Here is a 51,808-nt window from a genome sequence, read left to right as displayed (position 1 = left end):
CTACCTAAGAGAAGTTCAGCTTCTTGTGGTATGTGCCTGTTTATTTTTTCTGTGTTTTGTTTTCCTTGTGCTATCCTATGTACAGATCTTCAGGTCAGTGCTGAGGATCCCCTCGCAGCAGGGCAGGCACAAAGCCTTTTCCACATGCCTCCCTCATCTGGCTGTTGTCTCCCTGTTTCTTACTACTGTCACATTTGCCTACCTGAAGCCTCCCTCCATCTTTTCCTCATCCCTAAATCTTTTGTTGGCAGTTCTGTACTCGGTGGTGCCTCCAGCAGTGAACCCCCTCATCTACAGCATGAGGAACCAGGAAATGAAGGATGCAGTTTGGAAAATGATGATGTGGATTGTTTTCAGTACTCATAAAGATCCCTTCACTCTCCAGTAATGAACCCCAGTACATCCCCTTCCAGGACTGTGTTTTGGTTGTTCTTATTCTTATTCTTCTTATTGTTATCATCATCGTCATCATCGGCATCATCGTCATTATCATCACTATGAGTTCTTGTGCACCTTGCATTCCTACATGTGTTTGCATTTCTCCCATCCCGCCTTCCACTCCACCCCCCGCTATAAATGAGTGAACCTATTCTGTCTCACATGGAGGCTGTATAAATGTGCATCTAACACTGTGAGTCAGTGAAGACTCTCTCATGACATCTCTGTAATAAAACAGAATTACCCCAGTGCAATGCCTGAAGGCTGGGCTTTCCTTCCCAAACCACTGCCAAGAATAGGCCCAAAGGATTGCTCCCCACAAGCATCTGTTCCTGTTTCAGTTCTGGAGATAATGGCTCATTGTCACATTGTGACCTGTCAGAGACCAAGGGCTAGATTTAACACTCACCCATGGGTGTCTGCTGACAGCAGAGGCAGCGAATGGTCACTGCATTACATAGCCAGGGCCATTCCCACATGTGATCCATAGGTGATGTCCTTCAGGAGGGGAATCTGGAGCTGCCTGTAGAGCCCAGGACACCTCCAAGGACACTGGAGCCTGGTGTGGGCAGTGACTGCAGCCCCTCTGAAACTGAGAGATCTCCCACTGTGAGCTCAGCCACAGGGATAGAACTAAAGCCTGGTATTCACTGGGAACCTGTGACTCCGCAATCTCAGAGAAGAGAGTGGGCACCCAGCAGGCAGAGAGGAGGGAAGCTGGTCAGTGATTCATTTCCCCCTTCACAGAGTACCTCTGCCTGGTCCAGCCCAGTCATCCAGACCTGGCTGAGTCTGCTTCCCACCCTGACCAGCATGGCCATGCAGATTCATCCCACAGCACCACAGCCCATTTGCTCTGCATAGCAGCACCAACAGCTTCGCAAACACTTGTGGGGACCATGGGAATGGCCATCCCCCACTGCCCAAAGGGAGATGATCTTTGAAATTTGACCATCTCCATCGTTCTGCTGACATCAGTGTTTATACTGGGGAAACAGCCATCAAGACAGTAGATCATCACTGGATCATGGGCACACAGATTTTCAAAACCCCGTTGCAGAAAGCACTGACTAACACAATCTACCTGTAGAGCTATCACTACTCAGAGAAAATGATGGTAATGGACACCTCCAGAGGTCCCTTCTGACTCAGGAAGAAGGTGTTGGACTCTACTGTCAGAATGGGTGACAATCCTGTGTTTTAATCATCAACCAATGTAACAGAATGATTCCAAGAGAATCTGCAACGATAGAAACAGTGACTTAGTTAAAGGTTTGAGAATGGCAAGGTTCTTAGGTCACTAATAGAAAGGTCACTTTCTATGACAAAGTGACGTGCTTAGTGAATGAGGGAAAGGCTGTGGATGTGGTCTAACTTGATTTCAGTAAAGCTTTTGACACTATTTCCCACAGCATTCTCATGAAGAATCTGTCTACTCATGACTTGGACTGGCGTATGCTTCGCTGGGTTAAAAACTGGCTGGATAGCCAGGCCCAAGGAGTCATGGTGAATGGAGTTAAATCCAGCTGGAGGCCAGTCACTAGTGGAGCCCCCCAGGGCTCAGTATTACTGCCAGTTCTCTTCAGTATCTTCACTGAAGATGTGGATGAGGGGATCAAGTGCACCCTCAGTAAGTTTGAAGGTGACACCAAGTTAGGTGCATGTCCTGATCTGCTTGAGGGTAGGAAGGCTCTGCAGGAGGATCTGGATAGGCTGGACCAATGGGCTGAGGCCAGCTGCATGAAGTTCAACAAGGCCAAGTGCTGGGTCCTTCACCTGTGGCATAACAACCCCAAGCAGTGCTACAGGCTGAAAGATGAGTGGTTGGAAAGCTGCCTGGCAGAGAAGGACCTGGGAGTATTGGTGGATAGTCGGCTGAATATGAGCCAGCAGTGTGCTCAGGTGGCCAAGAAGGCCAACGGCATCCTGGCTTGTATCAGAAGCAGTGTGGCCAGCATGGCTAGGGAAATGATTGTTCCCCTGTACTCGGCGCTGGTGAGGCCACACCTTGAGTACTGTGTTCAGTTTTGGGCCCCTCACTACAAGAAGGACATCAAGGAGCTTGAGCGAGTCCAGAGAAGGGCAACAAAGCTGATGAGGGGTCTGGAGAACAAGTCTTACAAGCAGCAGCTGAGGGAGCTGGGCTTGTTCAGCCTGGAGAAAAGGAGGCTCAGGGGCAACCTTATCTCTCTATAGATACCTTAAAGGAGGCTGTAGCAAGGTGGGCATTGGTCTATTCTCCAACGTGTATGGTGACAGGACGAGGGGGAATGGGCTAAAGTTGTGCCAGAGGAGGTTTAGCTTGGATATTAGGACAAACTTCTTTACTGAATGTGTTGTTAGACATTGGATGTATCAATGTTAGGCATCAAGGTACTGGAGGTGTTTGTAAGTTTCCCCTTGTTCCAGAGCAGTCTGGATCAGTCCATGGCAAATGGCAGAGCTGTGTATCCACCCCTGGGGCAGTGATTCCAGGTGTATTGGACACCCCTGATGTGAAAGTGAACTGTGGTCTTCACACTGCTGTCAAAGGGCTGGATAAAGATGCATTCATGATATCCATTGTGGCATACCACTTGGCTGCCTTTGACTCCAGCTCATATTGCAGTTCTGGCATGTCCAGCATGGCAGCACTCAGTGGTGGAGAGACTTCATTCAGGCCACAGTAGTCTACTATTAGTCTCAACTCAGCATTATACTTTCATCCTGGCCATATGGGACTATTAAAGTGTGAGCAAGTCTTGCTGGTCACTCCTTGGATCTCTGGTTGACGATTTACTTTATGGATGGAATCAGGGAATCTCAATTAGTGCAATAATGCCTCAGGTGCACTACTGTGGTAGTGATGGGCACCAGTTGTTTGTCAGCCTTCATCAACCCCACAACAGAAGCGTCCTGTGAGAGACCAGGCAAGGTAGACTACTGTTTACTGTTCTGTCTCTAAGGCAGCTATGCCAAAACCCACTGGTACCTTTTTGAGTCTTTGAAGTTCCTTCTTCTGAGGTTGTCTACGCCAAGGATGCAGGGACCCTCCAGGCCAGTCCCAATGGGGTGCTTTTGCCACTCTTTCCCAGTTAGATTCACTTCAGCCTCCAATACAGTTAACAGAAATACAGACGGGTTCTGTCCCCTTATAGCTTGATGATATTAGGGTACACTGTGCACTGGTGTCCACTAGAGCCTTATGGTTCTGTGGGTTGCAGTTGCCAGGCCATTGAATCCACAGTGTAATATACCTAATTGTCCCCTTCCTCTCCTTGGCTTAAGGCAGGGTTCCTCTAGCCTTGCTCATGGTATTCATTACTGTGTCTTACAGACTGTCTGATGGAAAATGGAGCAGCAGTTTTCTGAGAAGAACATCTTTTTGTGTGTGTTTTTCCTTTCAGCTCACGTACCCATGCTCCTAGGGTCAAGGTAGATTTTCCATCCCATTTCCTCATGGCCTGTCCATGGTCAGATCGCAGGGAGGCATGTGATGTGTACCCAATATATCCCCTCTCTTGAGCAGAGGGACACTTACTGCTGATAGATGAACTATTGTTTCATAGAGGTGGGAAGGAAGATATATTCTCTTTATGATGTTGGACCTCTCAGGAAAGTTTCTCCATAGCATTCTCTTGGAGTTGGTGAGCCTCTTGAGAAAGTTTCTCAGATGATACAGAAGCCCATAGGAAAGAAGAGAGACTTTCTTCATATTGCTGGAGTTGAGTAGCCAATTCATCCACTGTGGGTTTCACCTGACTTTCACATCCATTGTTTTCTTTTGCCTAGAGGAGCAACTGATACTGGCTTAGGCTGCTTCTCTGGCCCAGACATGGGGGCATCACATTGGCTGGATTAGCTGCAGGGCCTGTCTCAGATGGAGTGTCACAGGAGCTGGTGTGGCTGCAGGGCCTGTTAGAGGTGTTGAGGTCTCTGATGGGCCAGTGGCAAGGGTCGTTGTGGCTGCAGGAATTCTAAACAATTGTTTGATCTTAAACAAAAGCTGAAACACATTCATGAGACATAAAAATAGGACCATGTTGGTTTGACCATCCCAAGGATATTCAAAGCTTTGTAGAGCTATTGTGAGTATCCTGAAGGAGAAGGGGGAAATGAAGGAGAAAGGGAGAGTTAACAAGTGGGGAAAAGTGTCCCCCTCTTGTCCTCTCCATGTCTCTGTCTACCAGTTCTGGGGGCTGAGTATCAGGAGAACAACTGGTGCTGCTGCTAAAGACTGAGGGAAAGAAGGCATTGTCGCGTTAAGGGGTGTAGCTGATTAACCGTTACGGGCCCGGTCAGATTCAGGATACTGAACCAGTCGGACATTCACCAAAAACACATTAACCGTCTGGGGGTCCAGTCAGACATTCACCATCAACGCATTAACCATCTGGGGGTCCGTTCGGACATTCACCAAAAATGCATTAACCGCCTGGGGGTCTGGTTAGATTCAGAACACTGAACTATCACGGATAACCACCCTCACCCTCGTTCCACTCAATGAGAGTTATCACAATGCAATCAAGTATGGTTTATTACAGCAACAGATAATCAGGTTCTTTTGGATTGCCGGCGATAGTGACTGTCTGCAAAAGCAAGTTAGTATGCATAAAATATACAGGTGTTATAGGTGTTGTAGGTGTTACAGATGTTACAGGTGTTATAGATGTTTATAGATGTTACAGATGTTACAGAGGTTACAGAGGTTATAGGTGTTGCAGGCCTAGAAATAAACGCGTTAAAAGGATCAAAGACTCTATAGAGATTTATAAGCAAGTATTCAGATCTCACTCAAAGGCGTCCCAATGGGGGGGGAAGAGAGGCTCAGCCCGTCGACCGATCCCAGGAGTCAGGAGGTCCTAAGGATGTTGTCCTCGGAATGGTATCTCCCCTGACGGTGGTATCTTCCCTAACATCCCCTTTCTCTTGGGCCAATTTATATTATTTTCTATCTTTTAGGTGGAGCTTGAGTGGCTCTAGTCAAGCATATCTTAGTTATGATTGGTGTAAAGTTTTCCCGTCTCCGTTTAAAGTAATAGGCTCCGAGGAATTCAGAGCGCATGCTCAGTGAGGGGTGGTCGCACCTTGGAGGCGGGTAGCTTTTGGGATGGAGGTGTGTTTTGGTATTATAATGATATTATAATGAGCAAAAAGTACACTAGGGTCCAGCATTTGTCAAAACATGACAGGTCTTTGGCTTAGGGTGGCAAAAAGTGCAGCTTTGTGCACAAGAACAATCGAGGCCCCATCTGATTACAGAGCCTAGCCGTGGTGTCTCCACTCCACTCTATGCTCCGTGCTGTTCCTTAGAGCTAGCACACCAAGTTTCCCCAGCGCGATAGCATCAAAGGTTGGGAGCCTAGGGAATGCTCAGATAATGCAGTTATGCCCTACCCTGAAAGCCTCTTCAATGCTGTACCTTTTCCTTAAAAATGTGAATGTTAGTTTTATTTTCCTAGTTACTTCAGGCATTTACACCACAGGCATTAAGTACTTTAGCCTTTGCCTCATCCCTTGTCACTATGTTTATCCCACCTACAATAAAGGATGAAGATTTTCCTTAATCTTCCTTTAAAGTATTTTTATAAAGAGTTTTGATTGTCTTTGACAGTCATAGGTCAGTAATTGAGCTCCTTCTGGGCATTGACACTTCTAATGTTGTCCCTGCACAGCATCATAACATTTTGGACGCAGCTCTGGACAAAATGACAGCATGCATGACAAGAAAGCACAGAAAAGGTGGAATCTGGCAGCCTTCAATCCCTTACCGTTCCGAGACTGTGTTGCAATTCCATTCAGCTGGTTACTCCTGTATTATCCAAACTTGCCTGCAAGTCCTGACGCTGCTGTCTTTTCAGAGATAGCACAATCACGCGAAGGTTGAACCGTCTGCCTGCAGACATTAACAGCTGACAGAATGGAGCATCAGTGTGGGGGAGGGAGCCTTGAGAAACTGCATGAATATGCCTACAGAAATCTCCTGACATTTAGAAGGAGAAGAGTCTAGTCCTGCACCAGTGGAAGAGGAGCTCCACACATCAGGGCAGCCTGGGACCCTGCTGAGTGAGCAGTGCCCAGGAGGAAGAGGAGGGCCTGGGCACCACCATGGATGCCATACGAGCAGTGGTGCCTGCTCACCATGAACCCGGCCAGATTCCTACAGAGCTGCCTTACAAGGAGCACGGCCACCAAGAAAATCTCAATTACCAGACTCGTCTCAGATCTGGTGAGACACCACATGGAAGAGGGTCTACAGCCAGCAGGGAAAGAGGTGCAGGTGTGAGAGTCCCAAGGACTGCATGGTGTGGAATGGAACAAGGGCTGTGGCAAGGATGAAAGTCCAAAGACAACCAAGTTCTTTGTGTCCATGGCTATGGCTGTTGTCAGTGTCACTGAGGCCTATGAGGAGGCAGCTTATCGCTAAAGTGCCAGGGCCTCATTGCCTCCTCACACCCAGCCATGAACCAGGCAGAGGTCGTACCACTGTCCTGCACTTGGCAATGCACATCCCCATCTCATACTGTCCCGGAAAGAGCCCTGAGCAATGTCTTAAGGGAAAGGATCTCCCTTCCCAGAGGCCAGGGATCAAGGCTCAGCCTTTGTGCTTGGTGAAACATATCCAGTTTTTCCAAAGATCACTGTCAATTTCACATTGCCTTTGCCTCCTTGGCCTCACCACCTCCAATGTTTGTCTCTAACGAGCTCCAAGGGAGGCTATGTCAGTGCTGGCCCTTGGGGGGAAACTCCAGAAAACTTGCATCTGACTTGGACTTCTTGAGAGAGTTCTTCACTTTCCACTCAGTGCCTGAGGTTCATGAGCTCATCACCAAAGCCATTGGAGAGGTGATACCAATGCCTTGGGCTGGGGCTATGTTGCTGAGCTGGGTCGGGCTCCTGGGACAGAGAGAGCTCCTGGCAAGAGGGCCCTGGTGCAGAGAGACAGCTGTGCCCAGGAGCAGCTCCTCTGCACAGTGCAGCAGGGCTGGGGGCTCTCACCACAGGTGGCATGGGGAGAGGACAAAAGAAGAGAGGGGCTGAAGGCAGTTGGGAGTGGGAGAATGCTGAGAGCTGACTGCAGGAGAAATCTCCACAAGGTAAGTCTCTGGCTGCAGGGCCATGCAGCTGCAGGTCCTGGAAGGGTCTCCTGCTGGGTCTTGTTTCTGGGAGGGCAGTGGGCAATGCAGTAGGCTTTGAGAGTTCTGCTGGGTTGCACTGCGAGGGGAGTAAGTCTGGCAGAAGCCCCTCGGAGTGCCCTAAGCCAGGTGCCCCCAGTCAGCCCAGAACACCCTGCCCTGGCTGGCCATGCAGAGCCCAGATGAGGAGAAGCTTCCAGACACCTTCTAGCTGAGAGCTTCTCCTGGAGACAAGGTGAGGATTTGGTCCAGCTGCACTCGGACTGGGGCTTCTCTGCTCTAAGCTGTCTGCAGTTTCTTCTCAGGAAAACACCTGAGTGGGATTTTGCTGCAGCTCACAGAGGGGTAATACAGGGCAGCTGAGAGCAGGACTGGTTGGCAGGTCTGCTCTGCTCAGTCTTCACCAAGGCACAGTCCTGTTGCCTTTTGGAACCCACAGGGTTTCACTAAGAGTGTACATGACCTGTCAGGCCATTCAGCCGTCTCATGCATCTCTTAAGCATTATAAGGGCAACTCTGATAAAATAAACCAATAAAATATCTGCAGCTCTGCTCATCATTCAGATGAGGTGTTTGCAACAGCACTGCAAAGCTCATGTCTTATTTGTGGACTGAACATGAGTTTCCCTTACTCTCCTCTTTCATTTCCAGTTTTTCTCATTTAATTCTGCTTTCTCTCTCTCTCTTTTTTTTTTTTTTTCTTTTTTTTTTTTTTTTCCTTCTTCTCTTCAACAGACAACTGGGTCCAATGTCAGCAAATGCCCAACATCAGCTCTGTGAGTGAGTTCCTCCTGCTTGCATTTGCAGACACGAGCGAGCTGCAGCTCCTGCACTTCGGGCTCTTCCTGGGCATCTACCTGGCTGCCCTCCTGGGCAACGGCCTCATCCTCACCGCTGTAGCCTGTGACCATCACCTCCACACCCCCATGCACTTCTTCCTTCTCAACGTCGCCCTCCTTGACCTGAGCTGCATCTCCACCACTCTGCCCAAAGCCATGGCCAATTCTCTCTGGGACACCAGGGCCATCTCCTATCAAGGATGTGCTGCACAGGTCTTGTTTTTTCCTTTCTTTCTCATAGCAGAGTATTCCATGCTTACTGTCATGTCTTACGACCGCTACATTGCCATCTGCAAGCCCCTGCACTACGGGAGCCTGCTGGGCAGCAGAGCTTGTGCCCAGATGGCAGCAGCTGCCTGGGGCAGTGGCTTTCTCAATGCTGTCCTGCACACGGCCAATACCTTTTCCCTGCCCCTCTGCCAAGGCAATGCTGTGGACCAGTTCTTCTGTGAAGTCCCCCAGATCCTCAAGCTCTCCTGCTCAGATGCCTACCTCAGAGAAGTTGGGGCTCTTGCGTTTAGTTTTTCTTTAGCATTTGGGTGTTTTGTTTTCATTGTGGTGTCCTATGTGCAGATCTTCAGGGCTGTGCTTAGGATGCCCTCTGAGCAGGGCTGACACAAATCCTTTTCCATGTGCCTCCCTCACCTAGCCGTGGTCTCCCTCTTTGTCAGCACAGCCTTTTTCGCCTACCTGAAGCCACCCTCCATCTCTTCCCCATCCCTGGACCTCGTGGTGTCACTTCTGTACTCGGTGGTGCCTCCAGCAGTGAACCCCCTCATCTACAGCATGAGGAACCAGGAGCTCAAGGATGCAGTGAGAAAACTGTTTCTATATGTGCTTCTCAAGCATAAGTACTGATACCATAATTGTGATTCATATCACAACCTTTTTTCTCATTAGCAACATTACCATAATATAACCATTAATAATAACCCTGTCAACATGTTTGAGAAACTGAGGTGCCAATTTTCATATTATTTTGTGCATTATTCTTTTCATAAATTTTGATATTGTTTGAAATGGTCTTATTATTTATATGTATACTTCCTCTTAATTAATTTGACTAAATCTTCTAATTTACCTATAAAACTAGGCTTCCAGTGTACATAAAGACAATAAAGAATCCATCAGAAATTCATTGATCTCATCTGCCATCTCTTGCCATCAGCTCTGGAGCTGGGAGAGTAGCCCCAGCACACAGGAGGGGCTCAGGGCCAAGAGCCCAGCTGCCACATGGAGGAGCAGCCCCTGTGGCCCTCGGGGCTGCCCCTGACTGCCCACTGGGCTCTGCCTTCCTGGGTCGGGGCTGCTGCTTCCCTGGAGCCATGGCCATGGCCAGCAGCAGGATGTGGCCTTTTCACTGCTGCTCTCGTTTGGCTTCCACATTGTTCCTCTGTGCTCTGGCATTTCTCTTAGCCCTCAGATCTCATGTATCTTGGTGACAGTCCTGTTGTCTCTGCAGTGGCATCCCTGTGGCTGCGGGCAGCAGCAGGCAATGTGCAGCCCTGGGTCACAGCTGGCCTCCCTGCTAGCACCACAGTAACAAAAGGGGCTGCTCAGGGCAAACCCAGAAGCCTGGACACCTCTTGCAAAGCTGCTGTAAGACATACAGCCAGGGAGTTACTCCCTGCTTTTCTGTTTTCTGTGATTTTTCCCAGAGTGAAGGACACAGGCTGAAAGTCCCAGCATGGTCTGTGAGGAACCAAGGGCTGGACCAAGAGCTCCCTTTGTGGTGGCACATGCCCAAGCAGACAACAACTGGTCTTGGAATCATCTACATTGGAATGTGTCCCTGCAGTGGGGCAGATAGCCAATGCCTGCCTGGAGAGGAATCTGAAGCTGCCAGATGGAAGGGGAACCCAGGGAAAGTGTGCTTATTGGATAGTGATTAGAACCTCATAAAAGGAGTGACCAAGAAGAGTCTGGGAAAGGAAAAGGAAAATGTGAGGTGTCCAGGGGCTAAGGAAGACTCTGCAATTCCTGCTGAGGTGGTGAAGAGCCAGCAGGTGAAGGCCCATAAGAGTAATTGAGGACACCCTCCTTGAAGCCTCATGAGCCAGGTCTGGTACAGCACTCACCTCCCCTTTGTGCCCTTAGAGACATCCCATGGCCCTACCAAGCATGGCCCTATAGTTCTGAGCCATCAGGGGAGCTGGAAAGGGGCTCAGCAGCAGAGATCCCCATGGAGTTGGGTCTGATGACCACCTGGAGCAGAATGGGTGTGGCGGAGTCCTCTGGAAGACCCTGGGCACCACAGCCCCCTGGATCTGCAGAGCAGAATCGCCAGCTCAGGACCCTCCATTTCCTGAGCCATGGCTGGTCCCAGCCTGGGGGCTTCTGGGGAGGCCCAGAGCCACCTTTGTCCTAGCAGCTGTGGTGCCTTGTGAGAGGCTGCAGCTGTGGTGGCCATGCCCAGAGCCCTACAGCAGCCTGTGGTGGGCACTGCCCTGGGGCTAGCCCATACTGGGCTGATAGGCTGGGCTGCTGGGGTAGGCTGGGAAGAGGGCAGGGTGGTGGGGCGAGGTGGGCAGGGGCTGGGCTGCGATGGGCAGTGCCCGGTACAAGGCAACAACAGCATCAGGGAGCAGTGGGAGCACGCAGGGGAGGGCTCCCAGCAGGGCTTGGTGCTGCAAAGCCAGGGATGCGCGAAGGGAGCCCAGAGCTGCAGGGGAGAGGAGGCCGCTCTTGGCATTTGCTGGCCTGGGCAGAACAGGAAGGTGGCCCAGGGCATTCGTCCCCTCACCATGGCCTGCCAGAACCTGCAAGGTGGTCATGGAGTGTCCAGGGCCAGGCTCTGCACTGTGGCAGTGAGTCCTGCCTGTCCTCCTCCTGACACACTCCGTGCGGTGGCTGCAGCAGAGGAGACCCCTAGCCAGTCCCTGCATGAGCCTCTGCCCCCCGCTTTGCCCCATCCCTCTCCAGCAGCATCCTTGCTGCTCTCTGAGGCACACCAGGACCTCCCAGTGCATGCCAGCCAGCACATCTGCTGAGGGCCAGTGCAGCTGCTGCAGGGGCAAGGAGCTCAGCATGGCACATGCAGCCTCCTGGACCTGGGCCTGCCTCTCCCCTTGGCCTCGGCCCCAGCCTTGTCTCTGCTGGCAGGAGCTCTCTTGGCATGTGTTCCCTGGCCTCCCCTCACCTGCGCACAGCTGCTGCCCACTCAGGCTGCTGCCACAAACTTGTTCTCACAAGCAGCACCACCCGTTGGGCTGCTCTCCTGCTTCACTGCCTTAAATCCTTGTCTCTGCTGGGTCCCCTCATTGACACCCAAATGTGTCCCTTGGCTGTTGGCTCCATCTGTCCTGCCCCACAGGATGGTATATATGGGGTGGTACATGTTACTTTTACATGTGGAAGTGTTTATGTAATCCTAATTCGTGATGGCACAAAACAACAGTTCTTTCACCAGTGATCTACATCCTTCTTCAGGTGAATTTTCAGGATCTATATTCATCACAGGAGAAGAAATATTGATGGTCACGAGCACTTGCATTTTATTGCTTTCTCCATCATGGTGTATTCCCTCATCTTCCAAGCACTTCCACCCATCTAGAAATAAACAATCCCTGTTGAATGTCCCTTTTCCAGCTGCCTGTCTGGACCTATGCACTTCCCATGGTTCTCCTGCTTCTTCCTCCCCTTACTCTTTGATCATTCAGACTTCTCTCACTGACCCAGTTGCTGCTTTGAGATTCATTGAGTTCAAGCTTGCCCATCAATTAGCAGTCTGCCTAATGTTTTCTGTAGCAAGCTCCTCATCATTTATCATTGAATTAAAATCATATGGAATAATACTAATCTTAATACCTATAATTTCTTATCAATCAGTATAAAATACTTAATCTACAGTCATCCTTTTGTGAAGATAAGCCAGTGAAGTAAACCTGACTGGAGACATACAAGATGAGGTGCTTGCTTTGCTGTTTGGAAAATTGCTGCATGTTTTCTTGTTGTTTGTTTTAAAATAAGGAAAAACCCTTCTGTGTGCAGCCAGGTTTCTAAGGAAAGCAGGTGGGAGCTTGTGCAAAGGGGCTGTATCATCCACTGCAGACTTCAGTGCAGAAGTCTGGTGTGAGGGAAAGTGATGCAAGCGCCAGGTGGCCAATGAGAGAAATGTCAGGGTTGGGGTGGTGAGGAGCAAGGTTGTCCGTACATTGTCAGACCTCAAAAGGCTGCTTTCCCTCCGTTTGGACGTCTCCATAGGGGAAGTGCTAGATTAATATCAATTGAAGAAAGATACTCAAAACTGAAATGCAACAAAATTCACCCTTTAAAATGAGAGGAGACATTTATTAGGTGCTTTTTGAAATCTTCCTCCTTAACTACACTATGAAAGCTCCCCAATTAGTTCTCCAACTCTTGAATACTTGAATAACACTATGAAAGACATATGGTTCCTTAGGTGTTTCTGCATTTTAATGAGTTCCATGGTGGATTCTGGTGCTCTGTCTGTGAATGTCAGGTACTGAGAGGAGAATGATGCAATTGGTTGAGAAAGTCAAGTCCGAAGGAAAAGCTGAAGTGACTTGGTGTATTAATGGGCCCCACTGAGGGCTGTTACCAAGAGATTCTCCTCAGGGACTTGTTAGGGCAGATAATTGGAGGCCATGATTACAGATAGGCAAAGCACTGTGCTGAGAAAAGTCTGGGTTTGCTGTGCTGAAGTAAAAGGGCCAGGTCCTGACTCCAGCTACTGGGTGGGGAGATCCTGCACCCCCACGTCTTGCTCAGCGCTCTTGCTGGGGGTCTGTGGGATATGGTGGGTAGTGTGATGCCAGGAGAACAATGGTATGACACCTCCCTGCCTCTGCACAGGGTCTCAAGAAAGCAATGAGCCCCCTTGCAATGACTGTACCTCATCTCCTCATAGGCTCTATCCAAGGGGACAAAAATATCAGGGCTGCTGTGGCCTTCTCTTCTTGCCAGCACCCACCTCCTTGTCACCTCCAGACTTCCCTGTGCTGGCCCACACCTTGTCCAGTTTCCCTGATGGTGCAGATACCCATCTCTGTTCACCACCTTGCTCACATCCTGGCATTCCTCTGGTTTCACCAATGTCTTGTGAACCCTCACCAGCTGTTCCTTCAAACACAAAGCCATAATCTGATCAAAGACACTCTTTGGGTGACCTCTAGCACCACAGCACAACCCTTTGAGGGACATTTATTCTTCTTCATTGCCAGTGCTAACCTTCCAAGGTGCATTTTCTGGCAGGTTTTACTCTCCTGCTCTTTCCTACTACCAAAGAAAGCTCCATCAGGGTGGAAACCACTCCTAAAGTAGGCATCCCAACCCAATGGCCTTCTTGTGGCCCGTCAACTAACCAGACAGCAGTCACCTCACCAGCCTCTTCTAAGATGTCCATCTGCTGACCTTATAGCTTTTTCTGTAGACACAACCAAGCCTTGTGCCTGCTGCTGTCCAGTCATGGACTCAAGTAGAAGGGACAGGACAACCCATATGTGGGCCTTCGTTCTGTATGGATCCTTCTGGGTATGTGGGCAGGTGGGATCCCACAGTCAGCATGCCAACCAAGTGCCTTCTGTTGGCCTTCCAGGACAACTGTCAGATGTCAGCTGAAAAGTACCGATCTCAGGTAGAAGTGTGACCTGTCAGCTGCTTCAGACAGAAGTGACCTCACAGTCCCTTTCCGTGACATGTTCCTGCTGCTGCCCTATCAACTGCAGAGACAGAAGTGACCTCACAGTCACTTCCACAGTCACATTCCTCCAACTGGACTCCCACAACGACATCACTTTATTTGTTCATCCCTTAATCCTTACTCAAAGGCTCTCAACTTTGCCATCACCAACTTGAAGTTCAACACAGTGCTAGTGTGGAACCTGCTTTGTGTTAAGGGAAGGAATCAGGGTGAGCAAGAGAGGAAAGGTAATGGAAAGGGGTTATGGACTAATTTTGGATTCAAGTGGTCAAAATGAGAGAAGTGGATTCCTGTCAGCGTGTAGAGTGGCATTCAGATTTAGTTATTAATGTAACAGGTTAAAAAAGGGTAAGGGCCTCACATGACTGCTTTAAGTCAGCTTTATGGTGGGATCAACATTACCTGAATATTCTTACCTCTCCAAAATCATTACCTTCTGCTATCCAAGCTCTTCTTTCCCCTCCCAAATCTCACATCTCTCCTGGCCAGGCTCCTCCTGCCTTCCCCATATCAGTCATCTTCTTAGTGGCAGCTTTCTCATGGCTTTCATGAACTCGAGAGTATCTGTCTCACCTCTGTTGGCTACTCTGTTCCTGAGAAAGAAGCAGCTCCTAAGGCAGCATGGAGAAGGACACAAAGGCTGTCGGAGCACCCCGTGCAATGTGCCCAGCAGCTCTGCAACACCACAAAAGTGCACTTCCTGCCTACATGTTTTGGTTCTAGAATGGCTCCTATGGACCCAGAGTAACTTTTTCCCTGCCCTCATGAAGGCTTTGTGTTCCCCCAGACATCTCGGAGGCAGTGGCCCCCTCTGTGTCAAAAACTGAAAGCAGTCCTGAAGGATGAATTAGGCAAAAGCTGAAACTTCTGACATGACAAAACCTCTTCAAGACCTCTTCCTCTATGGGGCCTGCCAGGGACTTAGGAAGAGAGGATCTCACAAACTATGTGCAGAGCAGGTACCTCTGCTGGCTTGTCATGGAGACCAGCAGAGGTGAGCCTAAAGGCACAGATCCCAACCAGGAGTCAAGGGATGACCTGTCAGCTTCTTCAGAAAGAAGTCAACTCTGAGGCTGTTTAATAGCCATTTGCTTCCTACTGAACTTTCTGGACTTACTGAAGTTTCTGAGGCACCACTGCCCTCGTAATACCATACTTATAAAATACTTCCTTCTTGGGCCAGAATCTGCCCAGGTTGAAGTGAGCTGGTTGTGATCCTTCCAGACCATGGCACTGCTGCTAGACTCCCAGCCTCTCTGACGCACAGCAGCTAGTTCCACCAGATCATCCCCCTTCCACCAGATCAGGGGGATGAGTACCCAGAGAACAACTGGTCTTGCTGCTAAAGACTGAGGCAAAGAAGGCATTAAGCACCTCAGCCTTTTCCTCATCTCTTGTCACTAAGTTTCCTCCCACATCCAGTAAAGGATTGAGATTCTCCTTAGTCCTCCTTTTTGTGTTGATGCATTTATAAAAACATTTTCTGTTATCTTTAACAGCAGTAGTCAGAATGAGCTCCAGATGAGCTTTAGCCTTTCTCATTTTGTCCCTGCAGATCCTCACAAGGTCCTTATAGCCCTCCTTAGTGGCCTGCCCTCTTTTCCAAAGGTCATAAACCCTCTTTTTCTTCCTAAGCTCTAGACACAACTCTGTTCGTCCAAGCCACTCTTCTTCCACATTGGCTCGTCTTTGGGCACATAAGGACAGACTGCTCCTGAGCCTTTAAGATTTCCTTCTTCAAGAGTGCCCAGCTTTGCTGGACTCCTCTGCCCTTCAGAACTGCCTCCCAAGAGACTCTGCCAACCAGTGTCCTGAATAGCTCAAGGTCTGCCCTCTGGGAGTCTAAGACTGGTTTTACGATCCCTCTCCTGACTTCACCAAGAATGGAGAACTCTAACATTTCGTGGTCACTCTGCCCAAGCCAGCTCCCAACCGCAACATCTCCCACCAGTCCTTCTCTGTTTGTGAAGAGAAGGTCTAGCAGGGCACCTCCCCTGGTAGGCTCACTAACCAGCTGCGTCAGGAAGCTATCTTTCACACTCTCCAGAAACCTCCTGGACTGCTTCCTCTGAGCTGTATTGCATTTCCAGGATATGTCTGTGAAGTTGAAGTCCCCCATGAGAACAAGTGCTGATGATTTTGCAACTTTTGCCAGCTGCCTGTAGAATTCCTCATCCGTCACCTCATCATGGTTTGACAGTCTATGGAATATCCCCACCAGGATGCCTGCCTTGTTGGCCTTCCTGCTGACCCTGTCCCACAGGGATTCAACATTATCATTCTCAGCCTTGAGTTTCACAACATCAAAACACTTTCTAATATAGAGAATCACGCCACCTGTGCTGCTTGTCCCTTCCTGTCCCTTCTGAAGAGCTTATAGCCAGACATCGCAGTACTCCAGTCATGGGAGTGGTCCCACCATGTTTCAGTGATGGCAACCAACTCATAGCTTGCCTTTTGTTTCTTTGCTATTGAACAGTGGCTATAGCTGTTTATAATGGACGTGCATCAATAAAATCTCTGCTAATGGCCCAGAGGAATTTGGCACTTGAAACATCACTCAAATGTCACCCTGGCACCTCCAATGTCACCTGGTGTCTGCATCTGAACAGCTCCCTCCTGGCCTCTGTCTCCATTCAATATGCTGGGAGCTGAGACAGGCAGCTGACATGCAGCTGCCTGGTCTATGCCCACCTGAACCAGGTCAAGAGGAATCCTAAATTGTGTGGGTTGTGTGTGGAATGAGAGAGGAAGCACATCCACATTCTAGCCTCTGGACAGCAAATAAAGAAGTAGATGCCTTGTTTTACTCAGCTGAAACTCTTTTCTCAGCAGGGGGAAGGCAGGTCCCTCCCTGCCCTTGCCTGGGTGTTCTGCCTAAAACCAGGACATGGAAAAGTAATTCTTGGACCTCATAGTTTTTCTGTATGAGTAATAACAGTGCTGGAAAAGGGTTTCTTTCTGAAATAGCGGGAGGAAACATCAGTGATTACTGCAGTCTGTTTCAAAGTTGATTCCCCTGGAGACCCAGGGACTTCTCAAGAGATCCCTGTGCTGCTGAGCTGGGTTGGGCTCCTGGGCCCAAGGGGAGCTCCTGGCAAGCGGGCAGCGCTGCAGAGAGACAGCTCTGCCCAGGAGCAGCTCCTCTGCACAGCACAGCAGGGCTGGGGGCACTGCCTGCAGGGGACAAGGGCGGCTGAGAGAAGGGAGGGAGATGTTAAAGGCAGTGTGGAGGGGGGATGCTGAGAGCTGACTGCAGGAAAAATCTTCACAGTCCTGAACAGGGTAAGTCTGTGGCTGCAGGGCAACGCAGCTGTTGTTCCTGGTGCCATCTCCAGATTGGCTGGCAAATCCCACAGCCTATGGGATCTTTCAGGAGGACTCTCAGTGTTTGGATTAGAGGAAAAAAACAAGCTCTGGAACAGTGATTATCTGCCATTAATAACTGAAGGACAGGACATGAGGGTTCTTTCTCACAGGGCTGGCCCCAGGCTGTGCAGCCCGGGTGCAGTCAGGGGTGTCCAGGGCTGTGGTGCAGAGCAGGGTCCCTGCTGTGCCCCAGGGGCTGTGTGCCAGGGCAGGGCCTCTGCTGCCCGCCAGGCTCAGCACTCAGCCTGCCTGGGGAGCTGCCCAAGGTGCCGCAGGGAGAAGCTGTGGGTGGAAGGAGGACCCACAGAAGGACAGGGCAGGGCAGGGTCCTGCTGCTGTTGCCCAGAGGCTGCTGCCAGGGGTAGGCAGCTCTCAGCTCTATAGCACCCCCAGGGCATCTCTGGCAGTGATTCTTGACAAGATGGACCAACTCCTGTACTACCTGCATGGAAGGCACTCTCTAGAGTCTCTGCTCTCATTTTCCTGCCCTGAAGAGCAGTCAGGAGAACGCTAATGGAATTGTCTGGTTGTGTCAGTTACTGAAGCTGTTAGATTATTCTACTGAAAGAGATCTGTAGGTCTGTGAGGAATCTCACAGTTTTCCTCCACACTCTATAACCTATATACTTCATTATTTTGTGACAGATTTTTGGATGTCCTTCTCAGCACCTAAAATACTGAGAAACCTGTGGCCAGTGGGCACCTGAGATCCATCCCCAGTGGTTTTCAGCAGACGCTGTAGGGCAGTACTGACTCTGGCTGAGCCCACAGAGGATCTGTCTGGTCCCTCTACACCCATAGGAACTAAAACTGAGCATTAGAGGCAGGAGCACATCTTCCTCAAAGGGAAGTAGTAGTCTGTCTTGCTGAGCAGGTTTTGATGAAACATAATATATAGCTATAGGTATTGCAGAGAGAAATTTCTCTAACTTGTTCTGTGTCTTTTCCACCATTGACAGCCATCCATGCTCTGAGGCAGCAAATGTCCAACAGCAGCTTCCCCACAGAGTTCCTCCTCCTGCCATTCGCAGACACACGCGAGCTGCAGCTCCTGCACTTTGGGCTCTTCCTGGGCATCTACCTGGCTGCCCTCCTGGGCAACGGCCTCATCATCACAGCCGTAGCCTGCTACCACCACCTCCACACCCCCATGTACTTTTTCCTCCTCAACCTCGCCCTCCTCGACCTGGGCACTATTACCACCACTGTTCCCAAAGCCATGGCCAATTCCCTGTGGGACACCAGGGCCATTTCCTCCTATGGATGTGCTGCTCAGATTTTTTTCTTTTTCTTCTTCCTTTCAGCAGAGTTTTCTATTCTCACCATCATGGCTTATGACCACTACGTTGCCATCTGCAAACCCCTGCACTACAGAACAGTAATGAACAGCAGAACTTGTGTCAACATGGCAGCAGCTGCCTGGGGCATTATTTTTCTCTATGCTGTGTTTCACACTGCCAATACCTTTTCCCTCCCCCTCTGCCAAGGCAATGCCCTGGACCAGTTCTTCTGTGAAATTCCCCAGATCCTCAAGCTCTCCTGCTCAGATGCCTACCTCGGAGAAGTTGGGCTTCTTATGCTTAGTGTCACTGTAGCATCTGGCTGTTTTGTTTTCCTTGTGTTGTCCTATATGCAGATCTTCAGGGCTGTGCTGAAGATCCCCTCACAACAGGGACGGCACAAAGCCTTTTCCATGTGCCTCCCTCACCTGGTTGTGGTCTCCCTGTTCATCAGCAGTGGCACATTTGCCTACCTGAAGCCTCCCTCTATGTCCTCCTCCTCCCTGAATCTTTTGCTGGCAGTTCTGTACTTGGTGGTGCCTCCAGCAGTGAACCCCCTCGTCTACAGCATGAGGAACCAGTAGCTGAAGGATGCAGTGTGGAAAGTGATGACTGGAGTGTGTCAGAAGCAATAAATGGCCTGTTTTCTTCTGCATATCACTCATAATGTAACTCATTATATTCCCAAATGTTTATTTTCTGTAAGTGTGCCTTGCTGGTTTTTTTGTTTGTTTGTTTGTTTTCCTTACTTATGATTGTGTCTGCAAAGGCACAAAGACATAACATTTTTCCTTCCCGTCATTTCAGTATCTACCTGCCTTGGGTGACTCCAAGACTTGGTGGAAACAATGAGCCAGGCTCTCTGTATGTTTAAATAAAAGAAAGGACCCTGTAGTTACTTTCTTGCCTGAGATCCTTCCTCAGACACCTGTGATGGAACTGCAGAGGCACTTCGCTGTGTGCAGAGGTGGAGGGGAGAAGAGTCCTGGCACAGCAGCATTACCAGGGAGCCCGAGGGCTTGGTCTGTCCTGAGCTGCTCTCTTTCACCTCGCACACTCTCCTTCAGAGCCCTTCTCTTGCTGTGAGTTCTGACTGCTCTTGTTGCTTGCTCATTGAGCAGCTGTGGGGAAGTCTTTTGTCCACAGGCCAGGGTCTCTAACACAGCTGGCTCCGTACCAGCACCTCCAGCATGAAAGGGGATCTGGCACTGAGGGCAGTGCCTGAAGGCTCAGCTCTTCTCCCACATCTCATCTCATGGATATTGCAAAGGAACCGACTCAAAGGAGGCTCCTTGCTTTGCTTGTTTCTCTGTGGGCTCAGGGCGACGAGATCAGCTGATCACCAAGGATCAGCTTTTAGGCAGGGAAGGCTGATTTTGGAATTGCCAGCTGGTGTCTGGCACCCATAGAGATGGTGACTTCACTTGCCTGTATCCACAGCATGCAATAGGTGTGAAGGCGGGCAGGTGCCTTTCTGGAGGGAAGTGGAAGTCACCAGGAGAGCCCAGGGGATTGGCAGGGACAGTGTGTGCCAGGGAGTCAACAGGACATGGAGCCCACAGAGCATGAGCATGTCCAAGGTGGAGCCACCCAGAGGTAAGATGCTAAACCTGGGCTGGAACAGGCAAAGGAGAGCTCTGCAACTGCAGGGAACACAGCAAGCATAGAGAAAGCAGTCTGCTGAATTAGTTGTTAAACCTCTGGTGAAATTTCAAAGACTAGATGGAATGAATCACCCCAAAACATCTCTGACATTGGAAATGAGTTGGACTCAATGAGCTTTGTGTGTCTCTTCTACGAGGGGAAGGCGAGGAGGTGAGGTAATTTGCAGATGTCAGCAGCAGGGACAGTGCCACTGCCCTCCACTTTTCCACTTGCTGCTGTTAGGAATGTTTTAACAATTTGTGTCTATAAAGAACAGTCCTGTCTGTCTCTGGGCCCTGCACTAGCAATTTAATTCTTGAACCACAGATGCAGTGTGTCCCAGTCTCCCCCTCATTCTAGTCAATTTATCAAGTCTTCAGAAAATACTCCTCAAATTTATGAACCTGTTTGCTTTTGTTATTCCGGACTTCTATTTCTAACAGTTACAGCCTTTTTTTCTGTCTTCTTCGAGATTAACTTAACACTGCTATAGGTGTGAGTGTCCCTTTGAATGGCTGGTGAAGAATGTTTTAATTACTGGTGAAGTGTCAATAAGAAAGCTATTTGTGTTTGTATGAAGTCTTTGATGTCTGGGGGTTTCAGAACAACTGATAACAACTAGTGACTGTTATGGGATACTATGCAGGCCCCTGATATCTGGCCAGGTGGCCAAGAGATTAAGAAGAAGAAAAAAAGAAGCTGAAGGATGGCTGGGAGACAAGACCTGCAGGGGATGTTCTATAAACTTGATACGGTGCCAAAGGAGTACAAAGGGGAAGGACGAGAAAAAAACTTGGAGAGGAAGACTACAAGACTTCAGCATGAAAGACCCCTAGAGACCCCCAGAGGGACCACCAGAGACTGATGCGCATGCTCCAGTAGGACGGACTGGATCCCAGAAGCTAATTATAATAACCTGTTTTTTTTAGAAGTAGTAATGAATATGTATTAGTCTAGGAGCATAAAAATCAGCTGCTAGATGTAACTGGTGTGCGTCCTGGTGGAGCGTAGACTCCCGGTGCACCCAGCGCTGTTTGCTTACCTCTATTCTTTTATATTCTTTTAATAAATCCTATTTTTTATTTAATCCTAATTTGAAGATTGAGCCATTTCTAACACTGCTTTGGGGCCATTCCAGCCTGGGCTGCTCTGCTGGGCTGGGCTGGGCTGGGGAGAGGACGGGGAGGTGTGGAGAGCTGGGGAGGGTCTGGGCTGTGCTGGTCTCCTGGCAAAGACAAGGAGGAGCAGCAGAGCAGGGGCTGGGCTGGGCCCTTGTTCTCTGGACACCCTGGCAGATGCTGCCCCAGGGCAATGGTCCCAGAGCAGCCCCTCACAACCACCTTTCCCAGCACTGGGCTCTTGGCCCAGCTCACACAGGTGGTTTGGAAGGACATGGAAGGACACCAAATGATTACATCAGGAATCTACGTTTGCCTTGTCCATATGAGACGGCCCATAGTATTGGTGCAGTGAGATGATCCTGAGTGAACACAAGTGCCAGAAACTATTCCCTAAGGTTGCTATCATGTGCAGTGGGACAGACAGAGTCTCAAGGTCCCCTCTCTTTAGAGGTATGGTCTCCTGTGAAACCAGCTAAATAAAGCAAAATTAGACATCATGACTTTCACACCAACTCCTTCTCTGTAGACTTCTCACCATTTTCCTAAAATTAATTTCTTGATTCACTTTTCCACACAGAGATGGGCATTTCCTTCAGGATGCACTGGTGTTGCTAAATGCTACATGGGGAAACATGAGGGACTGTGCAGGGCATCCCCTGCACCCACTGCTCCTGGGGGGGGAGGACGTAGGCTGGGAAGAGACCTCCTGAGCACAACTACTCCTTGTAGCCCTGTGGATGCTGGCTGTGAGGTCACTTCTGTCCCAGCCCCTGGCTGGCCAACAGCAGGGAGGCAGAGCCTCCGGGGTCATAAAGGCCATTAGAAAGCTGCCCCCGGCAGGATGACACGTATGGGAGGCCAGGGGAAAGCCAGGAAAATAAAGTGGCAGATTGGTGGAGAGAAGACCGAAGTGGCTAAGAGAAAAGAAAGATTTGGAAGAGAGAAAAGGGTTTCAGGTAAGGGTGCTGATGCTGGAAAATATTCAAGTTTGGCAATATTTCTAACTTGCAACCCTAGGACATACATGTAGTCCTACCCAAAATGCCATCCCTCACCCTGAACAAATCCACTGCTCTAATCCCCAGCATCAAATCCTACCTTGAACTCAAACTCCAAACACATCTCCTGTTACCATTAGTCTTAACCTATTGATCACCCTAATCTCAGGCCTTTAATTTCTATTATTAAATTCACAATTTTAATAGCAGCCCTCATCCCCAAACAAAGCAGATAATAAAACCGTAACCAAAAATCTAGCCCATACCTTAAACAGTGACTGGCTACCCAAAGCAGAACACCAAAGCCTCCCTCTAAGACTCTGACAAATCCCTAAACCTGGAAAGCAAGATCTAATCCCTAGACCCTAACCTGAAGACCTAACTCCCAAATCCCTGCACTCTGATCATGTAATCAAATCAGGTTGGCCCCAAGAGGCTGATACAGATCTGGCCAGGTCATAGGGCTCAAGGAGATGGGTGGGGATGTTCTTCTGAGGTAGGTCACCTGTGCCTCAGGATCTCAAGAGGAGGCCCATGGCTGTGCAGGTGGGTGTTGGAGTATTGTGCCTAAGGGCCTGATAGGCCGCCTTCAGGCACATGGCTGGTGTATCATAGAATGATAGAATATCCCGAGTTGGAAGGGACCCATAAGGATCATCGAGCTCAACTACTGGCACCACACAAGTCTACCCAAAAATTCAGACCATATGACTGAGAGCACTGTCCAAACCCTTCTTAAACTTCAGCAGGCTTGGTGCCGTGACTATGTCCGTGGGGAGCCTGTTCCAGTGGGCGACCACTGAAAATAATAAAATAATAAACAAAGAAAATAATTCGGTGCCTGCCCCTCCATTCTCCCTCGTGAGGAAGCTGTAGACCACGATGAGGTCTCCCCTCAGCCTCCTCTTTTCCAGGCTGAACAGGCCAAGTGACCTCAGCCGCTCCTCATACGTCTACCCCTTAGGCCCTTCATCATCTCTGTAGTCCTTCTCTGGACGCTCTCCAATAGTTCCACAAAGAAACCCATGTGAGCCTCACCCATAACCTAAATCTCCCCTCTTTTAGTTTAAAACCATTCTCCCTTCTCCTGTCATTAAGTGATTGAGAAAAAAAAATGCCCTCCATCTTTTTAATAAGCCCTCTTTAAGTACTGAAAATTTGCAATGAGGTCACCCTGGAGCCTTCTCATCTCTAGGCTGAACATCCCCAGCTGTCCCCCGGGAGTCAGTACTGGGTCCAGTCTTGTTCAACTTATTCATCCTAGACAATGCAACAGAGTGCAACCTTAGCAAATGTGCTGGATACAAAACTGGGAGGAGGGGCTGATACTCCAGAAGTCTGTGCTGCCATTTGGAGGGACCTCGGTAGACTGTAGAACAAGGCAGTGAGGAACCTCATTAAGTTCAAGAAAGGCAAGTGCAAGGTCCTTCTCCTAGGAGGAATAACCCCATGCACCAGTAGAGGTTGGGCGGTGACCTGTAATAAAGCAGCTCTGCAGAGAAGGACAAGGCAGTCCTGGTAGACAGCATGTTAGCCATGAGTCAGCAATGTTCCCTTGCACCAGCAATGTTCCCTTGGCCAAGAAGGCCAACGGTATCCTGGGGTGCATTTCAAAGAGTGTTGCCAGCAGGTCAAGAGAGGTGATCCTCCCCCTCTACTCAGCCCTGGTGAGGCCTCAACTGGAGTATTGTGTCCAGTTCTGGGCCTCCCAGTACATGGAACATGGAACTGTCCCAGTACAGGGACATGGAACTACTGGAGAGTCCAGAGGAGGGCTACAAAGACGATGAGGAGACTGCAGTATCTCTTATACAAGGATAGGCTGAGAGAGCAGGGCTTGTTTAGCTTGGAGAAGAGAAGTCAGAGAGGGGATGTCCCTTAGAGGGGGATGAGAGAGATATGTTATAGGGGAGTTTTATATATTTTTTTAGCTAAAGATCCCATGTTAGGGAAAAGGCAAAAAGGAAGTCAATATTTTTAGGAGGTATACCCTGACAAAATGCTAATACTTACATTTCCAGTCTCTGAAGTTCTCATGGAATCTATCTTATACAACGTCTGGCACCTCAGAGGTGCTGTACTTGAGAAGAAGTTAAGAGAAATCTCAACTTTTTTGTATTGAATGTTCTGGGCCCCATTTGAGCGTTAAGACAACAAACTCAGGATGAGATGTCTCAACTGAGTCCTTGTGATCTCTTGCCTCAGCTTGGGAAAATGGGATTCCTGCCAGTCACAGTCTGGGTGTTCTGCCTAAAAGTGGAAGAGGACAAGGTGATTCTTTGATGCAACTCCTCCTGATAGGAGAAATGACACTGCTGAAAGTAAGTGTCACTCCTCGTCTGGCGGAGGGATCATAGGGGATTGTGTCAGCCTGTTTCAAAGTTGGTTCCCTGAAGGCCCAGTGACAGACATCTCAAGGGACACAAGAGAGGGCAGGGACAGTGAGGCTTTGGGATGGAGCTCTGCAGCTGAGCTGTGCTGGGCTCCTGGGTCCAAGGGCAGCTCCTGGCAAGCGGGCAGTGCTGCAGGGAGACAGCTCTGCCCAGGAGCAGCTCCTCTGCACAGCACAGCAGCAGGGCTGGGGGCACTGCCTGCAGGGGACAAGGGCACCTGAGAGAAGGGAAGGAGATGTTAAAGGCAGTGCGGAGGCGGGATGCTGAGAGCTCAGTGCGGGAGAAATCTTCACAGCCCTGAACAGGGTAAGTCTCTGTCTGCAGGGCAATGCAGATGCAAGTATCCTAGGGGTCTCTTCTACAGTTGTCAGATCCATGGCACATGGATCTGTGGCTCTAAACTACAGTAATATAGGTTTCCTGGCTTATATACTGGCTTCTCCAGTGCAGAGGATGGGGCTGTTTCCTGGATCAATGATTTCCTGCCTAAACTGTCAGAGGGGCAGGACATGAGGTTTCCTTCTCACAGGGCTGGTGGCAGGCTGTGATGCCAGGTTGCAGGCAGGGTGCCCAGGGCTGTGGTGCCAAGCAGGGTCCATGCTGTGCCCCAGGGGAGTGTGCTGGGGCAGGGCCTCTGCTGCCTGCCAGGCTCAGCACTCAGCCTGCAGAGGAGCTGCCCAGGGAGCTGTGGGCTGAAGCTGTGGCTGGTAGGAGCAGGGCAGGGTCCTGCTGGTGTCCAGAGGCTGCTGCCTTGTTCAGACTGCTCACAGATCCACAGCACCCCAGGGGCAACCTTAGGCGAGAACAAAAGGAAAGACCAGCACATGCACTAACGGAAGGGAAGGAAATCTCTGGTGTTTCTCATTTCTTTTACCTGTCCTGAAGGAGAGTCATGGGGCATGATAATGGAGTTGTCAGGCTGTGTCCTTCACTGAGGCTTTCAGAGCATGACACTGAAAGAGAACTGTAGGTCGATGAAGAGCCTCAGAATTTCTCTTCACACCCCTCTCCTTACAGAGAACACCAACACCACCTTTAGTGTTCCTCAGGGGATTGCTGGATGGCCTGCTTGGAACCTGAAAATAGAGGTGCCTCTGGCCACTGGGCACCACAGATTCATCCCAGCGCTCTTCAACGGATCTAGTAGGGCAATAGTGACTTCTGCTGAGCCCATAGAGGATCTTCCTGGACACTGAGGCACCTCAGAGAGAACAAAACAGAGCTCATAAGGAAGACACAGTATATCTTGTTGAGGAGGAATCTCTGAAACACAGTAGCAGTTTTGCTCAGACAAGGCTCACTAAAGTGACTATTTTTCCTCCAGGGAAAGGCATCCATGCCCAGAGGCAGCAAATGTCCAACAGCAGCTTCCCCACAGAGTTCTTCCTCCTGCCATTTGCAGACACACGTGAGCTGCAGCTCCTGCACTTCGCGCTCTTCCTGGGCATCTACCTGGCTGCCCTCCTGGGCAACGGCCTCATCCTCACAGCCATAGCCTACAACCACCACCTCCACACCCCCATGTACTTCTTCCTCCTCAACCTCGCCCTCCTTCACCTGGGCACTATTACCACCACTGTCCCCAAAGCCATGGCCAACTCCCTCTGGGATATCAGGGCCATTTTCTATGCAGACTGTGCTACCCAGGTCTTTTTCTTTGTTGTCTTTGTCACAGCAGAATTTTACCTACTCAGGATCATGGCCTATGACCGCTACATTGCCATTTGCAAACCTCTGAACTACAGGACAATAATGACCAGCAGGACTTGTGTCAACATGGCAGCAGCTGCCTGGGGCAGTACTTTTCTCTATGCTGTGCTGCACACTGCCAGTACCTTTTCCCTACCCCTCTGCCAAGGTAATACCCTGGACCAGTTCTTCTGTGAAATCCCCCAGATCCTCAAGCTCTCCTGCTCAGTTGCCTACCTCAGAGAAGTTGGGCTTCTTGTGATTAGTGTCTATTATTTGGTTGTTTTCTTTTCCTTGTGCTGTCCTATGTGTAGATTTTCAGAGTTGTGCTGAGGATCCCCTTCCATCAAGGACGTCACAAAGCCTTTTCCACATGCCTCCCTCACCTAGCTGTGGTCTCCCTGTTTATAAGCACTGCCACATTTGCCTACCTGAAACCCCCCTCCGTGTCCTCCTCCTCCCTGAATCTTTTACTGGCAGTTCTGTACTCGGTGGTGCCTCCAGCAGTGAACCCCCTCATTTACAGCATGAGGAACCAGGAGCTGAAGGATGCAGTGTGGAAAGTGATGACTGGAGGTTTTTGAGAAGCAAATAACTGCATGTCCATTGCATATCACTCTTAATGTAACTCATTAAAGGCCAAGGAAGATCTTGTTGTTTTTGTTTTTGTTTTTGTTTTCTTTTTGCTTTAATTATGTAGTGATATATTTAAAAAAAATCCTTTTTCTTCCCCTTCCAGTTCACTACTGAATGTCTTATGTGACTCTGAGACTTGGTATAAAAGAGGTGTATTTAATGGGCAATTAAATATTTAATGTGTATTTAAATAAAAAGATGGTTCCTGCAGTGACTTGCTTGCCTGAGATGCTTCCTCAGAGAAAGGTGGTGGCACTTGGCTGTGTGCAGAGGTTGAGGGGAAAAGAGTCCTGGCATAGCAGCAATGCCAGGGAGCCCCAGGGCTTGGTCTGTCCAAATCAGCTCTCCATTTCACCTCCCACACTCTCCTACGGAGCTCTTGTGTTCCTGCGAGGACTGATTGCTCTTGTCGCTTGCTCACTGTGCTGCTGTGGGGCAGTCCTGTGTCCACTAGCAGGGACTGGCCAGGGGCTCTTCTCTAACACAGCTGGCTCCATACCAGCATCTCCAGTATAAAAGGGGATCTGCTCAGGGCAGTGCCTGAAAGCTCAGATCCTCTCCCAAAGATGCTCTCATGAATATTTCAAAGGAATAGACTTGAAAGAGGCTCCTGGCTTTGCTTGTTTCTCTGTGGGCTCAGGCAGATAAGAGAGGAGTCCCAGGATCATATTTTAGGCAGGGAGGGATGATTCCATTCCTGCCTGTTGGTGCCCAGCACCCATGAGATTTTGACTTCACTGGCCTGTATCCACAGCATGAAAGGCTGTCTTCCTGGGAGAGTCAGGGAGGACCAGCAGAGCAGGGGCTGTTCTTGGACCTTGTTCTCTGGACACCCTGGCAGATGCTGCCTCAGGCCAACGGTCCAAGAGAAGCCCCTTGCAACCACCATTCCCAGCATTGGGCTCTCGCCCCAGCTCACACAGATGGTTTCTTCCTTTGGATATGGACACTAAATGACTACATCAGGAGTCCATATTTCCCTTGTCCATATGAGACTGCACCCGGTGTGGGTGTGGTGAGATGAACCTGAATGAGCCCAAGTGCCATAAGCTCTTCCCTAAGGGAGCCAGCCATGAATTCCAGTGGGACAGAGAGAGTCTAAAGTTCACTTCCCATTGGAGGTACGGTCCCCTAGAATACCATCTGAATAAAGCAATCCTAGTCATCATAACTGTCACATCAACCCCTTCTCTGCAGAATTTGCCTAAAATATATGTTTTCCCAAAGTATATATAAAGTTCTTGAATCACTTTTCCACACGTGGTGGGCATTTCCTTTAGGATGCAATGGAGTTGCTAAAGGCTGCATGAGGAAACGTGAGTCTGGACATGTAGAAGACCTTCTGAAGCATGAGCTGGTTGGCAGGCAGAGTACCCGAGGGACTGTGAAGGGCATGCATCTGCTGCTCTTGGGGGGGCTAGAAAGAGGCTTCCTGAGCACAACAGCTCCTTGTGACCCTTTGGATGCTGGCTGTGAGGTCACTTCTGTCCCAGCCCCTGTCTGGACAACAGCAGGGAGGCAGAGCCTCTGAGGTCACAAAGGCTTTCAGGAAGCTGCCCCCAACAGGGTGACACATTTGGGGAGGCCAGGGGAAATCTGGGTGAATAAAGGTGGGAAATTTGGGGGAGAGAAGAGGGACTTGGATAACAGAAAGGAAAGATCTGGAAGAGGTGAGAGGGGTTCAGGCAAGGCTGTGCTGCTGCAACACTTACTAGGAAAACATCCATGTCAAGCCCTCGCAATATTTCTAAGCAGTAACTGTAAGCCCTACCCCTACATCTAAATGCTATCCCTCTCTCTGCAAGGAATCCATTACTCTTACTCCTAACCCCAAATCTCACCTGGCGTGGGTTAGCCAAGTCCCAAATCCATAAGGCCTTACCGTACACTCTTAGCTCAATTCTCACCCTATTCCTCAGCCTTTCATCCCTATCACTGAATTCCAGCCTTAACATGATTCCTCAACAGAGCCCTGAAGAAAATCCCAACAGATAACATCGTCTCCACACTAGACACAGACTAGAAGCCAACACAGTAAACACAGGCCTCCCTCTAATACTCTGCCCAAACACTAACCCTGGAAGGCAAAATCCAATCCCTAAACCCTAACCTTGTTGCAGGAAGCACGGCCAAAAGCACGACAGACACCATTAGAGTCAGATCATGCCCCATTTTATTGCCCGAATAGCCTAACTTTTATAGTGAACTTAGCAGGGGCGGACAGTGTTTCACACAAGATTATTGGTCAAAAGCACTCAGACAAACACTACAAGAAAACAACCCCACTTGCAAGAAAACAACCCCCTTGTGATTAGCAGTCACATAGACCTTGTCCTTTAGGCCAGCTACTGGTAACAATATTTTCCTGAATTCCTCAATTGGGCGATGTGGGAATACTGTCATGGGAACTTCTCATAGTTGCCCTGGTAGCTTGGTTTGCTCAGCTACAGCAAGCCATGAGATTCAAAAATCCCTCAACATAACCTGAACACCTAATTCCCAAATTCTGCATTCCTGTGGTCTAGTCACCTAACTGAAGCAGTTTGGCCTCATGAAGCTGAGCAGGGCATGAAAGGTCCTGCAGTAATCACTTGGTCTTGGAGGATGCAGGTGAGGTGACATGGATGTGGTCAGGTCACAGGACTTAAAGAGGAGATGGGTGAGGATGTTCTGCTGAGGTCAGCTGTCTCTCTGGGTCTCAGGAGGCAGAAGGAGGCCAATGGCTATGCAGGTGGCACGTCCTTGGTAAAGGTGGAATTACTTCTATGAACTAAAACTGGAGGAGGCTATCGCAGTTTTTTAATTCAACATAGGCCTTATGTGTTACATAGCCTTGTGCCAGCTCTTTGCCTCTGGCTAAATTGCACTTCAAGCCCTGCGTCAAATATGCAAATTGAAAGCTACCTTGAGAGTCAGGGTTGGAGAATGTTCTACTTGACTGGGGATAAAATAAAACTTAAATAACATCTTTGGATTTGGTTAAAAATGAGCTTGTTAAGCAGCACTGGCAGCTTTATCATAAGAAATGGCAGTATTTGCTGTAAGCGGTGCCTAAAAAAGACATGAAACTACTTGATCTAATTGGAACCATTTCATAATATGTTCATTTTAAACATGGGCAGCAAATTCTATCGGTATGGCAAGAGCACTTTATCAAGAGAACTTTGTGATGCTTAGGTGATGATTTCTACCATTTATTATTACAGCTGTGGCAAAGATAGCGGTAAACTTTTACAGTTTATTTCTCCCAGTAGAATAGACACATATGGTCACAATTACATATATGGTTATCACCATACCATAAGAACCTTGTTTTAGTATCTTAAAATATCAATAATTTAGGCTGAAACATACTAGGTTGGTATACCTCTATATACCTATAGCTGAAGTGTTTGGAAAGTTTCAATGCATCTTTTTACAAGAATGGAGGTAGAAAACCTGTTCTAAGGTTGGAACTGTTCTCCAACAAAATTAGTGTTTGGATCGAGCACTTGGAATTCATCAGCAAGTTTATCTAGTGTTAAGGATGGGGCTTTCAACACTTCCATTAGTTACTTCAAATTTGATCAAATCACAGTTGCTGAAGATATTTCTGGAATGAACTGTTTGGGTCAGATGACTCAAACATTTATTTTTTTTTCTCATGGTAAATATTAATATAGAAATTAAAAATACGGAAAAAAAAATGTTTTTAATGCCATGGAATCTTGTGCAATCTTTATGACTTCTCTACGTCTTTCTTCCTGCCTTCTCTGTTTTTATTTTTATAGTTGCCTGAATATTTACCTGGGTGAGTTACGTTGCCCTGCTAGCATTAGCAAGATTTGATTATGTGCTTAAAAGTTGATTCGGATTTTGTATCTGTCCCATTTTTCAGTGATCAATACCCACTTCTTTTGAAATCCTGTTGTTGATGTTTATGAAAAGACTTATTTATTGACAAATGGTACTCCACTGTGTCTAAGGACTTCCAGAATGCTTCAACCTATGTGTCTTGAATAATGTTTTTATTTTAGACTATTAGAAAGCTCTATAGCACATTATCATTCATTAATGGAAATAGCATTCAGGTGCATTATATTAAATAAATATTGTGTTTATTGTATTTATTTGAGTCATATGTCAAAATTCTGGAACCTATAATGTTACAATGCACACATGTTACTTGATCTCCACCTACTATATTTTACCACCAGCAGTTATTGCTATGAATACTGCACCAAACATACAAAAGAGTTGCATGAACTCTATCATACAGGAAAATTATAGGTGGGTGTCAGAGCACATTCTCAAAGCTTGTTTGACTATTACTTGAATTCTACAGGCTGGAAATACTGCACTGAGCACTTTGGGGAGCTTTCCATACCAGAGCAGAGTTAGTGCATGCCCTGAACCAAGCTACAGTATCTCTGCAGAGGCCCCTTGGTCCTGGAACGTCCAAGGTGTGTGTCACCCAATGTGTCCTGTAGGGAAATGCACAGGTGTGCAGAGGTGGCCTGTGGTAGTGCAGTCCCTGTTGCTCTGGGATGTGTATGGGTGTGTTTGGGTTTTGTACAAACACCTGGGCTGGTTTCTAACCTCCCACCTAAGCACAACTGAGGAATAGCTTAAACTCTGCCAAAACCCTCCTTGTTTTATCTCATCCATGGAGGGCAGAGCCAAAAAAACTCAGAGCAGTTCTCCCAGGGTTTGTCTCTGCTAGAAGGCCTTTATGTGCCTTGCCATTGCCAGCTCATGGGTCTGTTGCTGCTTGTCTGGGCTCTGATTTTACTTTGTGGGTGGGAGGTTGTATTGGACTTCCATGGAAAGGGTTTTGTAGCAGGGGGCAGCTGCAGGGCTGGTGTCTGTGAGGAGAGTCCAGAAGCTGCCCCTTCTTAGAGAAGAGCCACTTCCAGCTGGCTCCAAAAGGGACATGCAGCTGGCCAAACTCAGCCAATGAGTAATGCTGTTTGTACATCTGTGAGAGCTTTTTAAAGAAAGGGGTTGAAAATGACATGAGGGAATAGCTGGGAGAGAAGACTGAGAAACTGTGAGAGAAAACAACCCTGCAGACACAAAGGTCAGTGAAGAAAGAGGGTGAGGTGGTGCTCCAGGTGCTGGAGAAGATGTTCCCCTGTGGTGCACCATGTTGGAGCAGATCTCCACACTGCAGCTGATGGAGGACCCCATGTGGGAGCAGGTAGATGTGGCCTGAAGGAGGCTGCGGCCCTTGGAGAGCCCCTGCAAGAGAAGACTCTGTGTCAGAACTGTGGAGAGGAGCCCAGCTCTAGACAGCCCCTCACGTTAGGGACTTTCTTCTGAGGAGAAACTTATATCAGCCATTTGACAGATGCTGCACAGGCAAGGACACGACTCAGGATGGCATCACCCTTCAAGAAGGAATTACCTTTGGGATTCCCTCAAAGGATAGAATTCCTGTCTGTGTCACAGCTTGAGTCACTGCACTGTGAATGCTGACTGAGGTCCCACCGTGACAGATGCAACCTCATGCTTCCCTGCAGCCACCCCTCCAGTATTCCTGAATTACCATTGACAATGCAGACTCAAGCAAACAGAGACAAAAGGGAATGCAAGAATGCCAGTGCTGTACAAACTCAACAACAATGATACATGCTAGCAAGTAACTGGAACATGAGCTGAGAACCAGCTCATAACAAGCACCGAATTCATGCTTAGTTGGTTTGAAAGGACTGAGCACAGGGCATCACAAAAAGCCTAATAGAAGGAGCTACATCTTCTCAGTGTGGACTCAGTAGCAGCAGCCCTGCAGAATGACAACCCATCCGTCTGCTCATGGCTTGGACAGGTGTACAGTTTGCTGGCTGAAGAACTGTCTGGATGGCCATGCTCAAAGAATCTGAGTGAAGAGAGATCAATCCAGTTGGTGGATGGTTGTGGGTGGCATTCCCCAGGCCTCTGTACTGGGTCCAGCTTTGTTTACTATTTTGATGGATGATCTGACTGAGAGGATCAAGTACACCCTTAGTACATTTGCAGATGATAACAAGTTAGTTGGGACAGTTGATCTTCGTGAGGAAGGAAAGCTTTTCAGAGGCATCTGGAAAGGCTAGATTGATGGACTGAGTCCAATCACATGACATTCAACAATGCTTCTGCACTTGGGTCATAACAACCCCATGCAGTAGCACAGGCTTGGGGAAGAGTGGCTGGAAAGCTGTCCAGAAGAAAAGCACCTGGGGATGTTGGTCAACAGCCAGCTGAGCATGAGCACCCACCCCCTGTCATGTGCAGGGACTCTGACATCTTCCAATAGATCATCTGTGCTTATGAGGTCACTGTCAGCTGAAGATCTGATAGGCCACGAGCAGGCCCATGGCAAGTTGAATGTTCCTGCGATGCCAGTGGTGCCTGAGTAGCTGACAGGCCAAGAGCAAACATGGCCTGTGCTAGATGCTGGGAGGACCCTGGTGCTTGAGAAGCCAGGAGGCCAGGAATAAGCACATGGCTTGTGTAGGTCTGTGGGGAGGTCATTGGTGATCAAGTAGCTGATAGGTCAGGGCAAGGCCCATGCATTGTACCTGTGAGGCCACTGGTGCCTGAGGAGCTGGCAGACCAAGAATTTGTGTAGGTGTTTGTGAGGTCATTGCTGTCTGAATACAGGCCAGGAACAGGCCCATGGCAGGTGAAGATGCTATGGCATCACCTGGAGCTGGGTTGAATCGAATTTTGAAATATCCTGCTCTGGAAATAATTGAAGATCAGTGAGTCCAAATTCAGGCTTCAGAATAAAAATAAATTATATGTATCTAAAAAAATATAAAATATTTATATCAAAAATATTAATATATAATGAATGTATATATTTATAAATATACATACGTTAAACATTATATGTGTAAGTATAAAAACTCATAATATTTAATGCAATATAACATATATTATTTAAATAAAATAAAAATAAAAATATATAATATAATATAATATAATATAATATAATATAATATAATATATGTAGTATAATGTATAATGTATAATATGTAATAAATATATATCATATATCATAAAATATATAATATATAATAACATAGCACAACATAACAATAAATATAATGTATTATAATTCAATATGATATGATTTAATATGATATGATACAATATAATATATAAATGAAATATATATTTTTATATGTATTTATAATATATATTTATTTATTTAAAATTATTTATACATATATATAAAACTGTATGTCTGAGAGTATTGTCCCAACACTTCTTGGACTCTGCCAGGCTTGGAGCTGTGAGGAAGCTGGGAGGCACCGCAGGGCCATGCCTGGGCATGGGGCCAGGAGGAAACCACCGTCTTCCTGCCCGGGCGCCATGTCACGTGGGCTGCGGTTTGTGCACCTGCAGTGGCAGGCAGGCTCCAGCTCCCGACCCGCCACGGGGAATAACGGCCCCTGGGTGACACGCTGAGAGCCAGGGAGACGCCTGAGGCTCTGGGCTGCAGCTCTGCTGCCAGGGCAGGCCCTGGACCAGCTCTGGCTGCTGCCGGGACCCCACAGGAGGCTCCCTGGGGAGGGACGGGGCAGGCAGCACCCCCATAATGGGGCTCTGGCCCTGCCCAAGGGCCTTTCCCAGCTGCTGCTGCCAGCACAGAGGGGGCTGTAGCAGGGGCAGGGGCTGGTCCCTTCACAGCCTGACACAGCCCTGCTGCAGGACCAGCCCCGTGGATCCCATGGCGCAGAGACGGCCGGACAATCACACCTTGGGCTCTTGGATGCTACAGCTTAGGAGATGCTCCGTGCTCCCACAGCAGGCTGCAAGGGGTGTCAGAGCCAGCTGCCCCCACACCCAGCCCTACCCCACAATGATCTCCCACCGCAGTGACGTGAGAGCCGCAGCGGAGCCGTCCCTCATATATGGTCATGAAGAGCGCTGGAGAAGTTCATTGGAGAGCTGGGCTGCGTCGGAGGGGAGATAAGTGCCGATAACTTCTAAAAAGGTGCTTACTGCTTTGATTGGCTCCTCCTGCAGCTGGGACAGCATCTGCACAGATATATTGCCCTCCCATCATCGCCGTTTCACTGTGGGTCCTCAGAAACTCCAGCAGGAGGACCGTGCTGTCAGGACAGGAGCCTCAGGATGGGGACAGAGGGACTCCTGTCCCCTTGGGTGCTGTGGCTGTTCCTCTGGGTGCAGCCTTGCAGAGGTAAGTGCCAGCTGCTTTATTCAACAACTTGTGGCCAACAGGCAGCAGTGGGGTCATTGGGATCCCTCTGGGAGTGGGGTTGTTTTCAGGTACCACTGAAATGAGAGGCAGAAGGTTCTCTGTCTCTCAGCCCTGTGCTTTAATCTATTCCTCTCTGGGTGGGAGAGGGTAAACCATTTGCACAGCTCCCATGATTATGGCTGCCCATGCCTGTCTGCATTGCCAGACTCCTTGTCCTTAAGGTACCCTTTTGAGACCCCTTGTTCCCCAGGACTTTAGCTCTGGAGCTGGAGGGGGCCCAGGTGGTGGCAGTGGCCCTTAGTGATCTCCAGGGCACATCTATTGTCTGGGGTGCCCCAGCGGGGTTGTGTGCCACTCCCTGCCCCTGGGATCTGAGGACACCCTGACCCCAAGAGCACAGGTTGTACCCCATAGAGAGAAGCAGACTGGGGCGTGTGCATCCAGAGGTGACAGAGAGGTGTCCTACTGGTGCCCTGGCCAAGTTCAGAGGATGGGCTGAAAGCAGGGATGAGGAGGAATGCAGGCTGGGGAGGAACCTTGTGTTTGACTCGGTCCCCCCTGAACAGAGAGGAAGCCCCAGAGGTTTTGGTGTGTTTTGGAAGTTCCTGGGGCAGCTGATGGACAGATAGAAGTATGGGTATATGGCCATGTAGCCTTTCAGAGGGTGCTGAGCTGGGAAGGAGTGGGAGCCCTGTGCAGGACTGGGGGTGGTGTGTGGGTGGGCATGGGCAGGAGCAGGGGTAGGGAGCCACTGGGATTGGAGGAGGTGCTGAGGACTGTGGGGCAGTGAATCTCACAAAAGGAATAGAGCTCTGCACTATCAGCCCAGCTCTGCCCCTAAAGAGAGGAGGGATCCCCAACACCACATGGGATAGCCTGTAGGGACAGGGCTCCCACCCTGGGGATGGTGACTCTGCCTGGGCAGGGGGCAGTTACAAACCGAAGTTGTGCGGCTCGAAGCTCTCCTCACCCTTCTCATGTTGGTGTTTGAAGGGGCTGCAGAGGTGAGGCTGGCGGATGGTGACAGGCGCTGTGCTGGGAGAGTGGAGGTGAAACATCATGGCCAGTGGGGGACCGTGTGTGATGACCGCTGGGACATCTTCGATGCTGCAGTGGTTTGTAGGCAGCTGGGCTGTGGGGTTCCTCTTGAAGCTCTTCAATTAGCACACTTTGGGAAAGGATCTGGTTCCATTTGGATGGATGACGTTCACTGTAATGGGACTGAGTCTGCCCTGTCTGACTGCACACACAACGGATGGGGTCAAACAAACTGCGATAACACGGAGGATGCTGGAGTGACATGCTCAGGTAAGGACTGAACTTGTTCCCTACCTCTGGGATGAGGACGCTTCTAAGGGACCTGGCTGTGAGCTCAGGAAGCAACAAGTGGACACCAGAACATGGCTCTGTGTGTCAAGTTGCATTCTGAGCTGGGTCTGTCACTCCTGGTGTCCCTTGTCCCTGGGGAAATGCCAGTGGGAGCACACCCAACCTGGACTTGAAGCTGGAGCAGACAAGCCTGGGGAGGTGCCCGGAGCTGGGAGAGGAAACCCCTCACCCTTACACATTGTGCTGCCTGGTTCCCATTTTTCTCCTCCATTCACCCAGGCCCTGTCTGGCAGGCTGGTCCCTATGCCAGGGGAATCTAGAGCAGCTCCCCCAGCCACCAGCAGCCTCAGGGAAGGGCGTGCAATGGCCCAGGACTTTTGGGTTGTAACCCCAGCAGACAAGAGAACCTCGGCCAAAGCAGAGGGGCTGCTCAGAGGACAGGAGCACTGGGCTTGGGCAGAGGAGCAGGGTGGCAAGCAGCACCCTGTTCCTATCCCGGGGTCACCCCATGAGAGCCAGCCCCCAGGGACATGGCCCCTCCAGGCCATGCTGACCTGCTGCCCAGCCTCTCCTACCTGCCCTGTGCCGCAGGGGCTGTGCCAGCACCTCCTGGCTCTCCTCGGTGCCTGCCCTCATACTGGGAGCTCATGTCAGCCCAGGGCTGCTCTCTGCCTGCTCTTTTGCTCCATGTGTGGTGGTGGCTGGGGTCGTCCATGCCCAGCACCACACTTTGTCCCTACCTGAGGACCCCCCTTTATCTGCTCCCCAGATGTGCCCCATGTAACAACAGCACCCCAAGAGCCCCAGCAGCCCCTGGGAACAGGGGGCTTTCTGGCAGCTCCAAGGGGTTCCTCAGCGTGGCCTGAGCCCAGCAGGGCAGAGCCAGCTGCAGCAGCACCCAGTGCCTAGACCCATTTCCCTGGGCCCACGAGCTATAGGTGCTTCATTGATGGGTCTGGGACCAGGCAGCCCAGGGACTCCAAGCAACAGCAGTTTTTCTGAGCAGTGCCTGTCGTTGGGGCTGGGAGAGAGGGCAGCCCATGAGTCTGGGCAGGTTTCTGAGGATCAGCAGGGGGGCACTGAACTCTTTGTGCCGTCAGCACCCACAAAGAGCTGCTGGGCTGGCCGTGGGGCTCTGCATGCGGCCACCTCAGGGATGAGGTGGGAGGTGGGCACGGAAGTGCCAGAGGGCTCTGGGAACTCACAGGTCTCCTTGGTTGCTCCAGGATTTGTGCGGCTGGTCGGAGGGGACAGCCCCTGCTCTGGAAGTGTGGAGGTCTACGACAGGGACCAGTGGAAAGCTGTCTGTCACTCCCACTTTGGTGCCAAAGCTGCCGAGGTGGTGTGCAGGGAGCTGCAGTGTGGCACAGCCCTGTCTGTCCATGGGGCAGCTCAGCTGGGAGAAGGGGCCAGTCCTGTCTGGGACAGAGAGCTGCAATGTGTGGGGAATGAATCCACCATCCTTTACTGCCCCTGGGGGGCCCCCAAGGACAAGGCCTGTACCCACAGCAATGGCACTCATGTCACGTGCACACGTAAGGACTTGCGGTGGGATGATGGCCACTGGGGCTGTGGTGGGGGAAGGAGAGCAGGGTGGGCACTGGGCTGTGCTGGGTGGGGGACAGGTGGGGTGAGGTGGTGGTCTGCAGCCCTAAAATGAGAGTGCTGCAGGAGGAGAAAAGCACGCTGTCCCTTTGGCCTCTCCTGCAGATCCTGTGGGACCAAGAGCACAAATGTGGCCTCTCTCACCCTCCTTTGTCCCCAGAGTACACAGGGTTCAGGCTGGTGAACGGCAGCACAGCGTGTGAGGGCAGGGTGGAGGTGGAGGTGCTGGGGACGTGGGGGACCCTCTGTGCCTCCCGCTGGGACCTCTCGGACGCCCACGTTCTGTGTCGGCACCTCGGCTGTGGCTTTGCTGAGTCCATTCCTGGAGGAGGGCATTTTGGGAGAGGAACTGGCCCCGTCTGGAGAGACTCGTTCCACTGTGACGGCACTGAAGCCCACCTGGGGCAGTGCCTGGTGACTGCCCTGGGGGCCTCGCCGTGCTCCCAGGAGAACGCTGCTGCTATCATTTGCTCAGGTGAGTGCTGGGCAGTGCTGCAAAGTCCATTTGCCCCTGGTGTGTGACTTAGCCACCCACAGCTTTGGACCCTATGGCAGCACCAGGCTGAATTTCTCCTCTCACCAGGCCCAGCTCGCCACATGTCTGTACGGTTGGTGGGCGGAAGAAGTCGGTGCGACGGGCGCGTGGAGGTCTTCCAGCACGGGACGTGGGGCAGAGTCCTGGATGAGCAGTGGGACATGCAGGAGGCCAGCGTGGTGTGCCGGCAGCTGCAGTGCGGAGAGGCAGAGGCAGCCTACACCCCCGTGAGGGCTGAGCGAGGACGAGGCCCTGTGGGGCTGCGTGGGGTGCGGTGTGCAGGGCACGAGGCTGACCTGAGCCTCTGCAACACCTCCCTGCCCGAGAGCATGACAACAACCAGGATCACAGAGGACGTTGGGGCCGTGTGCCGGGGTGAGTGGTGCTGCACGTCCTCCAGGTATGAGGCTGGGAGGGCAGCCAGCCCCTGACGGCCGGGGTCCTTGCCGCTGCAGGGAGCCGGCGGGTGCGGCTGGTGGACGGGGCCGGGCGCTGTGCCGGGAGAGTGGAGATCTACTACCAGGGGCGCTGGGGCACCGTCTGCGACGACGCCTGGGACCTGGCCGACGCCGCCGTTGTTTGCCGCCAGCTGGGCTGCGGAGGGGCCCTGGAGGCAGCCGGCTCTGCTCGGTTTGGGGAGGGCTCCGGGAAGATCTGGCTGGATGGCGTCAACTGCTCCGGGGCCGAAGCTGCTCTCTGGGACTGCCCTGCCGAGGCCTGGGGGCAGCACGACTGCAGGCACAAGGAGGACGTGGGAGTCATCTGTTCAGGTCTGTGCTGGGAGTGGGGAGGGGAGCTGGGGCGTTGGAATCTGGGGTGAGGGTAGAGCCAGTTAGAGCCAAGGCCATCAGTGGCTGACATCCAAGGACGTCCCTGGGGCCTTTCCTCCTTCCAGAGTTCATGGCCCTGAGGCTGGAGAACAGCAACGGCTGCTCCGGGCGCCTGCAGGTTTTCTACAACGGGACGTGGGGCAGCGTTTGCTCCAACTCCATGACCACCGAGATGGTGTCACTGGTGTGCAAGGAGCTGGGCTGTGGGAATGAAGGGGACTGGGAAATAAACTATGCCAAGCTGTCTGGCACTGCGTGGCTGGATCACGTGGAGTGTGGGAAGAGCAACAGCTCCTTCTGGCAGTGTCCCTCTGCTCCCTGGAATCCGCAGTCATGTGATGACCTCCAAGAAGAGATCCACATCACCTGCAATGGTAAATCTGAGGCATCAAGGCACCAGGTCCACTTCCCCAATGGGTATGGTGAAATGCAGAGAAGGAACCCAGAGGGGCTTTGACTTCCTGCATTAGACCCTGTTGCTGCTGGTGGCACAACGGTGACTTCAGCTCTTGGAGTCACCCACGTCCAACAGCAACAGTCAATGGCTGGGCTGCCATCAGCTCCTGGGTTTTGGTGCCTTTGAGAGGTGCCTGGGGAATGTGATGGATAGGAAGAAGTATGGGGCTAGAGTCATGGGGCTTTGGAGAGGGTTCTGGTCAGGGGAGGAGTGGGAGCCCTGTGCAGGACTGGGGGTGGTGTGTGGGTGGGCATGGGCAGGGGGAGGGGGCTACTGGGGTGGGAAAAGTTTGTTATGAGGACTCTGGGGCAGCAAATGGCCCAGGAGGCCTGGAGTTGGGCACCCCCAGATCAGTGTAGCACATGGGTAGAGGAAGGACCCCCCCAACACCTCAGTGACAGTCTCTGGGAACAGGGCTCCCACCCTGGGGATGGTGACTCTGCCTGGGCAGGAAGCACTCGCAGGCCCACATTGTGCGGCTCGCAGCTCTCCTCACCCTTCTCATGTTGGTGTTTGAAGGGGCTGCAGAGGTGAGGCTGGCGGATGGTGACAGGCGCTGTGCTGGGAGAGTGGAGGTGAAACATCATGGCCAGTGGGGGACCGTGTGTGATGACCGCTGGGACATCTTCGATGCTGCAGTGGTTTGTAGGCAGCTGGGCTGTGGGGTTCCTCTTGAAGCTCTTCAATTAGCACACTTTGGGAAAGGATCTGGTTCCATTTGGATGGATGACGTTCACTGTAATGGGACTGAGTCTGCCCTGTCTGACTGCACACACAACGGATGGGGTCAAACAAACTGCGATAACACGGAGGATGCTGGAGTGACATGCTCAGGTAAGGACTGAACTTGTTCCCTACCTCTGGGATGAGGACGCTTCTAAGGGACCTGGCTGTGAGCTCAGGAAGCAACAAGTGGACACCAGAACATGGCTCTGTGTGTCAAGTTGCATTCTGAGCTGGGTCTGTCACTCCTGGTGTCCCTTGTCCCTGGGGAAATGCCAGTGGGAGCACACCCAACCTGGACTTGAAGCTGGAGCAGACAAGCCTGGGGAGGTGCCCGGAGCTGGGAGAGGAAACCCCTCACCCTTACACATTGTGCTGCCTGGTTCCCATTTTTCTCCTCCATTCACCCAGGCCCTGTCTGGCAGGCTGGTCCCTATGCCAGGGGAATCTAGAGCAGCTCCCCCAGCCACCAGCAGCCTCAGGGAAGGGCGTGCAATGGCCCAGGACTTTTGGGTTGTAACCCCAGCAGACAAGAGAACCTCGGCCAAAGCAGAGGGGCTGCTCAGAGGACAGGAGCACTGGGCTTGGGCAGAGGAGCAGGGTGGCAAGCAGCACCCTGTTCCTATCCCGGGGTCACCCCATGAGAGCCAGCCCCCAGGGACATGGCCCCTCCAGGCCATGCTGACCTGCTGCCCAGCCTCTCCTACCTGCCCTGTGCCGCAGGGGCTGTGCCAGCACCTCCTGGCTCTCCTCGGTGCCTGCCCTCATACTGGGAGCTCATGTCAGCCCAGGGCTGCTCTCTGCCTGCTCTTTTGCTCCATGTGTGGTGGTGGCTGGGGTCGTCCATGCCCAGCACCACACTTTGTCCCTACCTGAGGACCCCCCTTTATCTGCTCCCCAGATGTGCCCCATGTAACAACAGCACCCCAAGAGCCCCAGCAGCCCCTGGGAACAGGGGGCTTTCTGGCAGCTCCAAGGGGTTCCTCAGCGTGGCCTGAGCCCAGCAGGGCAGAGCCAGCTGCAGCAGCACCCAGTGCCTAGACCCATTTCCCTGGGCCCACGAGCTATAGGTGCTTCATTGATGGGTCTGGGACCAGGCAGCCCAGGGACTCCAAGCAACAGCAGTTTTTCTGAGCAGTGCCTGTCGTTGGGGCTGGGAGAGAGGGCAGCCCATGAGTCTGGGCAGGTTTCTGAGGATCAGCAGGGGGGCACTGAACTCTTTGTGCCGTCAGCACCCACAAAGAGCTGCTGGGCTGGCCGTGGGGCTCTGCATGCGGCCACCTCAGGGATGAGGTGGGAGGTGGGCACGGAAGTGCCAGAGGGCTCTGGGAACTCACAGGTCTCCTTGGTTGCTCCAGGATTTGTGCGGCTGGTCGGAGGGGACAGCCCCTGCTCTGGAAGTGTGGAGGTCTACGACAGGGACCAGTGGAAAGCTGTCTGTCACTCCCACTTTGGTGCCAAAGCTGCCGAGGTGGTGTGCAGGGAGCTGCAGTGTGGCACAGCCCTGTCTGTCCATGGGGCAGCTCAGCTGGGAGAAGGGGCCAGTCCTGTCTGGGACAGAGAGCTGCAATGTGTGGGGAATGAATCCACCATCCTTTACTGCCCCTGGGGGGCCCCCAAGGACAAGGCCTGTACCCACAGCAATGGCACTCATGTCACGTGCACACGTAAGGACTTGCGGTGGGATGATGGCCACTGGGGCTGTGGTGGGGGAAGGAGAGCAGGGTGGGCACTGGGCTGTGCTGGGTGGGGGACAGGTGGGGTGAGGTGGTGGTCTGCAGCCCTAAAATGAGAGTGCTGCAGGAGGAGAAAAGCACGCTGTCCCTTTGGCCTCTCCTGCAGATCCTGTGGGACCAAGAGCACAAATGTGGCCTCTCTCACCCTCCTTTGTCCCCAGAGTACACAGGGTTCAGGCTGGTGAACGGCAGCACAGCGTGTGAGGGCAGGGTGGAGGTGGAGGTGCTGGGGACGTGGGGGACCCTCTGTGCCTCCCGCTGGGACCTCTCGGACGCCCACGTTCTGTGTCGGCACCTCGGCTGTGGCTTTGCTGAGTCCATTCCTGGAGGAGGGCATTTTGGGAGAGGAACTGGCCCCGTCTGGAGAGACTCGTTCCACTGTGACGGCACTGAAGCCCACCTGGGGCAGTGCCTGGTGACTGCCCTGGGGGCCTCGCCGTGCTCCCAGGAGAACGCTGCTGCTATCATTTGCTCAGGTGAGTGCTGGGCAGTGCTGCAAAGTCCATTTGCCCCTGGTGTGTGACTTAGCCACCCACAGCTTTGGACCCTATGGCAGCACCAGGCTGAATTTCTCCTCTCACCAGGCCCAGCTCGCCACATGTCTGTACGGTTGGTGGGCGGAAGAAGTCGGTGCGACGGGCGCGTGGAGGTCTTCCAGCACGGGACGTGGGGCAGAGTCCTGGATGAGCAGTGGGACATGCAGGAGGCCAGCGTGGTGTGCCGGCAGCTGCAGTGCAGAGAGGCAGAGGCAGCCTACACCCCCGTGAGGGCCGAGCGAGGACCAGGACCTGTGGGGCTGCATGGGGTGCGGTGTGCAGGGCACGAGGCTAACCTGAGCCTCTGCAACACCTCCCTGCCTGAGAGCCACCCTGCAACAGGAATCATGGAGGACGTGGGGGTCGTGTGCCGGGGTGAGTGGTGCTGCACGTCCTCCAGGTTTGTGTCTGGGAGGGCAGCCAGCCCCTGACGGCCGGGGTCCTCGCCGCTGCAGGGAGCCAGCGGGTGCGGCTGGTGGACGGGGCCGGGCGCTGTGCCGGGAGAGTGGAGGTCTACTACCAGGGGCGCTGGGGCACCGTCTGCGACGACGCCTGGGACCTGGCCGACGCCGCCGTCGTTTGCCGCCAGCTGGGCTGCGGAGGGGCCCTGGAGGCAGCCGGCTCTGCTCGGTTTGGGGAGGGCTCCGGGCAGATCTGGCTGGATGGCGTCAACTGCTCCGGGGCCGAAGCTGCTCTCTGGGACTGCCCTGCCGAGGCCTGGGGGCAGCACGACTGCAGGCACAAGGAGGACGTGGGAGTCATCTGTTCAGGTCTGTGCTGGGAGTGGGGAGGGGAGCTGGGGCGTTGGAATCTGGGGTGAGGGTAGAGCCAGTTAGAGCCAAGGCCATCAGTGGCTGACATCCAAGGACGTCCCTGGGGCCTTTCCTCCTTCCAGAGTTCATGGCCCTGAGGCTGGAGAACAGCAACGGCTGCTCCGGGCGCCTGCAGGTTTTCTACAACGGGACGTGGGGCAGCGTTTGCTCCAACTCCATGACCACCGAGATGGTGTCACTGGTGTGCAAGGAGCTGGGCTGTGGGAATGAAGGGGACTGGGAAATAAACTATGCCAAGCTGTCTGGCACTGCGTGGCTGGATCACGTGGAGTGTGGGAAGAGCAACAGCTCCTTCTGGCAGTGTCCCTCTGCTCCCTGGAATCCGCAGTCATGTGATGACCTCCAAGAAGAGACCCACATCACCTGCAATGGTAAATCTGAGCCATCAAGGCACCAGGTCCACTTCCCCAATGGGTATGGTGAAATGCAGAGAAGGAACCTAGAGGGGCTTTGACTTCCTGCATTAGACCCTGTTGCTGCGAGTGGCACAAAGGTGACTTCAGCTCTTGGAGCCACATATGCATACCAGCAGCTCTCAACAGCTGGGCTGCCATCTGCCTCTGGGAGAGGCAGTGCCATCTCCAGGAGAGGTCTCAGAGGAGGCTATGTGGGCATGGGCAGGAGTTTCCCCTCCAGGGACAGCCTCCTGCTGCTCTGTGAATCAGGGACCATGTGGGGATGCACACTCAATTCTATCCGTGTGTGTTCCATGAATGAACGGGGTTCTGCTGCTGCCCTGACCTAGGCAGCAGGGGCACATGCAAGCAGAGGTCAGCCCTGCTCTCTTCTGCACAACCCCTAGAGCAGCCCTTTTCAGCCCAACTTCTCTTTCCTTTGGGACATGGACAGAAAGGACACAGGTAGCTGCATGCCCCAACTCCACCAGGTGCACAGGTAGGGAGCTACCCCTGCGCATGCCCCCCTCACCTGGCAGGGCTGTCCCAGTTGTCCCGGTGCCATGGGAGGTCGCTGCTTCCTCAGACAGGGAGAAGATCCGTGCTGTGGGAGGCAAGGACAGCTGCTCAGGCAGAGTGGAGATCTGGCACCGCGGCACCTGGGGGACGCTGTGTGACAATGCCTGGGACATGCGGGATGCCGAGGTGGCATGCAGGCAGCTGGGCTGTGGCCCTGCAGTCTATGCCCTGGGCCAGGCTGTTGCTGGAGAGGGGACAGGCCCCATGTGGCTGATGGAGTGCAGGGGGACGGAGCTGTCTCTGCAGGACTGCTGGGCCCAGCCAGGGGACAGCGGTGCCTGCCAGCATAAGGCAGATGCGGCTGTGCATTGCTCAGGTGAGCAGTGGGGCTGGGAGACATGGCTGGGGGCTTGGCAAGGAGCTGGCTTGAGTGTCTGCCCTGCTGGATCCTGGCATGGCCCCGCTGCTGGCCTGAGCAAGGGTGTTCCTGCAGAGTGGGGGGCTGGTGTTGGGTGGGGAGCAGCCTCAGTGGGGCTGGATGTGCCAGCACATCCCCTGGGCTGCCTGCACTGTCCTGTGAGCAGCCCAGAGCAGTGGTGCTGGGCCCTGTCCTTGCCACCCTGCCTAGCCCCAAAGGAGGGACAATTCAGTTGGCACATGCTGCGGCCATCTGCCAGGGAGGCTGCCTGGTGCCACAGCCCCAGCCTCTCAGCCCAGCTCTCCTTCTGCTCCCCTGCAGCTGCACCCAGGACATCAATACTCCCCCCACAAGCAGGTAAGCTGTCCTTCCCCCAGGGCTGGGTCTGCCCACAGAGAAGCTGTGACCTACAGCCAGGGGAAGGGGCTCCTTGCTGGGCTGTGAGACTCCCAGGAAATTGAGGGAGATGGGAGAAGTCTGTGATGGACCCAGCGGGGTGGGAGCTGCCCCATCACCCAGCCCTGTCCCCCCCAGCCCCTGCTGCCTTGTGTGGTCAGGAGTGGCTTATCCTACCCCCAGCCTCTTCCTTGTCTGATGCTGCCCCTGCCATGTTCCTGCCCATGCAGATCCCCCACGGAGCTGTCCGACCACCAGCAGCGAGAGACTCTCGGTGCCTGTGGTCATCTGCATCATCCTGGGGGCCCTCCTCTGCCTGCTCCTGGCCCTCCTGGCTGGGCAGGTGCGAAGTGCCAGGGCTCGGCGCAGAGGTGGGTCCTTCCCCAGTGGTCCTGGGGGGGAGATGCCTCCTGGCAGGGCTGGGGGTGTTGGTGTCCTGGGGCACAGAAACAGAGCCGTGTGCTGCCTCCTGCCCCATGTGCTGCCCCACTGACTGACAGACCAACATCAAGGGATAGAGAGAGCCCAGACCCTGGGGCATCAGTTCTGGGGTGAGGAGAGAAATGTGAGAGCTGGGCTGGGTGAGAAGGGGAAGATGCACTGCTGGCAGTCCTCTGAGCAGCTCTGGAAGGAGGAGCATGGGGCAGCGGGGTCCATCACTGTGGTGTCAGCCACCCCCCAGCAAGACACGGGCTGTGCTTTTGATGTGTGGGGCAGAGATAGAGCAGCTCCATGAGAAGGGGAAATGAGGGAATTGGTGCAGGGTCTGCACTCGGACATGACCCAGGGACCAAAGGGGCACAAGGGCTGTTTCCAAAGGGATGGTGCAAGGCTGATGCTGCCCCAGACCATCTCCATGGGGATGCTGCCCTCCATGGGGATGTGGCCTCAGTGCCAACACAACGCAGAGGGGCTGTGCTGTGGGGACAGCCCTGTGCTGGCCTAGGGAATGGGGCTGAGGGAACCCAGTGGGGTCCTGTCCCTCTCTGCCCATTCCCAGACCTGCCCTGCCTCTGTCCCCAGGCTCTGGGAGAGCTGGGGAGCCCTTCCCTGAGGCCGTGTACGAGGAGATCGCTTACAGCCTGGTGTGGGAGAAGCAGCCGAGGTTCAGTCTCTCAGGTGGGTGTATGTTCATGAAGGGGATGTTTCTCCCTACCCCAGACCAGGGCTGTCCCCTGCAACTCCTGCCAATGGTCCCTGAAATGGTTGGACCATGGGATCTGTGGGAGAGATCCAGGTGTTGGCCCCCACAGAGGAGCTTCCTCCACACCAGCTCTGCCCATCCCAGAGGGGACAGCCCCTCTCTGCCTGGCCCTGCACCCTGGGGACATCCAAGGGCTGAGCGAAGGGGCTGTGCCAGGGCAGCTCTGGGAGCCCCTACAGGATGGGCTCATCCCAGGGTATCAGGGGTGGTCTCCCCCCCACTCTGACCCAGTGCTGTGGTTGCCCATCCCCAGCAGTGCTGACCACAAGATGGGGCAGCAGGGCTCATCCCACAGCACCCACTGCAGCTCTCTGCAGCCTCCTTTTCAGAGGGGTCCCTGCCCCAGCTGAAGCCCTACCCCAGGCACAGAGAGGAGGAGGATGGTCTGGGGCCAGCCCCAGGGATTGGAGGGGGAGGGAGAGGAAGGGCTCTATCTCTCCTCCCAGAAGACAGACAGACAGCAGTGCCACTGAGTGCCACCATCAGAGCTGGAAGGACGAGGGCTCTGCTTTGGCCCTGACACCAGCAGCATGTCAGCCCTGTGTCCCCACACACCCTTCCATCCTCTGCTCTGCAGAACGTCTCTTCTCACTGCCACCACCTCTCCTCTCCTTTCAGATGTCCCTGTCCTGCCTGGAGGTGACCCAGTGGATGGCTACGATGATGCTGAGGAGGTTTCTGACCCTGGGGAGCATCCTTTCCCTGGGCAGGGGGACTGGGAAGTGCCCAGGACACCAGAGGAAGGAGATGGGCCCAGGAATACAGCCACAGGTGAGAGGGCATTGCAGCATTTCCACTTCCTAGGTGCCAATCCCAGAGCCAGGAGAATCCATGAAATATTTAGAGCCTGATCTCCTGACATGGAGAAACTGTCCTGAGATATTTTGGGGGGCTGGGAGAATGGGCCAAATGTCTCAGGCTGGTGTGGAGGGGGAAGGTGTTGTACAGCCCTGAGGAGCACCCCACAGGCCCAACCACAGCAGCCTGCCTTGATGCTTACAGAGGGAAGCCTGCGCTCCCGGAGAAGTGCTGGGCACCCTGGAGCTGAGGGAGACACCTTGTCCCCTTTTCTGGTACACATGTGCTATGACGATGCTGAAGAGGTGTCTCTGGCATGTCCCCATGAGGACACCCAGGATGTGACACCAGAGCCCCGTGCACAAGAGTTCCAGAGCCCCAGGCCAGCAGAGCCCAGCCCTGCCAAGCAGCTGGGTGCAACCGGAAGGGAGGAGAGCCTAGTGCCACTGGGAGAGCCGTGAGTGCCAGGGAACGGTCTCCCTTTTCCAGCAGTCTGCAGACACACATGGGTATTTCCCCTCTTGGTATTCCCTGTTTTTGTGCTTTGTGTTGGCAAATGTTTATATTAAAACATTCTGGGGGCTTTGCCCCAGGTCCAGTGTTTTCCTGCCCAGGTGTTGGGGTCTCTCTCTGAGGCTAACCAATTGGAGTAGAGCTCAAAGATGCAATAGTGGGGAATGGTCATTTCTTGGGACCAACAGGGTTGAGATCAGGCTGGAGGGCTGCCACAACCCCCAGTGCCTAGACACTATTCCTACTGACAGAGGCATTTCCATCCTGCCAGCCACAGGCAGTTTCCAGCAAAAGTGGCTCTATGTGATGTCCCATGATGCACTCGCTGGTAGCACCCATCTTCTACAGCCTTGGGCCCCCGTGGAACCCAGGGATGACTGTCCAGAACCCACAGACAGAAGAACCTCTCCTGCAGGATCAGAGTGGTGAGAAGTGTTGGACCCCTGGGCAGGACTTGGTACCTATACTGCCCTCCCTGATCCTGCTGGTAGGTCCTCCCCAGCTCTTCCTCAGCAGGCGCCTCTGTTGCAGGCTGAGAGATGTTTTTGGTAGTAGGGTGGTGGGCTGCAGGGGGTGCTGGATGGTCTGGAACATCTGTTTGATCCATTTGTGTCAGCTGTCCTAGCTGTGTCAGGGACACCTTCCTCAAAATCAGGTTGCTCAAAGCCCCATCCAGCCTGGCCTTGAATGCTTCTAGGGATGGGACACCATCCAACAACCTTCCTGGGCAACCTCCTCCAGTGCCTTACCACCCTCAGAGTAAATGATTTCTTCTGAATATCTAATCTCAATCTACCTTCTTTGAGTTTAAAGCTATTTCCCCTTGTCCTATTACTACATCCTCTAATAAATTCTCTCTCTCCAGCTTTCCTTTATGCCCTCTGGAGCTACTGGAAGGTTGCTCTACGTTCTTCCCAGGGCCTTCTGTTCTTAATTCCCCCTCTTCTCCCTCTTCATAGGAGAGGTGCTCCAACCCTCTTATCATTTTTGTGGCCCTCCTCTGGACTTACTCCAATGGGTCCATGTCATTCTCACGTTGGGGATCCCAGAGGTGAACACAGTAAGTTAAGTGGAGTCTCACAAGAGCAGAAGAGAAAGTGAGAATCATCTCCCCTGACCTGCTGGCGATGTTTATTCTGATGCAGCCCAGGATTTTGCTTTCAGGGCTACAAGTGCATATTGCCTATACACATTGAGTTTTTGAAGCATCATACTCCCAGGACCCTCTCCACAAGGCTGCTCTCACTCCCTTCTCCACCCAGCTTGTATTTATGCATAGGACTGCTTCAACCCATGTGTGGGACTTTACACTCAGCCTTGTTGAAGTTCATGAGTTTCACACAGGCCCACCTCTCAAGCCTGTCATGGCCCCACTAGATGACACCCCTTCCCTCCAGCACATCAACCTCACCACACTGCTTGCTGTCATCAGCAAACTCGCTGAGGGTGCACTCAATCCCACTGCCCATGTCACCAACAAAGATGTGAAATAGTGCCGGTCCCAGTACCAAGCCCTGAAGAACACCATTTGTAACAGATCTCCACTTGGACATTGATCTGTTGACCACAATCCTTTGAGTGTGACCATCCAGACAATTCCTTATATCCACTGAGTGGTCCATCTGTCAGATCCATGTATCTCCAATTTAGAGACAGGAATGCCACATGGGATATGTCAAATATTTTGCACTAATCAGGTAGATGATGTCAGTTACTTTTCTCTTACCCACAAACACCGTAAGACCATTGCAGTAGGCCTACAGATATGTCAGGCACGCTATGCCCTTAGTGAAGACATGTTGGCTGTCACCAATCACCTCTTTATTTGTCATATGCCTTAGCCGAGTTTCCAGGAGGATCTGTTCCATGATCTTGTTGGGCTCAGAGGTGGGTCTGACTGGGCTAGACTTCCCTGGGCCTACTTTTATTCCCTTTTAAAAAGTGGGGGTTATGTTCTCTGTGTTACAATCAGTAGAAACTTCACTGCACAGCCACCACTTTTCAAATATGACGAGTAGTGGCTTTGCAACTTCATCTGCCAGTTCCCTCAAGACTCTGGGATTCATCTCACCTAGTCCCGTGGACTTGTGCACCTTCTGATTCCTCAGATACTCCCGAAACTGATCTTCTACAGTAGGTGGTTCTTCTCTCTCCCAGTCCCTGCCTTTGCCTTCTGGGACTTGGATGGTGTAGCTGGAGCTATTCCAGTGAAGAATGAGGCAAAGAAGTCATTGAGTACCTCAGCCTTCTCCACATCCCGGGTAACCAGGTCTCCTGTTTCCTTCTGGAGAGGGTCCATGTTTTCCCTAGTCTTCCTTTTATCACTGATGTACTTATAGAAGCCCTTCTTGTTGCCCTTGAACTTCCTATCTAGATTCAATTTTACCATAGCCTTAGCTTTCCAGACTTGATCCCTGGCTGCTCAGGTCTCTGCATTCCTCTCAGGTTACCTGTCCTTGCTTCCACTTTCTGCAGCTTTCTATGGTGGTTTTATACAGGTGGGCATCTGAGCTTCATCACAGCTGCTCTATCACTCCCCCTCCTCTAAGGGAAAGGAGGAGAAAATATGATGAAACCAGTTCAAATGTTGAGATAAGGACATGGAGATCGCTTAATAATTATCATCATGGGCAAAACAGACTCAGATTAGGAAGATATTAAAATTTACTGTCTACTACTAACAAGCTAGAAAAGTGAGAAACAAAGGAAAGAAACCCCAAACACCTTCCCCCTATCCACCCTCTTTTATCTCCTCCACTTAGGCAGCACAGAGGAATGGGGGAATGGGGCTTATGGGCAACCTATAGCACTTTGTCTCCACCGCTCCTTCTCAGTCATTCTCTGCCCATGCTCTATGTTTGGGTCCCTTCCATGGGATGCCATCCTTCCTGAACTGATCCTGAGTGGGCTTCCCACAGGCAGCAGCTCTTCAAGAACTGCTCCAGATATGGCTCCGAAGCATGGGTTCCATTCATCATGAACAAACTGCTCCAACCTTGTCCCCCGTGGGCAGCAGCTCCTGCCAGGTCACCTGCTCCCGTGTGGGCTCCTCTCCATGGGCTACAGCTCCATCCTGGAATCTACTCTGGTGGGGTTCTCCACAGACCGCAGCCTCCATCAGTGCAGGTCCATCTGCTCCACCGTGGTCTCCTCCATGGACTGCAGCATGGAGATCTGCTCCACCCTTGTACTCCATGGGCTGCAGGGGGACTACCTGCTCCACCACGGTCCTCAACACAGGTGGCAAGAGAGCTTCTGCTCTGGCACCTGGAGCACCTCCTTCCCCTGCTTCACTTGGCCTCTGCCTGGCTATTTATCACTCCTCTCTCTCCCAGCTGCCATGTAGCAGCATTTATTTATTTATTTAGTTAGTTAGTTAGTTAGTTAGTTATTTTCCCTTTCCTTAAATATTTCCTTAAATATTCTCTCAGAGAAGCACAGACAACATTGCTTATTGGCTCAGCTCTGACCAGCAGCAGGCCCCTTATATAAGATGGGACAACTTCTGGATTCTTCTCACAGAAAGAAAGAAACCGCCTGTGTGAGCTGGGGTTGGAGCCCAGTGCTGTGAACGGTGGTTGCACGGGGCTGATCTAGGACCCCCTG

At 52.0% G+C, this 51,808-nt stretch overlaps 3 protein-coding genes and 1 pseudogene across 4 annotated transcripts in view; all 4 read left to right on the top strand.

The window, feature by feature from the left end:
- LOC309891058 overlaps positions 1-9,250 on the top strand; it is a 9,819-nt pseudogene extending 569 nt beyond the window's left edge. The window contains exons 1-3 of the transcript in view: positions 1-325; positions 414-501; positions 8,289-9,250. The exon at positions 1-325 is cut by the window's left edge and continues 569 nt beyond it. The product of the transcript in view is annotated as an uncharacterized misc_RNA (transcript). The remainder of the gene's footprint in view (positions 326-413; positions 502-8,288) is intronic.
- Positions 9,251-18,405: 9,155 nt separating this feature from the next.
- LOC309891017 (olfactory receptor 14C36-like) lies at positions 18,406-19,287 on the top strand (the record flags this gene model as incomplete). Its single annotated transcript, XM_082785412.1, has 1 exon — positions 18,406-19,287. One exon carries the CDS (start codon positions 18,406-18,408, stop codon positions 19,285-19,287), a length of 882 nt encoding a protein of 293 aa, XP_082641538.1.
- A 17,065-nt stretch (positions 19,288-36,352) lies between these two features.
- LOC309891057 (antigen WC1.1-like) lies at positions 36,353-49,481 on the top strand (the record flags this gene model as incomplete). The annotated part of the gene is made up of 11 exons (XM_082785446.1): positions 36,353-36,683; positions 42,752-43,066; positions 43,181-43,501; positions 43,582-43,896; positions 44,022-44,373; positions 44,894-45,249; positions 45,918-46,058; positions 46,711-46,806; positions 47,510-47,662; positions 48,535-48,627; positions 49,465-49,481. 11 exons carry the CDS (start codon positions 36,353-36,355, stop codon positions 49,479-49,481), a joined length of 2,490 nt encoding a protein of 829 aa, XP_082641572.1.
- LOC309890996 (scavenger receptor cysteine-rich type 1 protein M130-like) lies at positions 38,361-41,852 on the top strand (the record flags this gene model as incomplete). The annotated part of the gene is made up of 5 exons (XM_082785394.1): positions 38,361-38,784; positions 38,899-39,219; positions 39,300-39,614; positions 39,740-40,091; positions 41,756-41,852. The coding sequence occupies 5 exons, from the start codon at positions 38,361-38,363 to the stop codon at positions 41,850-41,852; spliced, it is 1,509 nt and encodes a 502-aa protein (XP_082641520.1).
- Positions 49,482-51,808: the final 2,327 nt, after the last annotated feature.

The sequence above is a fragment of the Aythya marila genome (assembly GCF_965140915.1).
Source record: "Aythya marila genome assembly, contig: HAP1_HAP1_SCAFFOLD_154, whole genome shotgun sequence".
NCBI lineage: Eukaryota > Metazoa > Chordata > Aves > Anseriformes > Anatidae > Aythya > Aythya marila.
Note: the sequence above shows the minus strand (reverse complement) of the source record. Positions and strands in the feature narration are given on the sequence as shown.